Below are 56,902 nucleotides of genomic sequence, written 5' to 3'. Positions count from 1 at the left end.
GGAAGTCACAGTTTAAGGATAAGGGGGAAGTCTTTTAGGACCGAGATGAGAACCTTTTTTTTCACACAGAGTGATGAATCTGTGGAATTCTCTGCCACAGAAGGTAGTTGAGGCCAGTTCATTGGCTATATTTAAGAGGGAGTTAGATGTGGCCCTTGTGGCTAAAGGGATCAGGGGGTATGGAGAGAAGGCAGGTACGGGATACTGAATTGGATGATCAGCCATGATCATATTGAATGGCGGTGCAGGCTCGAAGGGCCGAATGGCCTACTCCTGCACCTATTTTCTATGTTTCCAGAGATGCTGCCTGACCCACTGAGTTTCTCCAGCACTGTATTTTTTTGTAAACCAGCATCGGATTCCTTGCAGTATCTGCAGTGGGCGGCCAGCTTCATGGATTGAATTCCTAAGATTCCCTAACCAACAGCATTGTAGAGTACTTGCACCAAGTGACCTGCTGTGGTCCAAGGCATCAATGCTCCAATTGGGCACGGTCAATGAATGCTGGTTTTGCTGGCAACACCCACATCTTGTAGATGAGTAATAAAATAGCAAACTGGAGTACTATTCAGTAATGTTTTACTAGTTTCTATGATTGATGTGCAGAACTAAGTAGAGTAAAAGAAAAGAGCAGTAGAGTTCATAATGAGTCACACATCACGAAACAGGCTATTCGGCCCATTGAATCCATGTCAACCACCATTTACACAAATCCTACAATAATCCCCACTGTGTTTTCAACTCCTCCCACATCTCTACCCAGTTTCTACCCCCCACCTCTTTAAACTGGTTATCCCCCCCCCCCCCCACACTCAATCCAGAAAAGTCTTAATCCAAAACGTTGACTCTCCATTTCCCTCCATCGTGTCAGACCCACTGAGTTCCTCCCAACAGTTTTTGCTCCAGACCTCGGCATCATAGGGTGGCACAGCGGTGGCGTTGTTGCCTTACAGCGCTACAGACTCGTGTTCGGTCCTGACTACGAGTGCTGTCTGTATGGAGTTTATACGCTCTCCCTGTGACCGTGCGAGTTTTCTCCACGTGCTCGGCTTTCTTCCCTCATTCCAAAGGCGTGCAGATTTGTAGGTTAATTGGCTTCTGTAAATTGGCCGTAGTGTACAGGTTGCAAAACTGGGATGCCATCGAACTAGTGTACAGGTGATCATCGGTCAGCGTGGGCCAAAGGGCCTGTTTCCACGCTGTATCTCTAAACTAAATGAAATCTACAACATCTCGTATCTCTGAAAAGTTTAGCAATGCCTTTTACAACACCTAACATTAGATTTGAAATGTATATTTAAATGTTTAATTGACTTTAGGATTATTATTGTCACGTGTACAGTGGTACAGTGAAATGTTTTTGAGTGCTATCCAATCAAATCAGATAATACTAGGGTCAGATAATGACCCCAAGTGGTCAAAATGGGGAGACATACATCTAACCCCTTCACCCTGAACACAGGATCCCCCCAGGGTTACATCCTTAGCCCCCTACTGTACTCCCTGTACACACATGACTGTGTGGCCAGGTTCAGCTCCAACTCCATCATCAAGTTTGCTGACGACACTGTGGTGGTGGGCCAGATCTCCGATAAAGAGGAGAAGGCCTACCGGGAGGAGGTGGCTGATCTGGCACTCTGATGTCAGAACAGCCTCCTCTTGAATATCACAAAAACTAAAGAGCTGATTGTAGACTTTAGAAGGGCTCAACATCCGAGGACGTACACGCCACTGGAGATAAATGGGATTACTGTAGACAGGGTGAGCAGCTTTAAATACCTGGGAGTCCACATCACAGAGCATCTGACATGGACAACACACATTGCCGCACTGGTGAGTAAGGCAAGGCAGCGCCTTTACCACCTCATACAGTTGAGGAAATCCAGAGTCTCTCTGAGGATCCTTCAGTGCTTCTACTCTGGGGCTGTAGAAAGCATCTTGTCCGGAAACATCACAATCTGGTTTGGGAATAGCTCTGCCCAGGACAGGAAGGCTCTGCGGAGAGTAGTGCGTTCGGCTGAACGCACTATGGGAACTACACTCGCCCTCCTGCAGGACCTATACATCAGGAGGTGTAGATCCAGAGCCAGCAACATTATGGGGGACCCCCTACCACCCCAGCAACGGACTGTTCCAGCTGCTACGGTCAGGCAAACGCCTCCGCTGTCACGCTGTGAAAACAGAGAGGATGAGACGGAGTTTCCCATCAGGACTGTTAACTCTCATATCACCAGGGACTAATTTAATTTACTGTATTAATTTATTTTTTGTGTTAATTTTTTTTTCTATTCTGGTTTGTAGTTTTAGCACAATCCGCAGGCATTGCCACTTTCATTTCACTGCACATCTTGTATACGTATGTGACAAATAAACTTGACTTGACTTTTCTGAAGAAGGGTTCCGACCCGAAACGTCACTCATTCTTTTTCCCCAGAGATGCTGCCTGACCTGCCGAATTACTCCAGCACTTTGTGTCCATCTTCAGATACATCAATACAATCAAGTCAATAAGTGAAGTACAATATGTTGAGCAAAGGGGAAGGTGCAGTGTCTGTGCACTAATCCCACACCTCTTTTTTTCCATTAATATCTAAGGCCTAAGATAGGCACAAAATGTTGGAGTAACTCGGTGGGACAGGCAGCATCTCTGGAGAGAAGGAATGGGTGACGTTTTGGGTCTGACCCTTAATCAGACCTAGACTGCATGTCCCCCACTGAGCATTTTGTGTCTATTTTCGGTTTTATCCAGCGTCTGCAGTTCCTTCCAACACAAATATCTGAGGCATGTTCCCTTGCTGTGCTGTTCTGTGTTTTCTGATACAGTTTTACCAGCTGTTCCTCTGGCAGGCAGAAGATAAGGACTGTTTGGTGAACTTTTGTGTAACTTTTGGCACCAGAAACCTGTGTCCTGCCTAGGTGAGGTCTGCTGTATGATTTCACCGGGTTGTTTGCAAAGACAAATCGTTTCACTCTAGCTGTTAAACTTTTGTCTCCGTCCCTTCACAGCAGGGCGGGCTCTAGATTTGATCTACAAGCGTGTTACTCAATCAGACTGCGTGGCTGCAGCCTTGTTAATCAATGCATAGACACTGCATCATTGCACAGACACTGGCTCTCTCCAATCAGGGGTTGCAAGGGACGGTTTGCTGATGGCTGCCTCAGTTAATCCAAAGTGCATTTAACTGCGGAGTTGAGTTGCAATCGATTGCATTTTCTTTTACGCTGGACAAAAGCAAAGTGCAACAGATTGTGCTGCAGAGCTCGTCTTGTTTTCAACACATTTGCAAGCTGCCCTTTGCACTTGTTTCCCTCCCTACCCGACGTCCCTCCCCCACTAAGACACACAGTTTTGCAATCCTCAGCAATGGAGATTGTGCGCTCTCGCTTGATTCCGGCCTCCCTGCTCCGCGCCGCCTCCACCGGCGCTTTCCAACTCAAGGAGCCGCTCAACTACAGGCACGGGAGCCGGCAGCAGCCGTGCGCCGGCGATGGGGACCGCACAACCGAGCAAGTACACGAGCCAGCCTCAGGTACAGCGCCTGCAATCATGTGCGGCGTGGGCGTTTGTTGCAACCACCACCACCACCATTAGTATTAGAGTCATGCAACACCACCACCATTAGTATTATAGAGTCATGCAACACCACCACCATTAGTATTAGAGTCATGCAACACCACCACCATTAGTATTATAGAGTCATGCAACACCACCACCATTAGTATTATAGAGTCATGCAACACCACCACCATTAGTGTTAGAGTCATGCAACACCACCACCATTAGTATTAGTCATGCAACACCAACACCATTAGTATTAGAGTCATGCAACACCACCACCATTAGTATTAGAGTCACGCAACACCACCACCATTAGTATTAGAGTCATGCAACACCACCACCATTAGTATTAGAGTCATGCAACACCACCACCATTAATATTAGAGTCATGCAACACCACAACCATTAGTATTAGAGTCATGCAACACCACCACCATTAGTATTAGTCATGCAACACCACCACCATTAGTATTGGAGTCATGCAACACCACCACCATTAGTATTAGTCATGCAACACCACCACCATTAGTATTAGAGTCATGCAACACCACCACCATTAGTATTAGTCATGCAACACCAACACCATTAGTATTATAGAGTCATGCAACACCACCACCATTAGTATTAGAGTCATGCAACACCACCACCATTAGTATCAGAGTCATGCAACACCTCCACCATTAGTATTAGAGTCACGCAACACCACCACCATTAGTATTAGAGTCACGCAACACCACCACCATTAGTATTAGAGTCATGCAACACCACCACCATTAGTATTAGAGTCATGCAACACCACCACCATTAGTATTAGTCATGCAACACCACCACCATTAGTATTAGAGTCATGCAACACCACCACCATTAGTATCAGAGTCATGCAACACCACCACCATTAGTATTAGAGTCATGCAACACCACCACCATTAGTATTAGTCATGCAACACCACCACCATTAGTATTAGAGTCATGCAACACCACCACCATTAGTATTAGTCATGCAACACCAGCACCATTAGTATTAGAGTCATGCAACACCACCACCATTAGTATTAGAGTCATGCAACACCACCACCATTAGTATTAGAGTCATGCAACACCACCACCATTAGTATTGGAGTCATGCAACACCACCACCATTAGTATTAGAGTCATGCAACACCACCACCATTAGTATTAGAGTCATGCAACACCACCACCATTAGTATTAGAGTCATGCAACACCACCACCATTAGTATTAGAGTCATGCAACACCACCACCATTAGTATTAGTCATGCAACACCACCACCATTAGTATTAGAGTCATGCAACACCACCACCATTAGTATCAGAGTCATGCAACACCACCACCATTAGTATTAGAGTCATGCAACACCACCACCATTAGTATTAGAGTCACGCAACACCACCACCATTAGTATTAGAGTCACGCAACACCACCACCATTAGTATTAGAGTCATGCAACACCGCCACCATTAGTATTAGAGTCATGCAACACCACCACCATTAGTATTAGAGTCATGCAACACCAGCACCATTAGTATTATAGAGTCATGCAACACCACCACCATTAGTATTAGAGTCATGCAACACCACCACCATTAGTATTAGTCATGCAACACCACAACCATTAGTATTAGAGTCATGCAACACCACCACCATTAGTATTGGAGTCATGCAACACCACCACCATTAGTATTAGAGTCATGCAACACCACCACCATTAGTATTAGAGTCATGCAACACCACCACCATTAGTATTAGAGTCATGCAACACCAGCACCATTAGTATTATAGAGTCATGCAACCACCACCACCATTAGTATTAGAGTCATGCAACACCACCACCATTAGTGTTAGAGTCATGCAACACCACCACCATTAGTATTGGAGTCATGCAACACCACCACCATTAGTATTGGAGTCATGCAACACCACCACCATTAGTATTAGAGTCATGCAACACCACCACCATTAGTATTAGAGTCATGCAACACCAGCACCATTAGTATTATAGAGTCATGCAACCACCACCACCATTAGTATTAGAGTCATGCAACACCACCACCATTAGTATTGGAGTCATGCAACACCACCACCATTAGTATTAGAGTCATGCAACACCACCACCATTAGTATTAGAGTCATGCAACACCACCACCATTAGTATTAGAGTCATGCAACACCACCACCATTAGTATTAGAGTCATGCAACCACCACCAACATTAGTATTAGAGTCATGCAACACCATCACCATCAGTATTAGTCATGCAACACCACCACCATTAGTATTAGAGTCATGCAACACCACCACCATTAGTATCAGAGTCATGCAACACCACCACCATTAGTATTAGAGTCATGCAACACCACCACCATTAGTATTAGTCATGCAACACCACCACCATTAGTATTAGAGTCATGCAACACCACCACCATTAGTATTAGAGTCATGCAACACCAGCACCATTAGTATTATAGAGTCATGCAACCACCACCACCATTAGTATTAGAGTCATGCAACACCACCACCATTAGTGTTAGAGTCATGCAACACCACCACCATTAGTATTAGAGTCATGCAACACCACCACCATTAGTATTGGAGTCATGCAACACCACCACCATTAGTATTAGAGTCATGCAACACCACCACCATTAGTATTAGAGTCATGCAACGCCACCACCATTAGTATTAGAGTCATGCAACACCACCACCATTGGTATTAGAGTCATGCAACACCACCACCATTAGTATTATAGAGTCATGCAACACCACCACCATTAGTATTATAGAGTCATGCAACACCACCACCATTAGTATTAGAGTCATGCAACACCACCACCATTAGTATTAGAGTCATGCAACACCGCCACCATTAGTATTAGAGTCATGCAACACCGCCACCATTAGTATTAGAGTCATGCAACACCACCACCATTAGTATTAGAGTCATGCAACACCAGCACCATTAGTATTATAGAGTCATGCAACCACCACCACCATTAGTATTAGAGTCATGCAACACCACCACCATTAGTATTAGAGTCATGCAACACCACCACCATTAGTATTAGAGTCATGCAACACCACCACCATTAGTATTAGAGTTATGCAACACCACCACCATTAGTATTAGAGTCATGCAACACCACCACCATTAGTATTAGAGTCATGCAACCACCACCACCATTAGTATTAGAGTCATGCAACACCACCACCATTAGTATTAGAGTCATGCAACACCACCACCATTAGTATTAGAGTCATGCAACCACCACCACCACCACCATTAGTATTAGAGTCATGCAACACCACCACCATTAGTATTAGAGTCGTGCAACACCACCACCATTAGTATTAGAGTCATGCAACACCACCACCATTAGTATTAGAGTCATGCAACACCACCACCATTAGTATTAGAGTCATGCAACACCACCACCATTAATATTAGAGTCATGCAACACCACCACCATTAGTATCAGAGTCATGCAACACCACCACCAATAGTATCAGAGTCATGCAACACCGCCACCATTAGTATCAGAGTCATGCAACACCACCATTAGTATTAGAGTCATGCAACACCACCACCATTAGTATTATAGAGTCATGCAACACCACCACCATTAGTGTTAGAGTCATGCAACACCACCACCATTAGTATTAGAGTCATGCAACACCACCACCATTAGTATTAGAGTCATGCAACACCACCACCATTAGTATTAGAGTCATGCAACACCACCACCATTAGTATTAGAGTCATGCAACACCACCACCATTAGTATTAGAGTCATGCAACACCACCACCATTAGTATTAGAGTCATGCAACACCACCACCACCATTAGTATTAGAGTCATGCAAGGCAGGCCTTTCAGACCAACTTGCCCAAGCCATGCTGGTAAAAATGCCCCATGTAGGCTCATCCCACCTTTGGCCTCTAAATCTTTCAATAGACAATAGGTGCAGGAGGAGGCCATTCGGCCCTTCGAGCCAACACCACCATTCAATCTGATCATTCTCAATCAGTACCCCGTTCCTGCCTTCTCCCCATACCCCCTGACTCCGCTATCCTTAAGAGCTCTATCTAGCTCTCTCTTGAATGCATTCAGAGAATTGGCCTCCACTGCTTTCTGAGGCAAAGAATTCCACAGATTCACAACTCTCTGACTGAAAAAGTTTTTCCTCATCTCAGTTCTACATGGCCTTACCCCTTATTCTTAAAACTGTGGCCCCTTGTTCTGGACTCCCCCAACATTGGGAACATGTTTCCTGCCTCTAACGTGTCCAACCCCTTAATAATCTTATACGTTTCGATAAGATCTCCTCTCATCCTTCTAAATTCCAGTGTATTCATGTCCATGTTGTCCCTGTGTCCAAATCTCTTATATTGATATAGCACCTGCCTCAACTACCTCCTCTGGCAGCTCTTTCTAAATACCTCCCTCCCAATGTGTGTGAAAAAAGTTGTCCCTCAGTATATAGAGTGATACAGTGTGGAAACAGGCCCTACGGCCCAACTTGTCCCAGCCACACTAGTCCCAACTGCCTGTGATTGACCCTCCTGTCCTATCCTATTTCCCCTTCTGGTCGTTGAAAGCCTTCTTTAACCCCCCAGTCCAGTTTTGCTAGCCCAAGTTACTTCATGCACGAAAACAGGCCCTTCAATCCACAAAGTCTGCTGACCAACAAGTATCCGTTTACAGTAATTCCCAAGTTCCTGTTCCTTCAGATTCTACTCTTCATCTACACATTTGGGGCAATTTACACAGTCCAATTAACCTATTAAATCATGCATATTTGTGATATGTTCATGTTATAGGAGCAGAATTAGTCCATTTGGTCTATCGAGTCTACTCTGCCATTCGTGTAGGAAAATAACTGCAGATGCTGGTATAAATCGAAGGTATCACAAAATGCTGGAGTAACTCAGCAGGTCAGGTAGCATCTGGGAGAGAGGGAATGGGTGACGTTTCGGGTCGAGACCCTTCTTCAGACAGAAGAAACGTCACCCATTCCCCCTCTCCTAGATGCTGCCTGACCTGCTGAGTTACTCCAGCATTTTGTGATACCTACTCTGCCATTCAGTCACAGCTGATCTATCTTTCCCTTAACCCCATTCTCCTGCCTTCTCCCCATAACCACTGACACCCGTACTAATCAAGCACCAATCTATCTCTGCATTAAAAATACCCGAAGACCTGTCCTCTTCAGCCGTCTGCGACAATGAATTCCACAGATTCACTTAATGCGAGGAAGCTGGTACACCCAGATGAAACTCATGCATTTGGAGGGAGAGCTTGCAAACTCCACACAGTCAGCACTGGAAAGCAGGATTAAGCCCAGGGGGCTGGAGCCATGAGGCAGCCGGCAGCTGTGCTTGCTTCACCATTGTGTTATCAAATTGTGCTGGATTCCTTTACTTGCAGAGCAAGCTTGTAACTTTGGAAGCAGATAATGCTTCTGAAAGTTACCTGCAACATTGAAGGAGTCAAGCTGTCCTTGCTTGTGAAGTTACTGGGAAGATCATAGCTTTATAGTGAGAAGGGGGGATTTAGAAAAATGTGTGTGGGGGGGGGGGTAGTCATGTGGCAGTTATATAAGATGTTGGTGGGGTAGAGTCTTGTGTTTTAGTTTTGGGCACCATGTTATTAGGAAAGATGTCAAGCTGGAAAGTGCAGAGAAGATTTAGAGGATGTTGCCAGGACTCGAGGGCCTTATCTGTAGGGTGCAGTTGAGCAGGTTAGGACTCTATTCCTTGGAGCACAGGAGGATGAGGAGTGATCTTATAGAAGTGTACAAAATTGTGACAGGGATAGATGGAGTAAACGCACAGAGTCTTGCCTAGAGTAGGGGAATCGAGAACCAGAGGACATGGGTTTAAAATGAGGGGGAGAAAGATTTAATAAGAACCCTTTTAACACAAAGGGTTTTGGGTGAGCTGCCGGAGGCAGGTGCTACTACAACGTTTAAGAAGCATTTAGATAGGTACATGGGTCAAATGCAAGCAGATGGGACTAGTGTAAATGGAACATTTTGGACGGTGTGGGCAAGTTGGGTCGATGGGCCTGTTTCCATGCTGTATGACTGAGAGGGACAATGTTTAAAGGAGATGTGTGGGGCAAGTTTTACAAAGATGAGCGCTTGGAATGCGGTGCCAGGAATAATGGTGGAGGCAGGTACGATAGTGGCATTTCAGAGGCTTTTGGATATTTGCATTGATATGGAGGGATATGGATCATGTGCAGGCAGATAGGAGTTGGTCTTGGCATCATGTTCGTTATTGACATTGTGGGCCGAAGGGCCTGTTTCAGTACTGTACTGTTCAATGTTCTATGATTCATTTCCTGCAAACAGTTGATACAGAAACTTGCTGCACCTTTTCGAGTTTAGATGCAGCACGGAAACAGGCCCTTCGGCCCACCGAGCCCACGTCGACCATCAATCACCCATTCAAACTAGTTCTATGTTATCCGACTTTTGCATCCTATGCACTCGGGGCAATTTACAGAGGCCAATTAACCTACAAACTTGCACGTCTTTGGAACTTACATTTAGGAAGAAGATGGGGAGCAATTTCTTTAGTCAGAGAGTGGTGAATCTATGGAATTCATTGCCCCAGATGGCTATGGAAGCCAAGTGATTGTGTATTTTTAAGGCAGAGATATGACAGATTCTTGATTAGGAGGGGGTGTAAAATGTTATAGGGAGAAGGCAAGGAGAATGGGGTTGAGAGGGAAAGACAGACCAGCCATGGCTGAATGGCGGAGTAGATTCGATTGGCCGAATGAATGGGAGGTCATGGAATGGAATGGCCGATGGAATGATGAAAGAATGGGTCGACTGGGATTGTATTCGCTGCAATTTAGAATGATGAGAGGGGATCTTACAGAAACATATAAAACTGTAAGCTACACAAGCAGAATACGAGCTGCTGTCGAGGACTACAAAAAAGGTTGGATTTGTAACTGATGAACAGGCTCAGAAATGAAAGAAATGTTCTTGCTTTGTCCAAGATGCTGAAATGCTCAGTCACTCAACCTTGATAATGACTGCTTTATGATAGTTAGTTCCATTTATTGAAACTCGGATTGAAATTTATCAAGTGGCATTATTGGCCACTTCCATTTCAATGGGGTAAGCCCAAGTAAACTTTCATTTGACCTGCACAGAATACTGCAGATGGACACAGTAGGAACTAGGGGAAAATTAATGTCTACTCATGCCCAGCATTCAAGGCCATGTCAATTTAGAAGAAAAAATGTGAAGCCAAAATTGTGGTTCTTATCCAAATGTTGCACTCCCACACGATCTTTTAATCTAGCAAGTACCAAGTGGATGACACAAAGCTGGGTGGCAGTGTGAGCTGCGAGGAGGATGCTATGAGGCTGCAGGGTGTTTTGGATAGGTTGGGTGAGTGGGCAGATGCAATATAATGTGGATAAATGTGAGGTTATCCACTTTGGTGGCAAGAACAAGAAGGCAGATTATTATCTGAACGGTGTCAGATTAAGAAAAGGGGAGGTGCAACATGAACTGGGTGTCCTTGTATAGGAAAAATACTGCAGATGCTGGTTTAAATCAAAGGTAGACACAAAATGCTGGAATAACCCAGCGGGTCTGGCAACATCTCTGGAGAGAAGGAATGGGTGACATTTCGGGTCGAGACCACTCTTCAGACTGATAGTATAAGAAAATAACTGCAGATGCTGGTACAAATCGAAGGTATTTATTCACAAAATGCTGGAGTAACTCAGCAGGTCAGGCAGCATCTCGGGAGAGAAGGAATGTTTCGGGTCGAGACCCTTCTTCAGACTGATGTCAGGGGAGGGGGCGGAACAAAGATAGGATGTAGTAGGAGACAGGAAGACTAGTGGGAGAACTGGGAAGGGGGAGGGGAAAGAGAGGGACAGAGGAACTATCTGAAGTTAGAGGTCAATGTTCATACCGCTGGGTGTAAAATGCCCAAGCCAAATATGAGATGTTGTTCTTCCAATTTGTGCTGGCCTCACTGTGACAATGGAGGAGGCCCAGGACAGAAAGGTCAGATTGGGAATGGGAGGGGGGGGGGGGGGGGGGGGGGGTTGAAGTGCTGAGCCACCGGGAGATCAGGTTGGTTAAGGCAGACTGCGCTCAACACCTTCGCTCGGGATGGCGGGACTGACACATGATGAAAGATTGGATCGACTGGGTTTATATTCACTGGAATTTAGAAGGATGAGTGGGGATATTATAGAAATATATAGATTTCTTAAGGTATTGGACAGGCTAGATGCAGGTAAAATGTTCCCGATGTTGGGGGAGTCCTGAACCGGGGTCACAGTTTAAGAATAAGGGGTAGGCCATTTAGGACTGAGATGAGGAAAAACGTTTTCACCCAGAGAGTTTTGAATCTGTGGAATTCTCTGTCACGGAAGGCAGGGTAGGCCGATTCACTGGATATTTTCAAGAGAGAATTGGATAGAGCTCTTGGGGCTAACGGAATCAAGGGATATGGGGACAAAGCAGGAACGGGGTACTGATTTTGGCTGATTAGCCATATTGAATGGCAGTGCTGGCTCGAAGGGCTGAATGGCCCACTGGTGCGCCGATTTGCTATGTTTCTATGTTTCTGCTCCGATGACTTACGTGGGAGGAAATGTGGAGCACTAGAGAAAACCCACGTGATGTTAGGGAGACATGCACATTCCGTAGCCAGGGTCGAACCCAGGACACTGTGAGGGAGCGGCTCTGTTGTTGTGCCATTGTGCCACCTTGACTCATTGAGTCACTGAATTTGCGAGCTTTGCACTGGATTGAAGCAGAGACCACGTATTCTGTCTAGAGTCACACAGGCCCTGCCCGCACTGGAAGGAGATCGAGAAGGTGGTAGAAACCACAAAGCGGTTTGCACCTGGCGATAACAGATGCCGGTGCATCTACTGGAACATGCATTGTTCCGGTGTTTGTTGTTTCTAAGAGCAAATGCTTTTGTGCACAAGGGGCCAGTGGATGGAAGCACATCGTGTTCTGCTTTCTTTTGAGATGTGCAAACATAAAGTGACTATTCCTACGGTGCCTTCAGGAAGTCCTGAGACCCATCACGCTCAGTAAAAAGCACAAAGAAACGGAGAAACTCAGTAGATCCGGCAGCATCTGGGGAGGGAAATGGACAGACAGTGTTTTTGACTTGGGATAGACACAAAGTGCTGGAGTAACTCAGCGGGTTAGGCAGTATCTCAGGGGAACATGGATAGGTGATGTTTCACTGTGATGGATGTTTCTTCTTTTGTTTGGTGTTGGTTTGTGATTGTGTGTGTTATTGCTTATTTTTATTGCTCTTATTGTTGGGATTGTGGGTAATCTTTCATTTCACTGCACATTTATGTGTACGTGACAAATAATATTGACTATTGATTCTTTGCGAAGGTATTTATTCACAAAATGCTGGAGTAACTCAGCAGGTCAGGCAGCATCTCAGGAGAGAAGGAATGGGTGACGTTTCGGGTCGAGACCCTTCTTCAGACTTGCACTCAGTAGAGAACCATTGAGGCTTGGTCACCTTTGCAGTCTTTCCCACATTGCAGGCAATGTACACTGAAAACAAACTCCCCAAACCAGCAATGACGGAAGAAGCGGATATAATTAAACCTTCTAAAAGATGTTTGGAGAGATAGATGGATAGGAAGGGTGCAAAGGGCTACGGGCCAAATGCAGGCAAATTGACTTGCCCGCTATGTCATTTGGTCGGCTTGGCATGTACAGAGAAAAGCTTTTCATTGTGTGTGAACCAGTCAGCAGAAAGACAATACATGATTGCAATCAAGCTATCCACAGTGTACAGATCTGTTGGAGTGGAGGTTTAAAAGAGTGGAGCGATTGTAATGAGAGATCGCAGATCCACTTCTGGGACCAGCAGGCAGAGAGTCGCCTGGATTGGGGACATCATAGACTTGCACTTTACGACCAAGTCTTCTGATTATTGTCATAAGCAAAGATACTAGAGGAGCAAGATAGACCACTCGACTCTAAAAACCGTAATAGGTCATGGGTATATTTCAGTGCCATTTTAGTAAGCAGATCCTGTGTGCTGGACTGGGCAGTGTTCACAACTCTGTGATTTATTTGTATATAAAATGTTTGCAAACAATTATTTTTGTTCAACTTCTTGGATAAGTTGATAGTTACATGGAAACGTAGAAAATAGGTGCAGGAGGAGGCCATTCGGCCCTTCGAGCCAGCACCGCCATTCATTATGATCATGGCTGATCATCCACAATCAGTAACCTGTGCCCAACTTCTCCCCATATCCCTTGATTCCACTAGCCCCCAGAGCTCTAAATAACTCTCTCTTAAATTCATCCAGTGATTTGGCCTCCACTGCCCTCTGTGGCAGAGAATTCCACAAATTCACAACTCTCTGGGTGAAAAAGTTCCTTCTTGGAAAGTTGACATTTATAACTATTTCTTGAAGAGTTGCTGCTTCGTGATCTTTAAACTTTGGATGTAACTGATTGAATATTTGCACTAGAGATCCACTCTGTCTGCATCAGGCCAATTGATCATCTTTATTGAACTGTTCTTTGCTTTCTCTGTTAATTTTAACTTCACCTCCACGAGCTGTGTCTCTTTTTGTTTTATTTTAAAAAGTCATGGAAGCAGAGATTAGGCATTTGCAAACAATAGAACTCTGGAGAGAAGGAATGGGTGACGTTTCGGGTCCAGACGCTTACCCCCCTCCCCCCCCTTCCCCTCCCCCCTTCCCACCCCCATTCCCCTCCCCCCACTCCATCCCCCTCAACCCCCCTTATCCTCCCCCCTTCCCCCCCACTCAACCCCCCTCCATTTCAGCCCCCGCCTTATCCCCCCCTCCCTCCACCCCTTCCTCCCTCCATGCCCCTCCCTACATCCCTCCCTTCCCCCTCCCTCCCTCCCAGAGGGAGGTGAATATGTGGAATTCATTTTCACAGACGGCAGTGGAGGCTAAGTCGATGGATTTTTCAAGGTGGAGATGGATAGGTTCCTGATTAGTAAAGGGTTCAGGGGTTGCGGGGAGAAGGCAGGAGAATGGGGTTGAGAAGGTAAGATGATTGAATGGTGGAGTAGACTTGATGGGCCGAATGGCCTAATTCTGCCCCTATGCCTTAATGAACCTACGAACTTCCCCGTTGAGCATTTCTTGTTTTTGGGACAGACAGACTTTCCTTTCATTTGGATTTTCATCAAATGCACATTGTTCCTTTTTAACCGTCCTGCTTGGGGTTTTGTTTGTTTTTGAAGCTGCAAATGCCTTCGCCAGCTGTCCAGCTCACTCTCACTCTCAACTGGCATCCAGAGTTTGGTGAATGTGCAGAAGGTTTGTGGTCACGGTGGCAGCTAATGTGTTCTGTGGCCTGAGACAGTGGCAGGTGGGGAGTCAGCCTGCAACAACGTTTGTGAGTTACAAATGGCGTCAGATATGCACTATTGACTCCATTTATACCTCGCGCTGCCTCGGCAAGGCCAGCAGCATAATTAAGGACGAGTCACACCCCGGCCACTCCCTTGTCTCCCCTCTCCCATCAGGTAAAAAGTATAGAAGTGTGCAAACGCACACCTCCAGATTCAGGGACAGTTTCTTCCCAGCTGTTAACAGGCAACTGAATCATCCTACCACAACCAGAGAGCAGTGCTGAGCTACTATCTACCTCTTTGATGACCCCCGGACTATCACATCACAGGAGTCAGACATCTCCTACAAACCCACTGACTCCCACAGCTATCTGGACTACACTTCTTCCCACCCTGTTTCCTGTAGAAACTCTATCCCCTACTCCCAATTCCTCCGTCTACGCCGCATCTGCGCCCGGGATGAGGTGTTTCATACTAGGGCACCAGAGATGTCCTCATTCTTTAGCGAACGGGACTTCCCCTCTTCCATCATAGATGAGGCTCTCACTAGGGTCTCCTCAATATCCCGCAGCTCCGCTCTTGCTCCCCCTCCCCCCTTTCGTAACAAGGACAGAGTCCCCCTTGTCCTCACCTTCCACCCCATCAGCCATCGCATACAACATATTATCCTCCAACATTTCCTCCACCTCCAACGAGATCCCACTACTGGCCACATCTTCCCATCTCCACCCCTTTCTGCTTTCCGCAGGGACCGTTCCCTCCGCAACTCCCTGGTCCACTCGTCCCTTCCCACCCAAACCACCCCCTCCCCAGGTACTTTCCCCTGCAACCGCAGGAGATGCACCACCTGTCCCTTTACCTCCCCCCTCGACTCCATCCAAGGACCTTCGACAGTATTTCCAGGTGAGGCAGAGGTTCACCTGCACCTCCTCCAACCTCATCTACTGTATCCGCTGTACCAGGTGTCAACTTCTCTACACCGGCGAGATCGAGCGCAGGCTCGGCGATCATTTCACTGAACACCTCCGCTCAGTCCGTCTTAACCAACCTGATTTTCCGGTGGCTCAGCACTTCAACTCCCCCTCCCATTCCCAATCTGACCTTTCAGTCCTGGGCCTCCTCCATTGTCAGAGTGAGGCCCAGCGCAAATTGGAGGAACAGCACCTCATATTTCGTTTGGGTAGTTTACACCCCACTGGTGTCAACATCGACTTCTCTAACTTCAAATAGTCCCTATCTTTCCCTCTCTACCCCCTCCCCTTCCCAATTCTCCCACCAGTCTTCCTGCCTCCTACTACATCCTATCTTTGTCCCTCCCCATCCCCTGACATCAGTCTGAAGAAGCGTCTGGATCCGAAACGTCACCCATTCCTTCTCTCCAGAGATGCTGCCTGACCCGCTGAGTTACTCCAGCATTTAGTGTCTGTAATCAAGGTGTCTTCTCTGTACTGTTGGTATGGTTGAAGTAGGAATTCCCTGTTATTATCCTCTGTTCCATCCGTTATAATAAAACCCAATATTCCTGATTATCTTGAGAGTTTCAAGTCCCTTGGGGTTAATATTACCAATAATCTGTTGTGGTGCAACCACATTGAAGCAACAGCCAAGGAGGTACACCAATGCTCTACTTTCTTAGGAGACTGAGGAAATTCGGCATGTCTCCATTGACTCTTACAAACTTCTACAGATGCACCATAGCAAGTATACTGTTGGGTTGCATCACAACTATGTTTGGGAACAGCTTTGTCGACCACCACAAAAACCTGCGGAGCATTGTGGAAGTAGTGCCCAGTCCATCGCACAGACCAGGCTCCCCACCATTGACTCCATCAACGGTGGGGAGCAGGCAACATATAAGACTTATTCCACCCCCTCCCCACTCGTGTTGGGCAGAAGATACAAAAGCTTGAAATCGTTCCCAAGCCAGGCGACACTGAGCTTGCTGGCCCCAGAAGCGGATCTACAAACCGCTTTGAAGAAGGGTCTCGACCCGAAACGTCACCCATTCCTTCTCTCCCGAGATGCTGCCTGACCTGCTGAGTTACTCCAGCATTTTGTGAATAAATACCGCGGATCTACAAACATTCATTACAATCGATCCACATTTTAAACCTCTACTCCAACAGCAGCATTTCTTACTCTTAACTATGCTTCTCTTAATCGCCTCTTAGATATATCGTTTCTCTGACACCTGGGACCAAAAGATCTATCGAATGACTCCCTTTATCCTGTATCTGAACACTGGATGTCTCAATTGTAATCGTCTATTGTCTTTCTGTTGACTGGATAGCACACGACAAAAAAGCTTTTCGCTGTACCTCAAAATGCTGGAGTAACTCAGCAGGTCAGGCAGCATCTTGCGGAGCTCTCTCCAAGATGCTGGAGTAACTCAGCAGGTCAGGCAGCATCTTGGGGAGCTCTCTCCAAGATGCTGGAGTAACTCAGCAGGTCAGGCAGCATCTTGGGGAGCTCTCTCCAAGATGCTGGAGTAACTCAGCAGGTCAGGCAGCATCTTGGGGAGCTCTCTCCAAGATGCTGGAGTAATTCAGCAGGTCAGGCAGCATCTTGGAGAGCTGAGTTACTCCAGCATTTTGTGATACCTTCGATTTGTACCAGCATCTGCAGTTACTTTCCTACACAACTTTCGCTGTACCTCGGTACATTTGACAATACTAAACTAAATTAAACTGAACACCACACTCAGGAACAGCTTCTTCCCCTCTGTTATCAGGCTTCTGAAAGGTCCTTCCATAAGCAAGGGTAATGTCTAACACCACCCATATGGGCATTGGACTTTGACTGTTTGTGCCCCTTTTTATAAACCAGCATCTGCAGTTGCTTGTGTACGAAAGAACTGCAGATGCCAGTTTACACTGCGGTCTGACCAGTCTGACTTTCCCCGATTACATTTTAACTGTTTGCTTTGTCCTCACCTTCTCCTAGCTAACAATGAGTAATTTTACATTTTCCTTGATCCCCCTCTTGTGAAGTCTCGTTTTTTTGCAGCCTACCCTTGCTTATCTTGGGCGGCACGGTGGCGCAGCGGTAGAGTTGCTGCCTTGCAGCGAATGCAGCGCCGGAGACTCAGGTTCGATCCTGACTACGGGCGCTGTCTGTACGGAGTTTGTACGTTCTCCCCGTGACCTGCGTGGGTTTTCTCCGAGATCTTCGGTTTCCTCCCACACTCCAAAGACGTACAGGTATGTAGGTTAATTGACTGGGTAAATGTAAAATTGTCCCTAGTGTGTGTAGGATAGTGTTAATGTGCGGGGATCGCTGGGCGGCGCGGACTCGGTGGGCCGAAGGGCCTGTTTCCGCGCTGTATCTCTAAATCTAAATCTAAAATCTCTGTGTCAAGTCAAGTTTATTTGTCACATACACATACAAGATGTGCAGTGAAATGAAAGTGGCAATGCCTGCGGATTGTGCACAAAAAAGAATTACAGTTACAGCATATAAATAAAGTTAATAATGTTAATATAGAGAAGACAAAATTTAGTCCCTGGAGTTATAAAAGTTAACAGTCCTGATGGCCTGTGGGAAGAAACTCTGTCTCATCCTCTCCGTTTTCACAGCGTGACAGTGGAGCCCTCTGCCCTGACTCTCAGTCTGAAAGAAGGGTCTCAACCTGAAATGTCACCCATTCCTCCTCTTCAGGCTCTCCAGAGCCTGTCCTGCTGAGTTATTCCAGCATTTTGCGTCCATCTGCAGTTCTTTTGATATTTTCAACTCGCTGTTTGGCGATAAACTTTCCATTCCGAAATACAAGAGTTCTCTTTTAAATGATTTGAACCAGAACCGGCTTCAATTTGACAACAATGATCCTTATTCTGTAAATTTCTCACGAGGATGGTTTGCATTTGGAATAATAAGGAAATGTGGTGATGGGAGTGGAGTGCTTAGAACAAATTAAGTTGACATTTTTAATTGATGTGCGTTCATCAGAAGTATTGTGACATTGACTTTAGTTTTCCTCCACAGCTGTTCCCTGACCTAAATGCTTGCCTGCACTGTACTTTTTGCTTTTGTGAGCTTCTGAACACATTTCTCGTCGAGCATGGTGGTCAGACCGCATTTGCGGTATTGTGAACAGTTTTGGGCCCCATATCTGAGGAAGGATCTGCTGTTGTTGGAGAGGGTCCAGAGGAGGTTTATGAGAATGATCCCAGAAGTGATTGGGTTAACATACGATGAGTGTTTGAAGGCACTGGGCCTGCACTCGCTGGAGTTTAGAAGGATGACGGAGGACCTCATTGAAACTTACTGAATAGTGAAAGGCAATAGACAATAGGTGCAGGAGTAGGCCCTTCGAGCCAGCACCGCCATTCAATGTGATCATGGCTGATCATTCTCAATCAGTACCCCAGTTCCTGCCTTCTCCCCATACCCCCTGACTCCGCTATCCTTAAGAGCTCTATCCAGCTCTCTCTTGAATGCATTCAGAGAATTGGCCTCCACTGCCTTCTGAGGCAGAGAATTCCACAGATTCACAACTCTCTGACTGGAAAAGATTTTCCTCATCTCCGTTCTAAATGGCCTACACCTTATTCTTAAACTGTGGCCCCTTGTTCTGGACTCCCCCAACATTGGGAACATGTTTCCTGCCTCTAACGTGCCCAACCCCTTAATAATCTTATACGCCTGGATAGAGTGGATATGAGGGGATGTTTCCACTAGTGGGAGAGTCTAGGACCGGTGGTCGTAGCCTCAGAATAAAAATACCTTTAGAAAGGTGATGAGAAGGAATTTCTTTAGCCATAGGGTGTTGAATCTGTGGAATTCATTGCCACAGACAGCTGTGGAGACCAAAATGATTGGGTATTTTAAGGCGGAGATTGACTGATTCTTGATTAGTGCGGGTGTCAGGGGTTATGGGGAGAAGGCAGGAGAATGGGGTTGCGAGGGAAAGATCGATCAAGCATGATTGAATGGCGGAGTAGCATTGATGGGCCGAATGGCCTAATTCTTCTCCTCGAACATTTGCAGCTGTTGGCATTTGCAACTGATTGAATCTTCACAGTTCAGCCCAGGAATTGGAAGTGCAACCTTCCTGTAATGTGTATTTTGTTTCGTGTGAGCCATTAGATTTAGTCATTGAGAATTTATTTTCCGTCCTTAATTCATCTGCTGCATTCAATGCTCCCCATGTGGGTTACTTAACATTGCGAGACCAAGCATAAACTTGGTGCCCATTTCACCAAACATCGCGCTCGGTCCGTCAAGGCCTGCTGGATCTCCCGGTTACCAACCATTTTAACTCCCCTTCCCATTCCCACACTGACCTTTCTGTCCTGGGCCTTCTTCATTGCCAGAGTGAGGCCACACGCAAGCTGGTCAAATTCCGCTTGGGTAGCTTACAACCCATTGAATTCTCCAATCTTATGTACCTAGCCAACAACAATAGACAATAGGTGCAGGAGGAGGCCATTCGGCCCTTCGAGCCAGCACCGCCATTCAATGTGATCATGGCTGATCATTCTCAATCAGTACCCCGTTCCTGCCTTCTCCCCATACCCCCTGACTCCGCTATCCTTAAGAGCTCTATCTAGCTCTCTCTTGAATGCATTCAGAGAATTGGCCTCCACTGCCTTCTGAGGCTGAGAATTCCACAGATTTACAACTCTCTGACTGAAAAAGTTTTTCCTCATCTCCGTTCTAATTGGCCTACCCCTTATTCTTAAGCTGTGGCCCCTTGTTCTGGACTCCCCCAACATTGGGAACATGTTTCCTGCCTCTACCTGCCCTCTTTTTGCCTCTACCTGCCCTCTAACAACCCTACCTGCCCTCTTTTTTTTCTGCCCCCCTCTCTTCCCTGTGCCCCTTCTGGGTGTGCACCCATTTCTCCCTTTCCCCTCCTTCCCTCATCCCTTTCACCTACACCTCCTTCCTCTTGCCTCACAATTTGTGCATCTTCTCTCCTTGTGTCACAGTCTTTACATCTCTGGCCTTTGTCCACCCTTCTGCCCGTCGACCCCCTCGCCTGTATCCACCCATCACTTGCTTGGCTTTGTCCCACCCCCATACCTCTCTTCCAGCTCTCCCACCACAATCATTCGGAAGAAGTGTCCCGACCTGAAACGTTGCCTATCCATGTTCTCCAGAGATGCTGTGTGACCCGCTGAATTCACAAGTGTTTTATGTCCCAAACATTCTTACGAACAGCAGCACAACATAAACATAGTACTCTGTAAAATTTTAAGAGCTTCCCCTCCCCTCCCCCCACTCACCATCAACAACACCACTGTCCCATCTGTGGAGTAATTTAAGTTCCTTGGAACCATCATCTCCAGGGACCTTAAATGGGGGGCCACCATCGACTCCACAGTCAAAAAAGCCCAACAGAGGATGTACCTCCTGCAGCAACTGAGGAAACACAATCTGCCTCAGGCAATGATGGTCCAATTCTATACTGCTATCATTGAGTCCGTCCTCACCTTCTCCATCATGGTCTAGTTTGGCTCAGCCACCAAGCACGACATCCGGAGGCTGCAACGGATCGTTCGCACAGCTGAGAAGGTTGTTGGCTGCAACCTTCCCCCCATTGACGAACTGTACACTGCAAGGGCCAGGAAGCGAGCGGGCAAGATCATCTCTGACCCCTCTCACCCTGGCCACAAACTCTTTGAAGCACTTCCCTCTGGAAGGCGACTCCGGACTGTCAAAGCAGCCACAGCCGGACATAAAAACAGCTTTTTTCCGCAAGTAGTGGCTCTACTCAATAACCAAAAGTCTGTCGTCTCTTTTTGTTCTGGTTTATTTCACTCACATGTTTAAACTGTAATGTTGTATTCTTAACGTTTTAATGTTTATGCTTTATTTTTAATTGTTTACTGTATGTTCGTGTTGTTACCTGCGAACGGAGCACCAAGGCACGTTCCTTGTATGTGTACGTACTTGGCCAATAAACTTATTCATATATTCATATTTATATTAATTCATATTCATTCATATTCATATTCACATTATAAACAACAAAAGAAAAGTTCAGTATATATATACATATTTAAAAAACAGACAAACAAATGGGCAGTAACAGTGCATAATAGTAATAATGATAATAGTAATTATAACAATAGGAATATATTGACAGGTTCTTGATTAGTACGGGTGTCAGGCGTTGTGGGGAGAAGGCAGGAGAATGGGGTTGAGAAGGATCGATAGATCAGCCATGATTGAATGGCGGAGTAGACCTGATGGGCTGAATGGCCTAATTCTGCTTCTCTGACATGAATAGTAGTAATTCCTCCAGCACTTTTGTGTTTTTTTGCTACAGATTTCAGCACCTGCAATTCCTTGTATCTACTTGACTCCAAACATATTGGTTTTCCTTGTTTTTGCAGGTCGCATGATATGTGACTTAATTTGTTCCGGAAGTCAGGAGATCGATCTGGCAGTGCAGAGTGCCAAGGAAGCATACACAACTTGGAGCCGCCTCTCGGGTTTGGAAAGAAGCCGCATTTTACTAGAAGCTGCAAGACTCATAAGGGTAATGGGGATGTACAGTAAACCCTCGCAATGGCGGACCTGAGTGGCACGGTGGCGCAGCGGTAGAGTTGCTGCATTCCAGCGAATGCAGCGCCAGAGACCCAGGTTCGATCCCAACTACCGTTGCTGTCTGTACGGAGTTTGTACGTTCTCCCCGTGACCTGCTTGGGTTTACTCCAAATCTTCGGTTTCCTCCCACACTCCAAAGACGTACGGGTATGTAGGTTAATTGGCTTGGTAAATGTAAAAATTGTCCCAAGTGTGTGTAGGATAGTGTTAATATGCGGGGATCGCTGGTCGGCGTGGACCCGGTGGGCCGAAGGGCCTGTTTCCGCACTGTATCACTAAACTAAACCTGTATATGACAGGTTTTTGGTTCTTCATCAAATAGTGAATGGCCTGGATAGAGTGGATGTGGAGAGGATGTTTCCACTAGTGAGAGAGTCTGAGACCAGAGGTCATAGCCTCAGAATTAAAGATCGTTCCTTTAGGAAGGAGGTGGGGAGAAATTTCTTTAGTCACAGGGTGGTGAATCTGTGGAATTCATTGCCACAGAAGGTTGTGGAGGCCAAGTTAATGGATATTTTCAAAGCTGAGATTGATAGATTCTTGATTAGGGTGTCATGGGGTTATGGGGAGAAGGCAGGAGAATGGGATTGAGAGGGAAAGATAGATCAGTCCTGATTGAATGGTGGAGTAGACTCGATGGGCCGAATGGCCTAATTGTGCTTCTAGAACATATGACCATTTGAGGAAGGATATTCTTGCTATTGAGGGCGTGCAGCGTAGGTTTACTAGGTTAATTCCCGGAATGGCGGGACTGTCATATGTTGAAAGACTGGAGCAGCTAGGCTTGTATACACTGGAATTTAGAAGGATGAGAGGAGATCTTATCGAAACATATAAGATTATTAAGGGGTTGGACACGTTAGAGGCAGGAAACATGTTCCCAATGTTGGGGGAGTCCAGAACCAGGGGCTACAGTTTAAGAATAAGGGGTAGGCCATTTAGAATGGAGATGAGGAAAAACATTTTCAGTCAGAGAGTTGTGAATCTGTGGAATTCACTGGCTCAGAAGGCAGTGGAGGCCAATTCTCTGAATGCATTCAAGAGAGAGCTGGATAGAGCTCTTAAGGATAGCGGAGTCAGGGGGTATGGGGAGAAGGCAGGAACTGGGGTACTGATTGAGAATGATCAGCCATGATCACATTGAATGGTGGTGCTGGCTCGAAGGGCCGAATGGCCTCCTCCTGCACCTATTGTCTATTGTCTAACATGAACTATATAGCAGATTTTTGTTATAGTGGTCCGCGGCTCCCGTTCTACTGCCCACCCCCCTCCCCCCACCCCCTTCCGCCAGTTACCCAACGAGCTGGCACCTGGTGGCAGAAGCTTCCGGGTGGGAGCAGAGAGAAGGAGCAGGGCCTGGGCCTGTCCCATGTGGGTCCGGGGGGGGGGGCGGGGTCTGTGGCTCCCCAGCCCGTGAATCTCCCCGGGTTTAACCCCCCCCATCCGCCTCCTGATAACGTGTTTCTTCCCTCCCGGCCTGTGGTTAAACTAGTTAATATTTATGCCCCCCCCCCACTCGGTTATAGCAGTCAATCGTCAATAATAACCGATAGCTCATGGTTAAGGGAATGCACTGAGTTGGCAACACAGTTTATTGACGTAAGTAGGACTGGAACCCGCTGATCCAGCTGTGAGTTTTTCTTTCTCACGATCCAAACTCTTGAGTACTTGCACTGTGTCCCGCAGTTGTAAAACTTGGCTGTTTGACAGACTGGTTGCAGCATAGGTAGAGGCTGTTTGGCCCGTTTAGTCTGTGCTTGCTCTTTGCAAGGATAAAGTCGAACAACATGGAAACAGGCCCTCTTGTTCATGCAACCAGGATGCCTTGCCAAAGCCAGTCACATTTGACTGCATTTATTCACAAAATGCTGGAGTAACTCAGCAGGTCGGGCAGCATCTCGAGAGAGAAGGAATGGGTAACGTTTCGGGTCGAGACCCTTCTTCAGACTGACACATTTGACTGCACCTGGCCCGGAACCTTCCAACCCTTTCCCAACCTTGTACCTCTCCCCCTCCCCAAATGCCTTTTCTATGTTGTTGTCGGCTGATAATGCAGCTGCTTTTCAATCTGTACTCCTCCAAACCATTCCAAACCAATTGGGTCAGTGGTTCTTTATTATCACGTGCACCGAGGTATTTTTTACACGCAGATCAGTGAGATTATTGCCATGCGTAGGTACGATCCCTAGTCCAGTACAGAATGCATGGAGGCAGCCCACTGAGTCCACGTGCAAGAGCCGCCAGGTCTTGGCACCATTTCCCAGTCCCAGCTGTAACTGGCCATAAAGGGCCATTGCAGCCGTCACCTCCACCCGGTCGTCCCGTGAACCGTCGCCCCTCTCCTCTCCCGGCCCCCCCCCCCTCAGCCTTCGTGCCCCGGGGGAGCCTCCCGCAGCCGACCTTGACCACACGGAAGGTAAGACCCGGTTCTTCCTCCCGCCCATTGTCCAGTGTCGGTCGCCAACTCCTCTCCGGTTGCCGGTGTTCGGAGGGGGGGGGGGGGGGGGGGAGCAGGGGCCGGGCTCGGCGGCTTCCCTCTCCCGGTTCCACGGCAGGCGAGACAGGCCGTGTGTGGCCGCGGCTCACCGGGACCGTAGAGTTTGCACGTTCCCCCCGTGACTGTGAACGTCGACCTCATTGTCCAACTCCCACGGATACTCTGGTTTCCTCTTCCAAAGACGTGCTGGTTTGTAGGTTGATTGGCGTCTGTAAGTTGCCCCTAGGATGCGAAATTGGGATAACACAGTATTAGTGTGAATGGGTGATCGCCGGTCGGCAAGGACACGGTGGGCCGAAGGGCCTGTTTCCATACAGTATTTTTAAACTGAACCACCATAAGATCATCCCTCAGTCTCCTGCACTCCAAGGAATAAAGTCCTAGCCTGCCACCCTTTCCCTATAGCTCAGGCCCTATCCTGGCAACATCCTCGTAAACTATCTCTGCACTCTTTCCACCTTAATGAAAGCATTCCTTTAGTTTAGTTTAGTTTGGAGATACAGCATGAAAACAGGCCCTTCGGCCCACCAAGTCCGCGCTGACCAACCATCCCCTATACACTAGTTCCATCCTTCACACTGGGGACAATCTGCAGAAGCCAATTAACCTACAAACATTCACGTCTTTGAGGTGTGGGAGGGAAACCGGAGCACCCGGAGAAAACCCACGCGGTCACAGGGAAAACGTACAAACTCTGTACAGACAGCACCCGCAGTCAGGATCGAACCCGGGTCTCTGGCGCTTTAAGGCTGCAACTCTACCGCTGAGACCGCGTGCCACACAATAGGGTCTAAGGCTCGGAGTATCTCTGGGCATCCAGCTGAGGATTAGCACCTGAAGATTTGGAGGAGGAGAAGCAGGGGGGAACATAAATTAAGATCCGTAACTCCCTGGTCCACTCGTCCCTTCCTACCCAAACCACCCCATCCCCGGGCACTTTCCCCTGCAACCGCACGAGATGCAACACCTGTCCCTTTACCTCCCCCCTCAACTCCATCCAAGGACCCAAACAGTCTTTCCAGGTGAGACAGAGGTTCACCTGCACCTCCTCCAACCTCATCTATTGCATCCGCTGCTCCAGATGTCAACTTATTTACATCGGCGAAACCAAAAGCAGGCTCAGCGATCGCTTCACTCAACACCTGCGCTCGGTCCGCGTTGGCCAAACTGGTCACCCGGCGGCCGAGCACTTCAACTCCCCCTCCCATTCCCAGTCTGACCTTTCTGTCATGGGCCTCCTCCAGTGCCATAGTGAGGCCTACCGGAAATTGGAGGAACAGCACCTCATATTTCGCCAGGGCAGTTTGCAGCCCAGCGGTATGAACATCGACTTCTCCAACTTTAGATAGTTCCTCTGTCCCTCTCTTCCCCTCCTCCTTCTCAGATCTCCCTCTATCTTCCTGTCTCCACCTATATCCTTCCTTTGTCCCGCCCCCCTGACATCAGTCTGAAAAAGGGTCTCGACCCGAAACGTCACCCATTCCTTCTCTCCTGAGATGCTGCCTGACCTGCTGAGTTACTCCAGCATTTTGTGAATAAATGATCAAGTATGTCTAAAGAAGGGTCTCAACCCGAAATGTCACCCATTCCTTCTCCCCAGAGATGCTGCCTGTCCCGCTGAGTTACTCCAGCATTTTGTGTCCATCTTTGGTTTAAACCAGCATCTGCAGTTCCTTCATACACATGACTTCAAGTATTAGCTTGTGAGAGGGGTTTTTTTTTGGGCTGTTCCCGGTGAACCGGTAAATAAGGGTTCAGTCTGCTGAGGAAATAACCCTGTGGGGATTTGCCTTTGGTTTCTAAGCAACGCAATCATGGTTACAGAGGTGTTTGTGAAGAAGAGAATAGAATTACGTGACATTTAATATGGGCCCTCTGTATTCCCCTGACAATGTAATTCCCAGCTGCCTCTTCGGCATCCCAGTTATTTGCTGGCTTATGCGAGAATTGTGAAATTTGATGAAACTAGTCTATCTCTGTGAAGGTGGGCCATTCTCACTAAGCCATTGCTTACGTAGCATGCTCTGCCAGCAGGCTGCATTTCACATCTGATGGTAAGTATACTCTCTCCTCCCACACCCATCACACAAGATTATTCCAAAGTGAACTCTCTGTTAAAAAAACAAAATCACACAAAATACAAGCTAGGCTGCAAGTGAACTGCAGACCAATCAGCATCTGTGGAGAGAGTTTTTTTTAGATTTAGAGATACAGCGCGGAAACAGGCCCTTCGGCCTACCGAGTCCGCGCCGTCCAGTCTTTCAACATATGATAGTCCCGCCATTCCGGGAATCAACCTAGTAAACCTACGCTGCACGCCCTCAATGTCTTTACCATACACGATGTCAGGGCAGGCACAGCGACGCAGCGGGTAGAGTTGCTGCCTCACAGGGGTTCGATCCTGACCACGGGTGCTGTCCGTCTGAATTTTGCATGTTCTCCCTGTGAACTTGTTGGGTTTCCTCCGGATATTCCGGTTTCCTCCCACATCCCAAAGACGTGCGGGTTTGTAGGTTAATCGGCCCTCTGTAAATTGCTCCCTAGTGTGTAGGGAGTGGATAACAAAGAAATACTTTTTTAGATTTAGAGATACAGCGCGGAAACAGGCCCTTCGGCCTACCGAGTCCGCGCCGCCCAGCGATCCCCGCACATTAACACTATCCTACACCCACTAGGGACAATTTTTACATTTAGCCAGTCAATTAACCTACATACCTGTACGTCTTTGGAGTGTGGGAGGAAACCGAAGATCTCGGAAAAAACCCACGCAGGTCACGGGGAGAACGTACAAACTCCGTACAGACGGCGCCTGTAGTCAGGATCGAACCTGAGTCTCCGGCGCTGCATTCGCTGTAAGGCAGCAACTCTACCGCTGCGCCACCGTGCCGCCTAGGCAAGAGGCGAGAGATTGATGAGTAGGAAAGAACTGCAGATGCTGGTTTACACCGATGATAGACACAAAGTGCTGGAGTAACTCAGCGGGCCAGGCGGCATTGTGCAGACCATGTAATAGTACCTGCCTTAACTACCTCCTCTGGCAGCTCGTTCCATATACCCAACATCCTTTTAGTTCGGTTTAGTTTAGACTGTGTGGAAGCAGGCCCTTCGGCCCATCGAGTCTGTGCCGACCAGCGATCCCCGCACATTAACACTATCCTACACACACTAGGGGCAATCTTACAATTGTACCAATTGTACCAACCTACAAACGTGCACGTCTTTGGAGTGTGGGAGGAAACTGGAGATCTCGGAGAAAACCCACGCCGGTCACGGAGGGAACGTACAAACTCCGCACAGACAGCACCCGGAGTCAGGATCGAACCCGGGTCTCTGGTTCTGTAAGGCAGCAACTCTATCGCTGCGTCACCAGGCCGCTCTCTGAGTGAAAAAGATGCCCTTCAATTTCCTATAAATTCTTTGCTCTCTCACCTTAAACCTATGTCCCATTAGCTCAATGCATCCATACTAACCAAGATGCCCCACCTCACCTAGTCCCATTTGCCCATGTTTGGCCCATATCCCTCTGAACCTTGCACCTGTCCAAGTGTCTTTCAAATGTTGTTACTGTTTCTGCATTTTCTGAAGAAGGGTCTCGACCCGAAACGTCACCCGTTCCTTTTCTCCAGATATGCTGCCTGTCCCACTGAGTTGCTCCAGCGTTTTGTGCGCACCTCCTGTGGCAGCTCATACAATGTACATCCTCACCGACTGTACCCGAGGTCAGGATCGAACCAGGGTCTCTGGCGCTGTGAGACAGCAGTTCCACCAGCTAAACAAACATTAAAAAAATCTTAAGGAAGGAACTGCAGTGGCTGGTTCACACTGAAGATAGACACAAAATGCTGGAGTTACTCAGAGGGTCAGGCAGCATCTCTGGAGAAAAGGAACAGATGATGTTTCGGGTCGAGACCCTTCTTCAGGCAGAATCTACCAGCTAAAAACATTTGAATCGTTACATGGAAAGGGAAGGTTTAGATTTTAGATTTTTAGATTTAGAGATACAGCGCAGAAACAGGCCCTTCGGCCCACCGGGTCCGCGCCGCCCAGCGATCCCCGCACACTAACACTGTCCTACACACACTAGGGACAATTTTTACATTTGCCCAGCCAATTAACGTACATACCTGCACGTCTTTGGAGTGTGGGAGGAAACCGAAGATCTCGGAGGAAACCGAAGATCTCGGAGAAAACCCACGCAGGTCACGGGGAGAATGTACAAGGTCCGTACAGACGGCGCCCGTAGTTGGTATCGAACCTGAGTCTCCGGCGCTGCATTCGCTGTAAGGCAGCAACTCTACCGCCGCGCCACCGTGCCGCCACATGGGAGTGTGGGATTAGCGTAGATGGGCTATCTTCGTTGGCATGGATGAGTTGGGCCGAAGGGCCTGTTTTGTGTCGCGTGAATCTCTGTTAACAAAATGCGAAGTGACAATGGTTGGTGTGGTGCAAACCACAGAAATTTTTGTGTTTTATTAAAACAGGAACAGAAGGAGGCTATAGCCATTGTGGAATCGATCAATACTGGCAAGCCCATTACTGAGTCCAGGGTTGATGTGGACTCTGCCTGGCAGGCGGTGGAGTATTATGCTGGGGTTGCTGGGACACTAGCAGGTAGGAACCAGCGCGCACATCCGGGAAAAGTAGCGGCGAGCTTTTTCAGACGCTTGCAATAGAAGTGTGTAGGAAAGGACTGCAGATGCTGGTTTACACTGAAGATAGACTCGGTAACTCAGCGGGACAGGCAGCATCTCTGGAGAGAAGGAATGGGCGACGTTTTGGGTCGAGACCCTTCTTCAGACTTCAGAAGAAACTGTCCCAGTCCTTGCTGGAGATCAGGCTATTTCTCCCATTCACATCGTTCCAATATCGGTGGCTGTGACCTCAACTGGAAGCATTCCCACTCTTGTCTCTTGAACGTTCTCATGGATGCAGCCTAGACCATCACACAAACCAACCTCCCATCCATTGACCCCATCTATCTACACTTCACGCTGCCTCGGCAAGGCCAGCAGCAGAATCAAGGACCAGTCTCACCCCGGTCACCCCCTCTTCTCCCCTCTCCCATCAGGCAAGAGGTACAGAAGTGTGAAAACGCACACCTCCAGATTCAGGGACAGTTTCTTCCCAGTTGTTATCAGGCAACTGAACCATCCTATCACCAACTAGAGAGTGGTTCTGACCTTCCATCTACCACATTAGAGACCCTCGGACTATCTTTAATTGGACTTTACTGGCTTTATCTTGCACTGAACGTTATTCCGTTTATCCTGTATCTGTATACTGTGGACGGCTTGATTGGAATCATGTACGGTCTTTTTTGCTGATTGGATAGCATGCAACAAAAAGTATTTTCACTGTACCTCAGTAATAGACAATAATAATAAACTAAACTAAATTAAACGTGCTTGGGACATAAAAAGAAATGGGAGCATAACTAGATGATGTGACCCCTGCTCCACCATTCCACAGGGTCATGGCTGACCTGATGAACTGCGCTCTCCTGCTGGGTCTCCATTATCACCTAATGTAGAATGACAATAGACAATAGACAATAGGTGCAGGAGGAGGCCATTCAGCCCTTCGAGCCAGCACCACCATTCAATGTGATCATGGCTGATCATTCTCAATCAGTACCCCGTTCCTACCTTCTCCCCATACCCCCTGACTCCGCTATCCTTAAGAGCTCTATCTAGCTCTCTCTTGAATGCATTCAGAGAATTGTCCTCCACTGCCTTCTGAGGCAGAGAATTCCACAGATTCACAACTCTCTGACTGAAAAGGTTTTTCCTCATCTCCGTTCTAAATGGCCTACCCCTTATTCTTAAACTGTGGCCCCTTGGTCCGGACTCCCCCAACATTGGGAACATGTTTCCTGCCTCTAACGTGTCCAACCCCTTAATAATCTTATACGTTTCGATAAGATCCCCTCTCATCCTTCTAAATTCCAGCCTAGTCGATCCAGTCTTTCAGTCCCGCCATTCCGGGAATTAACCTAGTAAACCTACGCTGCACGCCCTCAATAGCAAGAATATTCTTCCTCAAATTTGGAGACCAAAACTGCACACAGTACTCCAGGTGCGGTCTCACTAGGGCCCTGTACAACTGCAGAAGGACCTCTTTGCTCCTATACTCAACTCCTCTTGTTATGAAGGCCAACATTCCATTGGCTTTCTTCACTGCCTGCTGTACCTGCATGCATCCTTTCAGTGACTGATGCACTAGGACACCCAGATCTCGTTGTATGTCCCCTTTTCCTAACTTGACACCATTCAGATAATAATAATAATAATAATAATATTCATTTATTGTCATTGCAACGAGTACAACAAAATTAAAAAATAGCCAATCCTGACGGTGCGTACAAACATATATACAATAAATGCAAAAACAAATAAATACAATTATATTAAGTACAAGATTTTTTAACGGTGTTGCCTAGTGCAAAGGTAGTGTTCAGTTCTCGTATGGCCCTGGGGTAAAAACTGTTCTTAAGTCTGTTTGTTCGGGATTTGATCGACCTGAAACGTCGACCAGAGGGCAGATGAACAAACAGACGGTGGCCGGGGTGGGATGGATCTTTTATTATTTTGCCTGCTCTACTGAGGCAGCGTAGGCTGAACAGGTGCTCCAGGGAGGGCAGTGAGCAGCCGATGATCTTCTGGGCCGTTGTGATGACCCTCTGAAGGGCCTTCCTGTCCTTTTCTGAGCAGCTGGCATACCATGTGGTTATACAGTATGCCAGCACACTCTCGATGGAGCAGCGATAGAAGGACATCATGAGCTTCTCCTGCAGGTTGGTTTTCCTGAGGATCCTCAGGAAGTGGAGTCTCTGCTGTGCCTTCTTTACTGTGGTGATGGTGTTGGTAGACCAGGTAAGATCCTCTGCGATGTGCGTACCCAGGAACCTGAAAGCGGGTACCCTTTCCACACAGACCCCATTGATGTAGAGTGGGTCGTATTCTACACTGGTTTTTCTATTCTTACCACCAAAGTGGATAACCTCACACTTATCCACATTAAACTGCACCTGCCGTGACACAAAATGCTGGAGTGACTCAGCCGGACAGGCGGCATCTCCGGAGAGAAGGAATGGGTGACGTTTTAAGTCAAGACCCTTCTTCAGACAGAGTCAGGGGAGAGGGACGCTAGAGATATGGAAGGGTAAGGTGTGATAACGACAGATCAAAGCAGACGACGATAAGGAAATGTAGAACGGTTCATTGTTAGCTGAGGGGAAGGTGAAAACGAAGCAAACATTCAGCAAAACTAATCAGGAGGACAGTGAAATTGGTTGGAGAATTAGGGTGGCGGAGGGACTGAGAGAGAGGGAAGCAAAGGTTACTTTAAGTTAGAGAAATCCATATTCATACCACTGGATAGACGTGGAAAAGCTGGAGTAACGCAGCGGGCTAGGGAGCATCTCTGGAGAAACGGAATGGGTGACGTTTCGGGTCGAGACCCTTCTTCAGAGTGAGAGTCAGGGGAGAGAGAGACGGAGATCTAGACGTGCATCCACTGTTGTCCTGCCTCCCCCTCAGGTTCTCTTGATGATCCATTCTCCATCGCTCCCTTGATTCATGAGGGGAAAATCCTCCTCATCCCTGACTTAACCTGGGACCCTTTGTTCTGGAACCACACTCCCCATTTTATATTCCCACCCCCCCTCCCACTCAGGGTCATCTTTCCCAGACCATCTATCATGCAAAGTTCCCTCAACAATTTTCTCTCTCTGGTGAAACAAGAAACTATAGATACTGGAACCCCGAGCAAAGCACAGAGTGTTGGAGGAACTCAGTGGGCCGGGCAGCATCCTTCAGCCCAGGAGAAGACTGACTCTCTCTCCTCCTCTCATCAAAGCTTTGACTATCTTGTGTTACTTTTGTGTCAAATTATGTGAAGCTCCTTTGGGTATTTTAACGCATCAGTTTCTATAGAATTGCAAGTTGTTTTTCATCTCATTTGTTGACAGTTTTGGTCTGTTTTCCATTACCTCTGCTCAGTGCATCTTTTTGTGAATTCTCCCATGGTAAAGTCTCTGCTGTGTCATTGTTGACCTCAAGGTGGCACCGAAGACTCCATCCCATCAGTGCATGAAGTCATAAAGCTATGCAGCTGGGAAACAGGCCCTTCGGCCCACCTTGTGCATGCTGTCCACGTTGGCATTCTGGGCTAGTCCCATTTGGCCCATATCCCTCCACATCCCTATATCTGTCCCAGTGTCTTTTAAAACTCATAACTCTATCCACTTCTACAGCTTCCTCTGGCAGCTCGTTCTAGATATGGACAACCCACCAAGTGAAAATATTGCCTCTCAGGTCCCTCAAATCTCTCCCCACTCACCCAACTATGTTTCCGCGCTGTATCTCTAAACTAAACTGAACTAAATGTACACTGTGAATGGCTCAATTGTAATCATGTATTGTCTTTCTGTTGACTGGATAGCATGCAACAAAAGCTTTTCACTGCACAGGTGACAATAAACTAAACTGTAATCTGGAGGAACGGAGGCTAACTCATTGAATAACTTGTTTTATTGGCACGTTTGCATGTTTTCCACATCTGTTCCTTCATTCGCGACCACAGGCCAACACATCCAGCTGTCCGGAGGGTCGTTTGCCTACACGAGGAGGGAGTCGCTGGGCGTGTGCGTGGGGATAGGGGCGTGGAACTACCCCTTCCAGATCGCCTGCTGGAAGTCAGCCCCTGCCTTGGCCTGTGGTAAGAACATACACCCTCTCTCTATCTTGCCAGTTCACTGTGAAGATTGTCTTGCACCTGATCCCTGTGATCCCGTGGAACGCTCCGGAATTCCTGAGGAGAAACGGCAGCACGTCCTTCATCCCGACTTCATCAACATCTTCAACAAGCTAACAAAGGGGTCAAACACTAAAACTCTACCAGACTGTCATCTAGTCCTCGATTATCCCTCTGGATGGGAACTATCCATTCCATTTAATATCGTGAAAACCTCAATTACTTCCCCACTCCTGCTAAATCTTCTGAACTGCAGAGATTTATTTCTCAAATTCTAAACACACACTTAACCTGAGACACAAAGCTGAGAAGCGGCACCGTGGTGCAGCGGTAGAGTTGCTGCCTCACAGCGCCAGAGACCCGGGTTCCATCCTGACCACGGGTGCTGTCTGTACGGAGTTTGTACGTTCTCCCTCTTACCACATGGGCTTCCTCCAGTTTCCTCACGCATCCCAAAGACATGCAGCTCAGCAGGCTCATTGGCTTCCGTAACTTGTCCCTAGTGTGTCGGATAGATTTAGATTTTTTTTAGATTTAGAGGTACAGTGCGGAAACAGGCCCTTCGGCCCACCGGGTCCGCGCCGCCCAGCGATCTCCGCACATTAACACTATCCTACACCCACTTGGGACAATTTTTACATTTGCCCAGTCAATTAACCTACAAACCTGTACGTCTTTGGAGTGTGGGAGGAAACCGAAGATCTTGGAGAAAACCCACGCAGGTCACGGGGACAACGTACAAACTCCGTACAGACGGCGCCCGTAGTCAGGATCGAACCTGAGTCTCCGGCGCTGCATTCGCTGTAAGGCAGCAACTCTACCGCCGTGCCGCCCGGTGCGGAACCAGTGTGCCGTTGATCGCTGGTCGACGCGGACGCAGTGGGCCAAAGAGCCTGTTTCCGCACTGTAACTCTGAACTAAACTCAATTCCTGCCACCTCATCTTGTACTTTAACCCTTGCAGTCAGACAAATCTATTCTGCACTCACTCCAAAGCTAACATAGCTGTTCTATTTAAGCCTTTCCCTCTTTATTTAAACTAAGTGTAACTATTGGAATGTCTCAATGACCCATTACAGGCACTCAATGGATGTCACAACATGGGCAGGTTGGTAGATTAATTGGCATCTGCAAATTGTCCCCAGTGTGTAGGATAGAACTAGTGTACAGAGATCGCTGGTCGGCACGGACTTGGTGGGCCGAATGGCCTGTTTCCATGCTGTATCTCCAAACTAAACTGAAAGTGACTGTCCTTCATCAAATTAACACTATGTGGCTTGGTTTTACCTCTGGATGTTATGTTTACTCAAAGTGGAAAGAAGTGCATTATTTTTATTTGGTGACAAACTTAAAACTATTACCCTCATTATACTAGAGGAACCGCTGTGAGGGGGGAAGAACAAAGGGGGATGCTTTGCAACTTTGCAAGCGCCCTTTATGTGGCGACTATTTGCATACCTTGGGTACGCAAGCAAAGAATTTCACCGTGACTTGTCACATGTGACAATAAAGTATCCATTCATACAATCGCGGCACGGTGGCGCAGCGGTAGAGTTGCTGCCTTACAGCGAATGCAGCGCCGGAGACTCAGGTTCGATCCTGACTACGGGCGCCGTCCGTACGGAGTTTGTACGTTCTCCCCGTGACCTGCGTGGGTTTTCTCCGAGATCTTCGGTTCTCTCCCACACTCCAAAGACGTACAGGTGTGTAGGTTAATTGACTGGGTAAATGTAAAAATTGTCCCTGGTGTGTGTAGGATAGTGTTAGTGTGCGGGGATCGCTGGGCGGCGCGGACTCGGTGGGCCGAAGGGCCTGTTTCCACGCTGGGTCTCTAAATCTAAATCTAAATCATTACACTTTTGTACTTGTGTATGATTATGCCTATCTGTAGTATGATTTTACTGGGTTGTTTGTGAAACACAGAATTTCACTGTAGCCAGGCGCGTTGGCACACGGGGGAATGCAGTCTCGTCATCGTCAAGTATTCTGAAGCTTGTATGTGCTGTCTGTCCCTCTAGGAAACGCCATGATTTTCAAGCCTTCGCCCCTGACCCCTCTGACGGCGGTGATGTTGGCTGAGATCTACTCTCAGGCTGGGGCCCCCAAAGGCCTGTTCAACGTGGTCCAAGGCTCCGTGGAAACCGGGAACCTCTTGTGCACAAGCAAGGGTGTGGCCAAAGTCTCCTTCACTGGCAGTGTGCCAACTGGCATCAAGGTACAGCCTGATCAAAGTCTCCTTCACTGGCTCTGTGCCAACTGGCATCAAGGTGCAGCCTGATCACAATGATAGTTTAGTTTAGAGGCACAGTGCAGAAACAGGCCCTACGGCCCACCGACCAGCGATTCCGGCACACCGACACACACTGGGGTCAGTTTATATTTACACCCAGCCAATTAACCTGCAAACCTGTACGTCTTTGGAGTGTGGGAGGAAACCAAAGATTTTTGAGAAACCCCACATGGTCACGGGGAGAACGTACAAACTCCGTACAGACAGCACCAGTGATCAGGATCGAACCTGGGTCTCTGGCGCTGTAAGGCAGCAACTCTACCACCGTGCCACACTAGCTATTGTTTGAGTTAGAGTTTATTATCACGTGTACCGAGGTAGAGTAAAAAGCTTTTGTTGCGTGCTAACTAACCAGTCAGTCTGAAGAAGGGTCTCGACCCGAAATGTCACCTATTCCTTTTCTCCAGAGATGCCGCATGAACCGCAGAGTTACTCCATCGTTTTGTGTCTCTCTTCAGTGGAAAGCCAACACATGATTACAATCGAGCTACCCACAGTGTACAAATACATGATAAAGGGAACAGCGTTTAGTGCAAGGTAAAGCCAGTAAAATCTGATCATACATAGTCCAAGGGTCTCCAATGAGGTAGATAGTAGTTCAGGACTGCTCTCTGGTTGTGGTAGGATAGTTCAGTTGCCTGATAACAGCTGGGAATAAACTGTCCCTGAATCAGGAAGTGTGCGTTTTCACACTTCAATACCTTTGCCCGATGGGAGAGGGGAGAAAATGGAGTGGCCAGGGTGTGACTAGTCCTTGATTATGAAGTATCAGAGTCATACAGCACCGAAACAGGCCCTTCGGCCCAGCATGCCCGTGCCGACCAAGATGGACCCACCTGTCCGCGTGTGGCCCATATCCCTCCAAACCTTTCCTATCCATGTACCTGTCCAATACCTGCTTTATCTACCTCCTCTGGCAACTTGTTCCATATACCCACTACCCTCTGTGTGGAAAAAGTTGCCACTCAGGTTCTTATTAAATCTTTCCCACCTCACCTTCAACTAATTTTGTCTAGTTTTTAAAAAATATAATACACTTTGAATATAACTCTACAAATGTTAGTTCTCTTCAAATATAACACATGCAGTAGCGTGAGATTCTTTGGAAAATTGCAGGATTAAAATGAATATCTCTAGTTTAGTTTAGAGATGCAGTGTGGAAACAGGCCTATCAAATCCACGCCCACCAGTTATTCCTGCACACTGACACGACCCTACACGAGGGACAATTTACAGTTATACCAAGTCAATTAGCCTACAAACCTGCACGTCTTTGGAGTGTGGGAGGAAACGGAAGATCTCGAAGAAAACCACGCGGTCACGGGGAGAACGTACAAACTCCGTACAGACCGAAGGTATTTATTCACAAAATGCTGGAGTAACTCAGCAGGTCAGGCAGCATCTCGGGAGAGAAGGAATGGGTGACGTTTCGGGTCGAGACCCTTCTTCAGACTGAAGAAACGTCACCCATTCCTTCTCTCCTGAGATGCTGCCTGACCTGCTGAGTTACTCCAGCATTTTGTGAATAAACACCTTTGATTTGTACCAGCATCTGCAGTTATTGTCTTATAACTCCGTACAGACAGTCAACTGTTGTCGGGATCAAACCCGGGTCTCTGACACTAAGGCCCGTAGCTCGACCGCTGCGCAACATTGCCGCCCTCTCATTAAACACTTTACAAGCCTTGCAGATGAGCAAACACTCTGTCTCTGTGCTTCATCTACCAGATCATGGAAGCAGCAGCAAAGAGCGTAAAACACCTCACGCTGGAGCTGGGCGGGAAATCTCCGCTCGTTATTTTCTCAGACTGCAACTTGGAAAATGCCGTGACGGGAGCGCTGTTGGCTAATTTTCTCAGCCAGGGAGAGGTAGAGTAAAAAGCTTTTGTTGCGTGCTAACTAACCTTTTATCATTTTTTTAAACCAAGGACCGATTTAAAAAAAAATTTTAATCTTTTTTTTACAATATATATATAAGTTCTCTTTTAACCTTTTATCTATAATTACATAGAGACTGGGAGGTCTATACCCTATATGTATTTTGAAACTTGATTTATATTAAGGCTACATTTGTTGTTAATGTAATCTTGATCCCTATGTATCAATATCACTGTTATGCTTATTTGTTTTGAAATTTAATAAAAAGATTTGAAAACCCCCCCCCCCAAAAAAAAACAAGGACCGAGCGTAGACTCGGTGACCGTTTCGCTGAGCACTTGCGCTCGGTCCGCCAAGGCCTGCTGGATCTCCCGGTCGTCAACCATTTTAACTCCCCTTCCCGTTCCCACGCCGACCTTTCTGTCCTGGGCCTCCTCCATTGCCAGAGTGAGGCCACACGCAAAATGGAGGAACAGCTCCTCATTCTGCTTCGGTAGCTTACATCCCATCTGTGTGAACGTTGAATTCCCTGATTTTAAGAAACAACTCTTTAACATGAGGGCGGCCCAGTGGCGCAGCAGTAGAGCTGCCACCTCACAGCGCCAGATACCCGGATTCGATCCTGTCTACGGGTGCTATCTGTATGGAGTTTGTACGTTCTCCCCGTGACCTGCGTGGGTTTTCTCTCGGATCTTTGATTTCCTCCCACACCCCAGACGTGCAGGTTTGCAGGTTAATTGGCTTGGTGTAAATGTAAATTGTCCCTGGTGTGTGTAGGGTCGTGTTAGTGTGTGGGGATCACTGGTCAGTGTGACTTGGATGAAGGGATTAAAAGTACCATTAGCAAATTTGCAGATGATACAAAGCTGGGTGGTAGTGTGAACTGTGAGGAAGATGCTATGAGGTTGCAGGGTGACTTGGACAGGTTGTGTGAGTGGGCAGATAAGTGTGAGGTTATCCACTTTGGTGGTAAGAATAGGAAGGCAGAGTATTATCTGAATGGTATCAAGTTAGGAAAAGGGGACGTACAACGAGATCTGGGTGTCCTAGTGCATCAGTCACTGAAAGGAAGCATGCAGGTACAGCAGGCAGTAAAGAAAGCCAATGGAATGTTGGCCTTCATAACAAGAGGAGTTGAGTATAGGAGCAAAGAGGTCCTTCTGCAGTTGTACAGGGCCCAATTTTCCTTAACTGAAGCTAATTGACCTACAAAGTTGCATGTCTTTGGAATGTGGGACGAAACCAGAGCACCCGGAGAAAACCCATACGGTCACGGGGAGAACGTACAAACTCCATGCAGACAGCACCCGTAGTGAGGATCAAACTGGGTCTCTGGCGCTGTGAGGCAGCAACTCTACCGCTGCGCCACCGTGCCGCTCTTAAATGAAACTATTCTCCACTGCCTGCACGTGATCCATATCCCTCCAGTCCCATAACATGTTGCAAGGTAATTTTATTTCCATTAAATCATATTATAATCTGCCTTGTTATTTGCAGGTGTGTAGCAATGGCACGAGAGTGTTTGTGCAGAAGGATATATTGTCACAGTTCCTTGAGAAAGTAGTGGCCAGAACTAAACAAATAAAGATTGGCGATCCCCTGCATAAAGATACACAGATGGGAGCACTTATCAGCAAACCACACCTGGATCGGGTGCTGTCTTACGTGGAGCAGGCCAAGGCTCAGGTAAAGCAAACGTTGTGGCCGCCCCCCATATTTGATGTTGAAATTGTACCCATTGGCCGACACACTCCTTGACGCACAGGTTAGAGTTGGCAAACACAAGAAACTGAAGATGCTGGAATCCTGAGCAAAACACAAAGTGCTGGGGAAACTCAGCGGGTCAGGCAGCATCCGTGGGGAATGGGCAGGTGACGCCTCGGGTCGCGATCCTTCTTCAGGTTAGGACTGGGGTTGGGGGACTCTGAAACAAAGAGGTTCTCTGGAGAGAAAAAGGGACACAGAGTGCTGGAGTAACAGTGGGGTCAGGCAGCATCTCTGGGGAACATGGATAGGTGACGTTTCACAGAGTGCTGGAGTAACTCAGCGGGTCAGGCAGCATCTGTGGAGAACATGGACTGGTGACATTTCACAGAGTGCTGGAGTAACTCAGCGGGTCAGGCAGCATCTCTGGAGAACATGGATAGGTGACGTTTCACAGAGTGCTGGAGTAACTCAGCGGGTCAGGCAGCATCTCTGGGGAACATGGATAGGTGACGTTTCACAGAGTGCTGGAGTAACTCAGCGGGTCAGGCAGCATCTCTGGAGAACATGGACTGGTGACATTTCGGGTCGAGACCCTCCTTCAGACTTGAGAAGGTACTGGAGAAGACTTGAAGAAGGGCTTGGCCCAAAATGTGTAGATGGGACTTGTGTAGATGGGGCCGATTTATTTTTGGATCCATCAGTATTCAAATAGCCCTGCAGATCGTATAGTGACGGTCGTGCATTTTGAGTTTAGTTCATTGTCACGTGTACCGAGGTACAGTGAAAAGGTTTTTGTTGCGCGCCAACCAGTCAGCGGAAAGACAACACATGATTACAATCGAACCATCCACGGTGTTCAGACACAGGATAAAGGTAATAATGTGAATAGCGTTTAGTGCAAGATAACGTCCAGTACAGTTCGACCAAAGATAGTCCGAGGGTCTCCAACGAGGTAGATAGCAGCTCAAGACTGCTCTGTTGTTGTTGTTGTTAAGGTGGTTCAGTTGTCTGAAAATAGCATTTTGAAAGCGAACGGTTCCCAGACGAGGAAACTGATGTTGAGAACACTACCCACACACTCTCTGGTCTAATACTTGATCTCCTGCAACTTTATCCATGGCACATCATCTTACAGGCACTGTTGACCTGTTCTCTGGTCTGAAGAAGGGTCTCAACCCGAAATGCCACCTATTCTTTTCTCTCCGGAGATACTGAGTCACTCCAGGTTTTTGTGTCGACCTCTGGGTTTTGCTCTCTTGCCAACTGCACTATGCACTTCCTTACAACCCTTGAGCTCACAGTTGCTCACCCCAGTTTTCCTTTCGCTGTGCGCTGTCCGACAAGAGTTTATAATTTCAAGGAAAGACACAAGGTGCTGGCGTAACTCAGCGGGCCAGACAACATCCCTGGAGAACACGGAGAGGTGACGTTTTGGGTCGGGATTTTCTTTAGACACGATTTCTGAACTGTCAAATGTATGGACGCTGTTGTACGTTTGACAAGTAAACACTCTTGACGATGGGACAATCAAATTCTTACCTGCAATAGCATAATAGGCTTGTAATACTCATAGATAGCATGCAATAAACAATTTTCTTTTTAAATTACCCCAATAACTGGTGCAAAAATGTCCCAATTACTTACTGCAACCAAAGACAGTCCATAGAATTTCACAAAATGCTGGAGTGACTCAGCAGGTCAGGCAGCATCTCTGGAGAGAAGGAATGGGTGACGTTTCGGGTCGAGACCCTTCTTCAGGTCTCGACCCAAAACTTTACCCATTCCTTTTCTCCAGAGATGCTGCCCGTCCCGCTGAGTTAACTCCAGCATTTTCCGTCTCTCTTCGGTGTAAACCAGCATCTGCAGTTCCTTCCAACACAGAATGTCACAGTTGAGGTTAGTGTTGTGTGGTGTTCAAGATCCTGATAGTTTCTGGGGAGAAGCAATTCTTGAACCTGGTGGTCATGTTTTTCAGACCCCCCCCCACCCACCCTTCTTCCTAATGGCAGAAGTGAAATGAGAGTGTGACCAGGGTGGTGTGGGTCATTGATGATGTGGCTGCCTTTTTGAGGCAGCGCCTCCTGTAGATCCCTTCATTGGCTGTCTGCTCTCCCACATGGTGACTAGGCATGGCGAGATTCTTGCATACAAATAGCAGCCACCTACAGAGCTGACAAAGTTACAAAGCACGCCGGCTCCTCCTTGTGTGTTCCCCCCCTCCAACATTCTTACCTTAGAGGGAGTACAGAGAAGGTTCACCAGATTGATCCCTGGGATGGCAGGACTTTCATATGAAGAAAGACTGGATAGACTCGGCTTGTACTCGCTGGAATTTAGAAGATTGAGGGGATCTTATAGAAACTTACAAAATTCTTAAGGGGTTGGACAGGCTAGATGCAGGAAGATTGTTCCCGATGTTGGGGAAGTCCAGAACAAGGGGTCACAGTTTAAGGATAAGGGGGAAGTCTTTTAGGACCGAGATGAGAAAGTTTTTTTTCACACAGAGAGTGGTGAATCTGTGGAATTCTCTGCCACAGAAGGTAGTTGAGGCCCGGCCCTCCATTGTTCTTCCCCTCTTCCCTCACGGTGGTCCTCCGCGCTCTCGTCGACCCGCGAGGCTTCACCACCGCCGAGACCCCGTCGCCGCGAGGTTCCACCGCTGCTACCGCCGAGGCCTCGCCGCTGCCGGCGCCACACTTATCATCATATCATATCATATATATACAGCCGGAAACAGGCCTTTTCGGCCCTCCAAGTCCGTGCCGCCCAGCGATCCCCGTACATTAACACTATCCTACACCCACTAGGGACAATTTTTACATTTACCCAGCCAATTAACCTACATACCTGTACGTCTTTGGAGTGTGGGAGGAAACCGAAGATCTCGGAGAAAACCCACGTAGGTCACGGGGAGAACGTACAAACTCCTTACAGTGCAGCACCCGTAGTCAGGATCGAACCTGAGTCTCCGGCGCTGCATTCGCTGTAAAGCAGCAACTACCGCTGCGCTACCGTGCCGCCCGTGCCGTACCGTACCGTGCCGCCCGTGCCGTACCGTACCGTACCGTGCGCTACTTCACGCCTCCGCCATGCCGATCCGGGCCCCAGCCGCAGGCTCCGTCGGCCGCTTCGCCCGACCCGGGCTTCTACCCGCGAGGCCCCAGCCGGGCCCCGACGCAGGCTTCTACGAGGCGATCCGGGAGGCATCGAGACCGCGGCGCCTCGATAAAGGCCTCCGGCCGCGTTCCCAGTCCACAGCCGCGTGGCCCGACCTGAAACATCACCCTTCCTTTTTCTCCAGAGATGCTGCCTGACCTGTTGAGTTACTCCAGCACTTTGTGTCTATCTAAACTAATCTGAACTTTGATTTCCAAAAGGAGTCTGTAACTCTCAGGGATGTTCATAAAAGGTGTCGTCGTCACCACACCTTTAAACATCACTCTGCTTGCCAGAGAACCTATTATTGGGTTGGGTGGGTGACATATTTGGTGAAAGTGCAAAAGGTTGTGAACTATGGTTCTACCACACCCTCCTGGGCAGTGTTGTACAGGAGCAAATGTTTGGTCTGGCTTAGTGTAGTTAAGTTTATTGTCACGTGTACCGAGGTACAGTGAAAGGCTTTTGTTGCGTGCTAGCCAGTCAGCAGAAAGACATCCATGATCACAATCGAGCCGTTCACAGTGGATAGAAGATATTCTATTCTATTCTATTCTATCGTTTTATTTCGTACATGTTAAAAGACATCGATTAAAAAACAAAATAAACAAAAAAACAGAAGAAATACAAAGAATTTCATCCATTACTTAACGTCTTTACATGTGCGAAAAGGAGTAGGAAGAAGTGTGAACTTATTTAATCATATCATATCATATCATATCATATCATATCATATCATATATATACAGCCGGAAACAGGCCTTCTCGGCCCACCAAGTCCGTGCCGCCCAGTGATCCCCGTACATTAACACTATCCTACACCCACTAGGGACAATTTTTACATTTACCCAGCCAATTAACCTACATACCTGCACGTCTTTGGAGTGTGGGAGGAAACCAAAGATCTCGGAGAAAACCCACGCAGGTCACGGGGAGAACGTACAAACTCCTTACAGTGCAGCACCCGTAGTCAGGATCGAACCTTAGTCTCCGGCGCTGCATTCGCTGTAAAGCAGCAACTCTACCGCTGCGCTACCGTGCCCCCATTCCCTAATCAATATTTATCAAGTATTATCTATAATAACTAATACCTAAAATACATATATAACTACATATCACTCACCCCTACAATCATATGAATATACCTATTTACACAATAATGTCTATATTAACTACATCTGGGAGGATGTAGTTAATCTGAGAAGGAACATTACATCTGAGAAGGAATGGGTGACATTTCGGGTCGAGACCCTTCTTAGACTGAAGAAGGGTCTCGACCCGAAACGTCAACCATCCCTTCTCACCAGAGATGCTGCCTGTCCCGCTGAGTTACTCCAGCATTTTGTGTCTATCTTCGATTTAAACCAGCATTTGCAGTTCTTTCCTCCAGCGTACAGAGATGTAGGCATAGAGATTTAAGAGTGGGGAACGATTGTAACATGAGTTTGTCGATCTGCTTCTGTGGCTAGCACGTAAATAATCGCCTGGGTTGGGCACCATCTTGGAATGCCACCCTTCTTGTTTCTGAATGGCTTTGGAAGGTGTGAGAATGATGTCTTCTCAATGCTATGCTTCTAGGGTGCGACCGTATTGTGTGGTGGTGACCTGTTCGTTCCTGAAGACCCAAAACTGCAAGATGGATACTTCATGAAGCCATGTATTCTAGGTATTGTTGCTCAAGTCTGCCATTTATAGCCTCAAAATAATTTGAAATATTACTTTTAAAAAAAGCAAGTTTGATGTACAAAGAGTTCATGGGGATCCAAGTCCATAAGTGATAGGAGTAGAATAAAGCCATTCGGCCCATCAAGTCTACTCTGCCATTCAATCATGGCTGATCTATCCCTCCCTCCTAATCCCATTCTCATACCTCCCCCCCCCATCACCATAACCCCTAACACCTGTGCTATTCACAAATCTATCTATCTCTGCTTTAAAAATATCCATTGCTTTGGACTCCACTGAAGGTGACAACACAAGTAGATAAAGTGGTAAAGAAGGCACCTCATCTTCATAGGTTGGGGTGTTGAGTATGAGAGTCATAGTGCAGCTTTATAGGACTTTGATTGGGCTGCATTCAATAGACAATAGGTGCAGGAGGAGGCCATTCGGCCCTTCGAGCCAGCACCGCCATTCAATTTGATCATGGCTGATCATTCTCAATCAGTACCCCGTTCCTGCCTTCTCCCCATACCCCCTGACTCCGCTATCCTTAAGAGCTCTATCTAGCTCTCTCTTGAATGCATTCAGAGAATTGGCCTCCACTGCCTTCTAAGGCAGAGAATTCCACAGATTCACAACTCTCTGACTGAAAAAGTTTTTCCTCATCTCAGTTCTAAATGGCCTACCCCTTATTCTTAAACTGTGGCCCCTTGTTCTGGACTCCCCCAACATTGGGAATGTTTCCTGCCTCTAACGTGTCCAACCCCTTAATAATCTTATACGTTTCGATAAGATCTCCTCTCATCCTTCTAAATTCCAGTGTATACAAGCCTAGTCACTCCAGTCTTTCAAGATATGACAGTCCCGCCATTCCGGGAATTAACCTAGTAAACCTACGCTGCATTCGGAGTATTGTGTCCAGTTCTGGTCGCCCCGTTCCAGGAACGATGTGGTGGCTTTGCAGAGGGTGTAAAAGGTTTACCAGAATGCTGCCTGGATTAGAGGGCGTTAGCTATCAGGAGAGGTTGGACAAAGTTGGATTGTTTTCCCTGGAACGTCAGAGGCCGAGGGGAGACCCGATAGAAGGATATCAAATGATGGGAGGCAGAGATAGGGTAGACAGTCAAAACCTTTCACAGGGTGAAAATATAATCGTGTAGAGGGCTTGGCATTAAGGTGAGAGGGGAAATGGTTAAAGAATGATGCACAAGAGATGTGCTGAGCAAGTGTTTACACAGAGGGTGGTGGGTACCTGGACAGGGTTGCCAACTTCCTCACTTCCAAATACGGTGACGTCACCGGCCCGCGCCCCATGTGACTTCACCCAGCCAGCGGCCACGTGTTCTCACTCCACCAATGGTGGCCGCCTGGGCCGGGAGGCCTCTGGACCTAGACTGTCCGGAGCTAAAATGTCAGAATCCTAGAGTGTCGGGACCTAGACTGTCGGGGCCTGAACTGTCGGGACCTGAACTGTTGGGACCTGAACTGTCGGGACACCTTATTAGGCCCGGGGGGGGGGGGGGGGGGGGGGGGGGCGTTGTAGGCCCGGACGCTATAGGCCCTGACAGTTTAGGTCCCGACACTCTAGGTTTCTGACATTTTAGCTCCGGACAGTCTAGGTCCGGAGGCCCAGGCACCGCCTAATGGAGGTTGCATAGCAACCGGCTTCCCGGCCCGGGCGGCTGCCATTGGTGGATCGGGAGCCGGGTGCGGTCAAGTGGGGCGCGGTGACGTCACCCTTTGTCCCTTATTTTGGAGTGAGGAAGTTGGCAAGCTTCCTAGTAGGGGACAAGGGCAGTCCCGTATTACAAACTAATTTAGCCCAAACTACGGGATGTCCCGGCTAATACGGGACAGTTGGCAACCCTATACCTGGAACACTCACCAGGAGTGATGGTGGAGGCAGATAAGATGGTGCCATTTAAAAGGCTTTGAGAGAGGTGCATGGATATGCAGAGAATGGAGGGATATGGATCTCGTGCAGGCAGAGGAGATTAGTTTACATGGTATCGTATTCGGCACAGATAGATTGAATAGACTCTGTTCCTCTGTCTGCCTGATAGACACAAAATGCTGGAGTAACTCAGCGGGTCAGGCAGCATCTCTGGAGAGAAGGAATGGGAGACGTTTCAGGTCGAGACCCTTCTTCAGACTGATGTCGGGAGTACAGAGATAAAATGTGGTCGGAAACAGTACGACCGGTCGGAGAACTGGGAAGGGGAGGGGACGGAGAGAGAAACTCCAGCATTAATCCAGCATTTTGTCTATCTTCAATTTAAACCAGCATCTGCAGTTCTTTCCTACACATCCATACCTCTGTCTGCCTGGTCTTCTCTTCCTCTGACAGAATAGAGTGCCTGCTTCAGGAGTTTGTGTTTAGAGATGAGGCACATCACAGTTCATGCACACCTGATAGAGTCATAGAGTGATACAGTGGGGAAACAGGCCCTTCGGCCCAACTTGCTCACACCGGCCAACATGTCCCAGCTACACAAATCCAACCTGCCCATGTTTGGCCCATATCCCTCCAAACCTGTCCTATTCATGTACCTGTCTAACTGTTTCTTAAATGTTGGGATAGTCCTAGCCTCAACTACCTCCTCTGGCAGCTTGTTCCATACACCCACCACCCTCTGTGTGGAAAGTCACAGCTCAGATTACTGTTAAATCTTTTCCTTTTCATCTTAAATCTATGTCCTCGATTCCCCTATTCTGGGTAAGAGACTGTGTGCATCTACCCGATCTATTCCTCTCACGATTTTGTACACCTCTGTAAGATCTCCCCTCATCCTCCTGCGCTCCAAGAAATAGAGTCCCAGCCTACTCAACCACTACCTAGAACTCAGACCCTCTAGCCCTGACAACATCCTTGTAAATCTTCTCTGTACCCTTTCCAGCTTGACAACATCTTTCCTATAACACGGTGCCCAGAACTGAGCGCCATACTCTAAATGCGGCCTCACCAACGTCTTTTACAGCTGCAACATGACCTCCCAACTTCTATACCCAATACTCTGACTGATGAAGGCCAATGTGCCAAAAGCCATTTTGACCACCCGATCTACCTGCGACTCGACCTTCAAGGAACCATGCACCTGCACTCCTAGATACCTCTGCACTACAACACTCCCCAGAGCACTATCATTCACTGTGTAGATTTACGCAGTTTTTAGAATAACGCGCTTGTCTAATTACTACTGCAGTTTTAATTTACCCACTCCAAGTTTTGGAATAATGCGCTCAAATGTATGACTGGCAGTGTAGTCATGAGCGGTGGCTGGTATACAATTTAGTTACGTGCTTTTTGATTTACTTGTTGGTTTTCAAGCAACATAACCACCATGTCAATCGCAAAGTGCCTATATATTGATTTTCACCATTAGCAAAAATAAATATTGTCCTCCTGAATAAATCCTTGAATCTGATTGCGCAGATGTATTGTTGACCTAAGTTTGCACCAGGGCAGTTACAAGCTTCTGCCCTTCCATGAAACATAGAAAATAGGTGCTGGCGGAGGCCATTTGGCCCTTCGAGCCAGCACCGCCATTCATTGTGATCATCCACAATCAGTAACCTGTGCCTGCCTTCTCCCCATATCCCTTGATTCCACTAGCCTCTAGAGCTCTATCTAACTCTCTTTTAAATTCATCCAGTGAATTGGCCTCCACTACCCTCTGTGGCAGAGAATTCCACAAATTCACAACTCTCTGGGTGAAAATGTTTCTTCTCACCTCAGTTTTAAATGGCCTGCCCTTTATTCTTAGACTGTGGCCCCTGGTTCTGGACTCCCCCAACATTGAGAACATTTTTCCTGCATCTAGCTTGTCCAGTCCTTTTATAATTTTATATGTCTCTATAAAATCCCCTCTCATCCGTCTAAATTCCAGTGAATACAAGCCTAGTCTTTCCAATCTTTGCTCAAATGATAGTCCCTCCATCCCAGTGATTAACCTTGTGAACCTACGCTGCACTGCCTCAATAACAAGGACGTCCTTCCTCAATTAGGAGACCAAAACTGCACACAATACTCCAGATGTGGTCTCACCGGGGCCCTATACAACTACAGAAGGACCTACTCAAATCCTCTCGTTATGAAGGCCAACATGCCATTAGCTTTCTTCACTGCCTGCTGTACCTGCACGCTTACTTTCAGTGACTGGTGTACAAGGACACCAAGGTCTCGTTGCACTTCCCACCTCCTTGAGTACCCTGGGATGCAGCCCATCAGGCCCTGGGGATTTACCAGCCTTCAGTCCCATCAGTCTACCCAATACTATTTCTCGCCTAATGCAAATTTCTTTCAGTTCCTCTGTCTCCCTAGATCCTCTGTCCTCCAGTACATCTGGGAGATTGTTTGTGTCTTCCTTAGTGAAGACAGATCCGAAGTAACTGTTTAACTCTTCTGCCATTTCCTTGTTCCCCATAATAATTTCACCCGTTTCTGCCTTCAAGGGACAAACATTTGTCTTTACTAATCTTTTTCTCTTAACGTACCTAAAGAAGCTTTTGCTGTCCTTCTTTATATTCTTGGCCAGCTTCGCTTCGTACGTCATCTTTTCAGCCCATATTGCCCTTTTTGCTACCTTCTGTTGTCCTTTGAAAGTTGCCCAATCCTCTGGCTTCCCGCCACTCTTTGCTATGTTACACATCTTTTCTTTTAGTTTTATTCCATCTATTACTTCCCTTGTCAGCCACGGTTGCCTCTTACTCCCCTTAGAATCTTACTTCCTCTTTGGAATGAAATGATCCTGCATCTTCTGGATTATGCCCAGAAATTCCTGCCATTGCTGTTCCACCATCGGATCCTCGGATCCTTTTCCATTTGACCTTGGCCAGCTCCTCTCTCATGCCTTCATAGTCCCCTTTGGTCAACTGCAACACTGACATTCCTGGTTTAACCTTCTCCCTCTCAAATTGCAGATTAAAATTAAAACTAATCATATTATGGTCACTACCTCCGAGCGGTCCCTTTACCTCGAGTTTCCTTATTAAATCTGGTTAATTCAACACTAAATCCAGAATTGTCTCTCTGGTAGGCTCCAGTACAAGCTGCTCTAAGAATCCATCTCAGAGGCACTCTACAAACTCCCTTTCTTAGGGTCCAGAACCAACCTGATTTTCCCAATCTACCTGCATATTGAAATCTCCCATAACCACAGTGGCATTACCTTTGTTACATGCCACTTTAACTCCTGCTGCAACTTACACCCTACATCCAGGCTACTGTTTGGGGGTCTGTAGATAACTCCCATTAGTGTCTTCTTATCTTCACAATTCCTCAACTCAATCCACAGTGAGTCTACATCGTCAGTCCCAATGTCACCCCTCGCAAGGGACTGAATTCCATCCCTCACCAACAGAGCTACCCACCTCCTCTGCCCACCTGCCTGTCCTTTCTATAGGATGTATAACCCTGAATATTCAGTTCCCAGTCCTGATCCTCCTGCAGCCACGTCTCTGTAATCCCCACAATGTCATATGTATATGAAAAGCGCTATATAAATAAAATACATTATTATTAAAATACATTATATCTACCAATCTCTAAGTGGGCCTCAAGCTCATCCACTTTACTTCTTATACTTCTCGCATTCATATATAATACATTTAATCCATTGCTCATCTCAGCTTTCACATTGATTCCTATTGCACTTGGCCATACTCTCTCCTATTGCTTCGTGAGCTTTCTGTCCTGTTAATTCTGGGGTGTTTGTTAATGTTTCCTATACTCTCTTTCCCTTTAACTCTATCCTTGTCTATCCTATTTGAACCCCCCCCCCAACCCCCCCATTATTTAGTTTAAACCAACCCGTGTCGCAGTGGCAAACCTGCCTGCCAGAATGCTGGTCCCCCACCTGTTCAGGTGCAACCCGTCCCTTTTGTACAATCCACCCTTACCCTAAAACAGATCCCAGTGGTCTAAGAATCTAAATCCCTGCTCCCTGCACCAGCTCCTCAGCCACACATTCAGGTCCCGTATCTCCCGGTTCCTGCCCTCACCAGCACGAGGAACTGGAAGCAAACCGGAGATAACCACCCTGGAGGTCCTGCTTTTCAGCCTTCGTCCGCGCTCTCTAAAGTCACGCTGCAGAATCTCTTTCCTCTTCTTCCCGACGTCGTTTGTGCCGACATGCACCACCACCTCCGGCTGCTCACCTCCACCCTCGAGGATGCTCTGCACTCGGTCCGTGACGTCCTGGATCCTGGCACCAGGGAGGCAACGCGCCATCCTTGAATCCCGCCTGTTGCCACAGAAACCCCTGTCCGTACCACTCACGGTGGAGTCCCCTACTACCACGGCTCTGCCTGATGCCGGTCCCTTCGGCTTTGGCTCAGCCTCACACACTTGTCCGCTGCTCAGACTGGCAGTGTCTTCTGTCCCGGCAGCTTCCAAGAGGGTGAACCTGTTATCAAGGGGGTCTCCTGTACTCCAAGCTTCCTTCCCTTCCTCACCGTCACCCACCTTCTCTCTTCCGATACCTTCGGTTCAACGATCTCGCTGACGGTCTTGTGCAGGAACGACTCAGTTTCCCGGATGATCCTGAGGTCATCCAGTTGGCTCTCCAGTTCCCCAACACGGTCCTTCAGGAGCTGAACCTGGACACACTTTCCACACTTGTAGCAGCCAGGGGCACCAGCGGTGTCCCCGACCTCCCACATCCTGCAAACATCACACTGAATCAGCTTGCCTGCCACTTTCTTCCATCGTCTCACCCTCTCCAACTTTTGGGGTGGCCTCCTCCCTCAGCCTCCTCGCTGAAGACTCGCACGCCAAAGACTCGCACTTCCCTCGACAAGGCCGTTCCCCGACAGGCCGCTCCCCGACAAGCCGCTCCCCGACAGGCCACTCGTTCCCCCGCTCAGCCAATCCCCGCCTCTTTCAGCTGCAGCTCCTCTGACCAACTTGAAGGCATGTCGACCAACTTGAAGGTGTGTGGATATACAGCAGTGAATGTGCTCAGAGCCTTTCCCTGCCAAACATGATGCCCAGTTAACTCCTCTGCCTGCATGTCATCCACATGCCTCCATTCCCTGCAAATCCATGTCATAGAGTGATACAGAGTGGAAACAGGTCCAACTTGCCCACACTGACCAACATGTCCCATCTAAACTAGTCCCAACTGCCTGCTTTTGACCCTTATCCACCTAAGCCTGTCCTATCCATGTTCCTGTCATAATGTTTCTTTAACGTTGCGATAGTCTCTGCCACAACTACCTCCTCTGGCAGCTCAGGTTCCAATTCTATCCCCCTTCACCTTAAACCTCTGGCTCTCAATTCCCCTGCTCTGGGCAAGAGACTGTGCGTCCACCCGATCTATTCCTCTCATCATTTTATACACCTCTATAAGATCACCCCTCATCCTCCTGCGCTCCGAGGAATAGAGTCCTAGCCTGCTCAACCTCCCCTTATAGTCCTGGCAACATCCTCATAAATCGTCTCTGTACCCTTTTCAGCTTGACAACATCTTTCCTACAACATGGTGCCCTAAACTGAACACAATACTCTAAATGTGGCCTCACCAACATCTTATATAATTGTAACGTGATCTCCCAACGTCTACACTCAAGTCTTCTATACTCATAATGGGCACCTATGTAAAATCCTCTTCAAATGCCAATATCGCATCTGCCTCCACCACTACCCCTTGCAATGCGTTCCAGGCCTCCACTACCTTGTGTAAAAATTCAACCTGCTCAGTACATCAGTAAATAGGGACACACACCTATTATTTTACCGAGTGAGGAAATGACTCCAACCTGTGCAGCTGGTAATTGGTATTTGCGTGTGTGTGTGTGTTTACAGGAGACTGCCGAGATGAGATGACCTGTGTGGTGGAGGAGATATTTGGACCTGTTATGTCGGTCCTGCCGTTCGATACGGAGGAGGAGGTGGTACAGAGGGCAAACAACACTGAGCTCGGTTTGGCAGCTGGAGTATTCACCAGGTACAGCGATCCTCCTCTCTCTCTCTCTCTCTCTCTCTCACCATCGACCATCACTGGAAGTAGATTGTGATGGTCCTCCTGGTGGGTCTTGAGACGGATGAAGAGGCCAATCCTAAAGCCACAGGCTTTAGCTCCCTCCAGATGGACCTCTTTTAGAGTCATACAGCATGGAAACAGGCCCTTCAGCCCAACGTGCCCACACCGGCCAACAAGCCCCATCTACACTAGTCCCACTACACTACACTGCCCACTAAACCTGTCCTATCCATGTTCCTGTCTAATCCTTTATCACGGGGCAGACTGGTGCACATGGACATGCCCTGATGCCTATTCACGTCTTCCACAGAGGAAGGCTCCAAAGCTCAGGGGTTAGAGCACTGGTCTTGTAAACCAGGGTCCTTGAGTTCAAATCTCACTGGGGCCTGAACTTCTTCCCATGTTGGGAAGTCAAAGAGTAGAGGGCATAACGAAAAGGTCAACAAGGGAAAGTTTGAAGGAGATGTGCGGGGCGATTATTTTAGTGGTGGCACAGTGGCACAACGGTAGAGTTGCTGCCTTACAGTGCCAGAGACCCGGGTTCGATGCTGACTAAGTGTGCTGTCTGTACGGAGATTGTACCTTCTCCCTGTGATCGCGTGGGTTTTCTCCTGTTGCTCCGGTTTCCTCCCACACTCCAAATACGTGCAGGTTTGTAGCTTAATTGGCTTCAGTAAAAATTGTATATTGTCCCTAATGTAGTGTGTTGGTGTAATGGGGATCGCTGGTCGGCACAGACTCGGTGGGCCGCAGGGCCTGCATCCCAACCATACTAAAACGTTTTATTCACAAAATGCTGGAGTAACTCAGCAGGTCAGGCAGCATCTCGGGAGAGACGGAATGGGTGACGTTTCGGGTCGAGACCCTTCCTCAGTCTGAAGAAGGGTCTCAACCCGAAACGTCACCCATTCCTTCTCTCCCGAGATGCTGCCTGACCTGCTGAGTTACTCCAGCATTTGTGAATAAATCGATTTGTACCAGCATCTGCAGTTATTTTCTTAAACTAAAACGTGTTGTGTCTTTTTTTTCCACTTGAGTGGAGTGTTGTGGGACAATAGGTGTCGGTTGTCCTTGGTTGGAGCCTTTGTTTGAGCCGGTTCTGTGTTTGCAGGGATCTGACTCGAGCTCACCGGCTGGCTGCTGCCCTTGAGGTTGGGACCTGTTTCATAAACAACTACAACGTCACCCCCATTGAGATGCCGTTTGGAGGCTACAAAATGTCAGGTATGGAACACTCCCACTTTCCTCAAAGCACTTCCTCTCAAACAGAGGAAGCTTGTTCCTCTCAAACATATTTCCCCAAGTTCATACTGTAAGTTATAGCAGAAGAATTAGGCCATTTGGCCCATCAAGTCTACTCCAGCCATTCAATCATGGCTGAATTATCTTATTCTCTCAACCCCCATTCTCCTGCCTTCTCCCCATAACCCCTGACACCCGTACTAATCAAACATCTGTTAATCTCTGCCTTTAAAAATATCCATTGACTTGGCCTCCACTGCCGTCTGTGGCAATGAATCCCACAGATTCACCACCCTCTGACTAAAGAAATTCCTCCTCATCCCCTTTCTAAAGACACGTCCTTTTATACTGAGGCTGTGGCCTGTGCTCCTCGACTCTCCCACTCGTGGAAACATCCTCTCCACATCCACTCTATCCAGGCCTTTCATTATTTGGCTTTTGCCCGTCTCAAAAAGTAATTCCAACTTTCTTGTTGCAGGATTTGGAAAGGAGAATGGAATAGCTGCGATAGAATATTACACGCAGCTGAAGAGTGTGTACGTTGAAATGGGAGATCCACAATGCCCATTCTAAACTGCTCCCATCTCATCCCTTCCACGATTCAAGGTGTTCACCAGAAACAGTGATCATTTCATTTCCAATTTTGAAACAGATTTCAGATGTCCTTTTGCAACGAGATTACTTGAGCTTGAGCGGTTTATCGGAGCAACAAGGAACTGCAGATGCTGGTTAATGACAAAAAGGCACAAAGTCAGCGGAGTCAGGCAGCATCTCTTGGAGAATGTGGATAGATGACGTTTACGGTCGAGTGTGAAGAAGGGTCTTGACCTGAAACGTCTCCTTTCCACGTTCTCCAGAGATGCTGCCCGACCCGCTGAGTTACTCCAGCACTCTGTGAAACGTCACCTATCCATGTTCTCCAGAGATGCTGCCTGACCCGCTGAGTTACTCCAGCACTCTGTGAAACGTCACCTATCCATGTTCTCCAGAGATGCTGCCTGACCCGCTGAGTTACTCCAGCACTCGGTGAAACGCCACCTATCCACGTTCTCCAGAGATGCTGCCTGACCCGCTGCGTTACTCCAGAATTTTGTCTCCTTTATTCAGTTTATCACTGTGTGGATCTAATTGTAAAATGTCACCTGGTTAATCTTGAATAAATTCATATATCTCTCTTTACACCCTTCCTCCTCACGGTTTTGCATAATTTCTGGTCAGACTTCGAAGAGCTTTGACCAACTTTTCAGGAAAAAGAGATGTTCAAAGTCAACAGAAGTACGAATCTCACCTTTGCCCCCCTCCAGATTACCTGGTCCCTTGGTGTGCAATGGGATGGGTAGCTGTAGGGTAATTGGGAGATCTGTTGCATACTAACATTTCGGTCAGAGGCAGCTGTAGACAGGACTGTAAGCATATTATGGGTAGCACAGTGACGCAGCGGTAGAGTTGCTGCCTCACAGCGCCAGAGACCCGGGTTCCATCCCGACCACGCACGTTCTCCCTGTGACACCACAGGGGGTTTCTCCGGGTGCACGGGTTTCCTTACACGTGTGGCGGCGCCTAACGGCTGCGGCTCGCTGGCAGTCTGTTTGTCCTTTGTCCTTTTTTGTTTGTGTGTTGGTTTTGGGGTGTTTTGTTTTGGTTGTGTATGTGTGGGGGGGGGGGGGGGTGTATGTGGGGGGGGGATCTTTCTTTTTTTAGGTCTCTTCCTCGGGGCCTTCTATCGCCCGGTGCGGCTCGGCCGCAGGGCCTTCTATCGCCTGGTGCGGCTCGGCCGCGGGACTGAACAGTGGCCGGCGCGGCCGCGGGGCCTTCCATCGCCCGGTGCGGCTCGGCCGCGGGGCCTTCTATCGCCCGGTGCGGCTCGGCCGCGGGGCCTTCTATCGCCCGGTGCGGCTCGGCCGCGGGACTGAACAGCACCCAGTGCGGCTCGGCCGCGGGACTGAACAGCACCCGGTGCGGCTCGGCCGCGGGACTTTCCATCGCCCGGTGTGGCTCGGCCGCGTGGACTTTCCATCGCCCGGTGTGGCTCGGCCGCGTGGACTTTCCATCGCCCGGTGTGGCTCGGCTGCGGGACTTTCCATCGCCCTTTGCGGCGCTGCCGCGGGGCCTTCCATCGCCCGGTGCGGCTCGGCCGCGGGACTTTCCATCGCCCGGTGCGGCTCGGCCGCGTGGACTTTCCATCTCCTTGCGGGGGCTGTGCGGGTCGGTCGCCTCGGTAGGGGTCGAGTTGTCTGTACGTGGGAGGGGCATGGGGGAAGAGAGAGGTGAAGTTTTTGGCCTCCATCACAGTGAGGGGGTGTTTGGAGTCACTGTGATGGATGTTTGTGTTGGGGTTGTGTCTTGTGTTTTTTGTACTGCTGGCTAAGTAATCTCGTTCTGAACGAATGACAAATAAAGCTATTTTGGATTATTTTTTTGGACATTCCAAAGATGTGCAGGTCTTTGCAGGTTAATTGGCTTCTGTAAATTGTCCCTCGTGTGTGGGATAGAACTTGTGATCATTGGTCGGTGTGGTCTGTGGGCTGAAACATAGAACATAGGTGCAGGAGTAGGCCAGTCGGCCCTTCGAGCCTGCACCGCCATTCAATATGATCATGGCTGATCATCCAACTCAGTATCCTGTACCTGCCTTCTCTCCATACCCCCTGATCCCTTTAGCCACAAGGGCCACATCTAACTCCCTCTTAAATATAGCCAATGAACTGGCCTCAACTACCCTCTGTGGCAGAGAATTCCACAGATTCACCATTCTCTGTGTGAAAAAAAAGTTCTCATCACGGTCCTAAAAGACTTCCCCCTTATCCTTAAACTGTGACCCCTTGTTCTGGACTTCCCCAACATTGGGAACAATCTTCCTGCACCCCTGTCCAATCCCTTAAGAATTTTGTAAGTTTCTATAGGATCCCTCCTCAATCTTCTAAATTCCAGCGAGTACAAGCCGAGTCTATCCAGTCTTTCTTCATATGAAAGTCCTGCCATCCCAGGAATCAATCTGGTGAACCTTCTCTGCACTCCCTCTATGGCAAGAATGTCTTTCCTCAGATTAGGAGACCAAAACTGTATGCAATACTCCAGGTGTGGTCTCACCAATGCCCTGAACAACTGCAGCAGAACCTCCCTGCTCCTGTTTCCATGCCGTATCTGCAAACTAAACTAAATCATCATACCGAGAAAGCTAGAGGATGTGATTAAATGACAGGCCACGTTAATCACCCCCCAAGGTTAGGGGGATTTCA

General features: G+C 47.9%; 1 protein-coding gene across 1 annotated transcript; it reads left to right on the top strand.

Moving 5' to 3' along the window:
• The first annotated feature begins 3,131 nt into the window (after positions 1–3,131).
• Positions 3,132–55,304, top strand: LOC144598157 (4-trimethylaminobutyraldehyde dehydrogenase-like). The gene is made up of 11 exons (XM_078408055.1): positions 3,132–3,530; positions 22,283–22,428; positions 29,475–29,604; positions 33,577–33,711; positions 35,765–35,961; positions 37,765–37,905; positions 39,412–39,600; positions 44,356–44,443; positions 52,244–52,385; positions 53,533–53,645; positions 54,142–55,304. Exons 1-11 carry the CDS (start codon positions 3,365–3,367, stop codon positions 54,234–54,236), a joined length of 1,542 nt encoding a protein of 513 aa, XP_078264181.1. The 5' UTR covers positions 3,132–3,364; the 3' UTR covers positions 54,237–55,304.
• Positions 55,305–56,902: the final 1,598 nt, after the last annotated feature.

The sequence above is a fragment of the Rhinoraja longicauda genome, chromosome 11 (assembly GCF_053455715.1).
Source record: "Rhinoraja longicauda isolate Sanriku21f chromosome 11, sRhiLon1.1, whole genome shotgun sequence".
NCBI classification, from domain to species: Eukaryota; Metazoa; Chordata; class Chondrichthyes; order Rajiformes; family Arhynchobatidae; genus Rhinoraja; species Rhinoraja longicauda.
Note: the sequence above shows the minus strand (reverse complement) of the source record. Positions and strands in the feature narration are given on the sequence as shown.

What these genes read in the sequence shown, in the direction of transcription:
- LOC144598157 (XM_078408055.1), top strand. Translation starts at nt 3,365, where the DNA reads ATGGAGATTGTGCGCTCTCGCTTGATTCCGGCCTCCCTGCTCCGCGCC. An exon ending in AAGCTGCAAGACTCATAAGG is followed by an intron (nt 22,429 to 29,474) that starts GTAATGGGGATG and finishes TTATTAAAACAG; the next exon opens with GAACAGAAGGAGGCTATAGC. An exon ending in TGGAGGCTACAAAATGTCAG is followed by an intron (nt 53,646 to 54,141) that starts GTATGGAACACT and finishes TTCTTGTTGCAG; the next exon opens with GATTTGGAAAGGAGAATGGA.